This window comes from Phoxinus phoxinus (assembly GCF_949152265.1).
Source record: "Phoxinus phoxinus genome assembly, chromosome: 9".
In the NCBI taxonomy this organism is placed as follows: Eukaryota; Metazoa; Chordata; class Actinopteri; order Cypriniformes; family Leuciscidae; genus Phoxinus; species Phoxinus phoxinus.
The window spans coordinates 36717820-36773179 of record NC_136884.1 but is presented as its reverse complement, the minus strand read 5'-3'; the positions used below and the strand labels follow the sequence as shown (position 1 = coordinate 36773179).

General features: G+C 41.7%; 2 protein-coding genes across 2 annotated transcripts; both read right to left on the bottom strand.

Annotated features, from left to right (window-relative positions):
• Nucleotides 1–6561: 6561 nt before the first annotated feature.
• LOC307004149 (tripartite motif-containing protein 16-like) lies at nucleotides 6562–12637 on the bottom strand. The gene is made up of 5 exons (XM_079623130.1): nucleotides 11950–12637; nucleotides 10730–10825; nucleotides 10409–10642; nucleotides 9181–9210; nucleotides 6562–8024 (listed from the first exon to the last, which is right to left on the bottom strand). Exons 1-4 carry the CDS (start codon nucleotides 12310–12312, stop codon nucleotides 9181–9183), a joined length of 723 nt encoding a protein of 240 aa, XP_079479256.1. The 5' UTR covers nucleotides 12313–12637; the 3' UTR covers nucleotides 6562–8024.
• Nucleotides 12638–26382: 13745 nt separating this feature from the next.
• Nucleotides 26383–51440, bottom strand: LOC307004136 (tripartite motif-containing protein 16-like). Its single transcript, XM_079623104.1, has 6 exons — nucleotides 50811–51440; nucleotides 49664–49750; nucleotides 49343–49576; nucleotides 40639–40798; nucleotides 40462–40509; nucleotides 26383–27622 (listed from the first exon to the last, which is right to left on the bottom strand). Exons 1-6 carry the CDS (start codon nucleotides 51372–51374, stop codon nucleotides 27108–27110), a joined length of 1608 nt encoding a protein of 535 aa, XP_079479230.1. The 5' UTR covers nucleotides 51375–51440; the 3' UTR covers nucleotides 26383–27107.
• Between the last annotated feature and the right edge of the window lie 3920 nt (nucleotides 51441–55360).

The window sequence follows — 55360 nt, the reverse complement described above, 5'->3', positions numbered from 1 at the left end:
AATGATGACCGTAATGTCGTCTTCAATACTCCAGCGGACGTCAACAAGTACATCAATAAACTGGAGACAGTGACTGAGGATGACTAAATTAAGTATTGATGAAAACACTTATTAAACTTAGGCTACAATCTCTTTAGATGTGGCAACAAAAGAGGTATGTAGGGCCTAATTCTGCTGGAAACTATACATCGTACAACTTACAGACTTGGTTATTTTAAAACACTAACATACTGTATTACAGTTTTTTTGGATTGCTTAAGCACGATTTTCAAAACAGGGCCCGTGTTTTCAAAACACTACACACAATTAGCAGAACCACACACCCAATTAGCAAAACACTACAGATCCTTTGCATATTTAAACACACTTGTAAAAACTATACACTTCTGTTTAAAAACCACACTTTGTTACCATATGAAACACACACATTTCACATTACTATACTCTGTTTGCACGAGTTACACTCTGCTGTGATAAACCTAAAACACTTTTAGTACTTCTACTTCCCTATGATTAGAGTAGGCTACCATCAACAAAGTACAAATATAATGTAAATTCACCAAACACTACACAAGACCAATGTTGCAGACTGAAGAAACTCATTTATTTCTCAACACGCCCAAAATGTTGACATGGAGATTCATAATACTGAAACAAAATGTCACTTTACGTATTGTACTGTAAGTTTACTGTAAAAAAATTAAATAAACTAGACATTGTCTCTTCGCCTAGCTGGATCTGGCCAGAGAATTTCATCGCAAGCAATGTTGCAATGTTGTCATTAGCAAGACACCTTGGAAAGACACATCTTGAATGACGAATCCATCCTTGCATTGCTGCTACCTCCATCTGGTCACAGGCCTCCTCCATGGCTTGGATGAGGGGTACCTCAGCCTGGAGACGGAGATCATATACCTTCACCGCCATGCAGAGAAAAAATATTTTATAGGGTTGAGGAATGGAGAGGATGGTGGAAGATATAGGATGGTGAAATGTGGATGTTGCTGAAACCAGTTCTGAACAAGAGCAGAGCGGTGGAAAGACACATTGTCCCAGACAACAATGTATTGCATATGAACTCTGCATATGATCGATTTGATTTGCTGCTGTTAACATTGTGCAATTGGTCCAAGAATGTAAGTATGAGTGCTGTGTTGTAAGGGCCCATATGGGCATGGCGGTGGAGGACCCAATTCTGTGTAATGGCTGCACAGTGTTATATTACCCCCACGTTGCCCTGGGACATTGACTAAAGCCCTGTGGCCAATGATGTTTCTTCCCCTCCTTCGTGTTCTCGTCAGGTTGAACCCAGCCTCATCTACGTAAATGAACTCATGCTGGATCTCCTCTCCATCCATTCGTAAAACTCTCTGTGTACTACTTTTAATTTTAGTGTGTAAGCAATCCAAAAAAACTGTAATAAGCCCTGTTTAAAGATTTATTTTATTTTGTTCTTCTTGGTTTCGTTTTAAAGGGCAATTATAGGTGCTTCTTAAGTGAGTGCTGAAAAGTGCGTGTAGCCTATAGGGGAAAATTTTATTTTCAGTTGATAGATAAACTATTTTATCTGGATTATTTTTTGTATATAGACAAGCAATTGAGCTGAGTTTCGATTTATAGGAGGAGAATAGTTCCTCAGTATAGCGTGGACCTATTCTCGATAATGGAGGGAAGTTATTTAGGGGTTTGGGGGAGCCTGTATGTTCTAGTGAGGCAGGCCTGGGGGCGGGGGTGGGGGGGTTGCTCTCTTCCTTTTCTTTTTGGGTTTTATTCCAATGGTACCCTTTATAAGGTTTTTATTTAATTTTTTGCTATTCTTGCACTAAGGTTATTTACATCTTTTCATAGTAAACATGACATTAGAACAAATGACAGATGTTTTGGTTGAATGTGTATCTTGGAACTGTAGAGGCTTACGTAAACTTACTAAAATAAAACAAGTAATTGGTAGAATAAAACAGCTAAGAGCCAAAATTGTGTTCCTGCAGGAAACACACATGCTAGATCATGAGACAATCAAAATTAAGCGTAGATGGCCAGGTCAGGTACTGTTTTCAGCTTACTATTCTAATTCCAGAGGGGTTATAATTATGGTGCACAAGTCTGTTCCTTTGCGTATTGATAAAATAACTAAAGACCCCAAAGGTAGATTTTTGATTGTACAGGGAAATATTCTATCAACTCGGATTAATCTGGTTAATGTATATGGACCTAATGATGATAACGCAGATTTTTATAATGATCTATTTTTGAGAATTTCCACAATGCCCGGAAAACACATTATGGCAGGTGATTTCAATTGTGTGTTGCAGCCCAGTAAGGACCGGTCATCTGGGATTGATAACACCCATGTAAGGTCTAGGAAAATTTTACAACATTTTATAAAGGAACTCAACCTGGTGGACATATGGAGGACGCAAAACCCAATAAAAAGGGAATATTCATGTTGGTCGAGTACTTCTAAAGGATACTCAAGAATAGATTACTTTCTGATATCAGCTGAACTAATTTCATGTATCAGAGATTGTCAATACAGTAGTATTCTTATATCAGATCACGCTCTGGTATCCTTGACATACGTTGAACCAATGTTGAAGCATAATCGTACTAAATGGAGATTTCAAATATACTGGATGAAAGACAAAAGATTTCTTGAGTTCTTAGGGGAACAAATTGATTATTATTTTGAACATAACACCAACCAAACCTCAGCTATAATCAGATGGGAAGCCTTTAAGGCCTTTATACGAGGACAAATTATAAGCTATACGAGTAGGAAGACAAAAGAGAAACAGGAGAAAATTAAAACACTTGAAACAAAAATTCGCATACTTGAGGAAAAAAGTTTACAAGCAGGCCAAAATACTGATGTTTTAAAAGAACTACTATTGTTAAGAACCCAATATAACGAAAAAACACATGAAAAAGCAGCGGCCAATTTATTAAGATTAAAGCAACAATTTTACGATCAGGGAGAAAAACCAGGCAGACTTCTTGCTTGGCGTATAAAACAACAGGAATCAGAAAGAGCAATTACTAGTATTGAGGATGACAATGGAAATATGACTGTAGATCCGGTGGAAATTAATAAAACGTTTAGAAAGTTCTACGAAAAGCTATATTGCTCTGACTATAAGGCCACGAATGATGCCCACTCCACGTTTTTTGATAATCTCAACATTCCTAAAATATCAGAGGAACTAAAAATTAAATTAGATAGTGAGCTTACTGCAGCTGAAATTATGGAGGCTATAAATGCATTAAAAGGTGGTAAAACAGCAGGACCGGATGGCCTGCCCATTGACATATATAAATATTTCAGTGATAAAATGGTTAGGCCACTACATGATATGTATATAGAATGTTATAATAGTGGCTTCTTCCTACTTCTATGAGAGAGGCTTTGATCATTCTTTTACCAAAACCAGGAAAGCCGAACACAAAGTGTGGAAATATGCGACCTATAAGCCTAATAAACACCGACACCAAAATAATATGTAAAGTCTTGGCAAAAAGGTTAGAGAATGTCCTGCCGGGCATTGTGGATGATGATCAAAGCGGGTTCATTAAGAACAGACAGGGAGTTCATAACGTAAGACGTGTTTAAATATTTTGCATTGTCAAAAAGAGGAAAAGGATACTGCTCTTCTCTCGCTTGACGCGGAGAAGGCTTTCGATAGAATCGAATGGGCTTATCTCTTTGACGTTATTGTAAAATTCGGATTTGGAAGTTCATTTTTACATTGGATCAAATTATTACATTCCAACCCCGTCGCTGAAGTTTTAACCAATGAGGTGATTTCTGAGCCATTTAATATTACAAGAGGATGCCCTCAAGGCTCACCATTGTCCCCACTTTTATTCATTTTGGCTATAGAACCGCTAGCAATAGCTGTAAGATCTAACAATCACATACAAGGGTTTACAATGGGGGGCAAGGAGCATAAAATAGCTTTATTCGCTGACGATGTAGTGCTATTCCTAAAACAATTAAACGTCTCTCTACCAGCACTTTTAGGTCTGATCAATCAATTCGGAAATATATCTGGATATAAAGTGAACACATCAAAGTCATCGTTAATGTTGCTTAATAAAGATAGTTGTCCAAATACATCACATTTATTTTCCTTGAAAATAGCACCTAGTTTTACATATTTGGGTATCAAAATTGTTCCCCAATTAGAAAAAATTATATCTACAAATTATAATGATATTATGGAATCAACATATAAAGATCTAGAAAGATGGTTATCTCTACCAATTTCATTGATAGGAAGGATAAATATATTGAAGATGAATATTTTGCCTAAATTCATGTATTTATTCCAAAATATCCCCTTGGCGCCACCAGCTGGAGTGTTCTCAAAGATTAACTCATTATTCAGGAAATTTATTTGGAACAAGAAATGCCCGCGAGTTCGTCTCTCTCTTCTATATCTTCCATTTGACACTGGAGGGTTAAAATGTCCCAACCTGTACTGGTACTATTTAGCTGCACAATTAAGAACAATAATGTTTTATTTTTCCTCTGGAAATAAACCATCCTGGGTGGATATGGAGTCATGTGGTTTTGCTTTGCCATTAAACCTGTATATGTACTCCGATAAATTTAAACATTTGAAAACAGTCACCACGCACCCCATTGTTTGTAATATGATTAGAGTATGGTATGAAGTTAGAGAGTACATGAAAATAGCTGACTCTTTATCCCAGTTTAGCCCAATTTGGGGTAACACACTATTCAAACCAGGGGCGAGGGACTCAGGATTCCGACTGTGGGTTGAAAAAGGTTTAAGCAAAATTGGTGATCTTTTTGAGGAGGGAACGTTGTTGTCGTTTGAGCAGTTATATACTAAGCATAACATTCCAAGAAAACATTTCTTTAAATACTTACAGATAAGGAGTTTTGTTCTTTCTAAGCAGAAACAATCATTAAACTTGCCAGTACTTTCTTCTTTGGAGGAATTAATGACCAAGAAATGCAATAATAAAGGATTAATATCAGTTTTTTACAACTGGCTTGCATCAGGGTCTACTGAATCAACAATAGCAAAACTTGAATTATGGAAGGTGGGACTGAATGAGGATATATCTGAGGATGAATGGAGACAAGCTTGTAAAAATTCTCAGAAACAGTCAAGTAACGTTAGCTTAAAACGACTTCAATATAATTGGTTGATGCAGACCTACATAACTCCCGTCAAACTGAATAGGTTTAATAATAATATTCCTGACACTTGCTTTAAATGCAGAGAGGCTCAGGGATCATTTGTACATTGTGTTTGGGAGTGCAACATTATTAGAGACTTTTGGGTGGAAGTGATTAATATTACTAAGATAATTTTAGCCTTGAATATTCCTCTAGATGCAAAAATGATATTGTTACATTTATATCCAAAGAATCTTAAAATAAATCTGCAGCAGCGTAAATTTATAGATTTTGCTATATTACAAGCTAAAAGAATGATAGCTCTTAGCTGGAAAAGGTCTGATCCACCAGTTATTGGAGCTTGGATTAATGCCATGGCACAGTGTATGGCCCTGGAAAAAATAACATATTTTATTCAAAACAAAATGGGTGTACACGAAGAAATATGGAAGCCGTTTAATTACTACATTAACAACAATAATATTGGTCATTTATTACAGGAGGTGTAACTATGTATTAGTGTGTTTTGTGTTTTAGCTGGAAAATGTAACTTTTATGTGTAAAGTACAGTAATGTATATTTGTTTTTTGGGTACCGTGCAATAACTGTTTTGCAATTAGACTGATTCTTGTTTGAGACTGTTGTGTATTTCTATAAGGGAGAAGAGTGAGATGTGTTCTATGGTTGGGGTGGGGAAAATAAGGACGAATTGGAAAAGTGTTTCTCCATTATATGTCTTGTATAATCAAAAATAATAAACACAGTGTTCAAAAAAAAAATAAAAAAAATAATAATTCACATTTTCACAAATTCTATAAGAGGATCACAAACTTTCAAGCAGCACTGTGTGTATGTGTTTAATAGGCATAATAATAATCGTAATATATAAATACATAAATAAATAAAGACAAGATCAGTGAATGGATTTAAACGGCTCTGAGATGGAATGGATAAAAAGTTTTCTTGTAGGCCTATATTATTTTGTTGTTACATATTCTTTTATCATTTATTGATAAAAAAAAAACTTTATTTGAGTGTTGTCTATATTTCTTAATTCCACCATTATTTTGTCATTCTTAATTAAAAATAAATATTATTATAGGCCTATCCATTTCTGATAATTACAGGTTGCTATGGTCGCGCAGGTTGTTTACGCTTTTAACTTGTGGCCATGAGAAAAATATAAACCGAACATGTCCCCACCAGGTCACCATAATATTCTGATAATTTACTAATGGTTTGTTCATCATTTGTTCATGATTACCCATTGCTTATTGAGATAATGATACTAATGATAAATATTTAAATGATTTGAAAGTGATTAATATATAAAATAATAACATCTTTATAACATTAATCATCTACTGATCTACTATTGATCTTGTCATGAACTGCTCCGAGACACGAAGGTGGAGAATCCAAACGCAGCTTTATTAAGGGGTAATCCAAAGAACAGGCAGGGTCAAACACAGGAAGGCAGTCCGTACAAACAAACAAACAAAACAGGCAGGGACCAGAGGCAAGAGAGTATATCCAGGGACCAGAGGCAAGAGAGTAAACCAGGGAACAGGGCAAGATATCCAAAAATCAAAAGACAAGAAAACCGGGAGAATGCTCAGAAATGCAGTGTGACACTAAAACAAGACTTCGCAGTGAGTGAATGAATGAACAAGGTATAAATAGACAGACTAACAGGATGATGAGACACAGGTGAATGCAATCAGTGAATGAGGTACAGGTGATTGTGATCAGTGACAAGTGATGAGTCCGGGCAGTGAGTATGGGAGATGTAGTTGTGAGTGATAGTCTTATGTGGAGTGCCCTCTGGTGGCTCTCAAGGGCACTCCAGCTGGTGACCGTTACATAGCCCCCCTTTAAGGAGCGGATTCCAGACGCTCCAAAAACTGTCCAGGAGGGAGGTGGAGCGGAGGCGGACCCGGGGGCGGGATGGAGGGCCAGGCCCGTGGAGCGGAAGAGGACCTGGAGAAGCAGGCTGTGCAGGCGGCCGGGGCGGAGCAGGCTGTGCAGGCGGCCGGGGCGGAGCAGGCTGTGCAGGCGGCCGGGGCGGAGCAGGCTGTGCAGGCGGCCGGGGCGGAGCAGTAGGACCTTCGGGCGGCCACGGCGGTGAAGACCCCTCGGGCGGCCACGGCGGTGAAGACCCCTCGGGCGGCCACGGCGGTGAAGACCCCTCGGGCGGCCACGGCGGTGAAGACCCCTCGGGCGGCCACGGCGGTGAAGACCCCTCGGGCGGCCACGGCGGTGAAGACCCCTCGGGCGGCCACGGCGGTGAAGACCCCTCGGGCTCAGGAACAGCAACAGACACCGGCTCAGGAACAGCAACAGACACCGGCTCAGGAACAGCAACAGACACCGGCTCAGGAACGGCCTCCGGGGATGCGGTGGCCATCTTGTCCGAAGACACAGGCGTGGAGTCGGCCATCTTGTTCGAAGACACAGGCGTGGAGTCGGCCATCTTGTCCGAAGACACAGGCGTGGAGTCGGCCCTCTTGTCCGAAGACACAGGCGTGGAGTCGGCCCTCTTGTCCGAAGACACCGGCGTGAAGTCGGCCATCTTGTCCGCAGACACCGGCTCAGAAAGAGGAAGAGGAACAGATTCAGGTTCAGGCTCAAGCACAGATTCAGTTTTGGCGGGACGAGACTCTGGATCGGCTGACGTGACGTGAAGCTCAGTCTCAGGAACAGGAAATGTGGCGACGAACCTCAGGTCCGAGGGCTCAGGCAACGTGGCGGCAGCCATCTTGTCCGGAGACACTGGCTCGGTGGCGGCCATCTGGTCCAAGGGCTCAGGCGAAGTGGCGGCGGCCATTTTGTCCAGAGACACTGGCTCGGAGGCGGCGGCCATCTGATCCAAAGGCTCAGGTGACGTGGCGGCGGCCATCTTGTCTGGAGACAAAGGCTCGACGGCGGCCATCTTGTCCGGAGACAAAGACGTAAGGGCAGTCTTGGTGGGACGAGACTCTTGAACGACCTCTGGCTCGGCAGGACTGACGCGAAGCTCTGGCTCTGGCTCGGCAGGACTGACGTGAAGCTCTGGCTCGGCAGGACTGACGTGAAGCTCTGGCTCGGCAGGACTGACGTGAAGCTCTGGCTCTGGCTCGGCAGGACTGACGTGAAGATCTGGCTCTGGCTCGGCAGGACTGACGTGAAGCTCTGGCTCTGGCTCGGCAGGACTGACGTGAAGCTCTGGCTCTGGCTTGGCAGGACTGACGCGAAGCGTATGCTCAGCAGGACGAAACCCTAGAACAATAGCCCTCTTGGCAGCGCGTGCAGACATAAGCGGGGGATCGGCCACGCTGGAAACCGGTCCTGTACGTCCATAGACCGATCCAGTGGCTGGCTTGATGGTTTGAAAGACATGACGATTCTCAGGCGAGACGTGAACTGACTCTGGCTGGGCAGACTGGACGTGGAGTTGTGAAGACCCTGGACTGGACGCGGCCAGCGGTGAGGGCTCTGCGAGTACTGTGAGCTTGCAGGGTGTTTCATCAGCCAAGCCCACAATAAATGCCGTGCCGCTCAAGGAGAGGGCCAGGTCGACATACCCTTCTAGGGTCCAGCCGGTATAGTCCTCCGGCATAAATTGAGCAACGTCATCATCCAGCCCGCTCAAAAACAGGTCCATGAGCTGGGTGTCATTTAACGTTCCCAGATGACAGCAAGACAAAAAGTCCCTCGCATACCTCTCAATAGGCTGGCCATCTTGGAAAACCGAAGAAAGGAACTTCCTCAGGGCCTGGTTGCTAACAACTGCTGGATCCATTTTGTGGCGAAGTCTTCTGTCATGAACTGCTCCGAGACACGAAGGTGGAGAATCCAAACGCAGCTTTATTAAGGGGTAATCCAAAGAACAGGCAGGGTCAAACACAGGAAGGCAGTCCGTACAAACAAACAAACAAAACAGGCAGGGACCAGAGGCAAGAGAGTATATCCAGGGACCAGAGGCAAGAGAGTAAACCAGGGAACAGGGCAAGATATCCAAAAATCAAAAGACAAGAAAACCGGGAGAATGCTCAGAAATGCAGTGTGACACTAAAACAAGACTTCACAGTGAGTGAATGAATGAACAAGGTATAAATAGACAGACTAACAGGATGATGAGACACAGGTGAATGCAATCAGTGAATGAGGTACAGGTGATTGTGATCAGTGACAAGTGATGAGTCCGGGCAGTGAGTATGGGAGATGTAGTTGTGAGTGATAGTCTTATGTGGAGTGCCCTCTGGTGGCTCTCAAGGGCACTCCAGCTGGTGACCGTTACAGATCTACTATTGATCTGTTTCACGATTTACTGTTTTTAAGATAATTTACAACATATTTATATTTAATTAATCATTTATAGATATATAGCCATGTTTTGAAAATGATTACTTCATCATTAACTAATAACTTAAAATGAGTTATAATTGAATGTTATTATAAAGTTTTACCCATTATCTAAATCAAATGCATCAGTCATCATTTTAGCTGTATTGCATAAATTGAAATTATAGAATTATAGAAAAGACAGAGGCAGATCCGGTGGACTGGGGAACCGGAGTAAAAATGGGAGCTGAATCCTGGAAGCTGGATGAAGCCAGCAGAAAGGGAGCTAAGAGATTTCCAGAGCTCAAATGCATTTATAAGTGTAGTCTATTTTGAAAAAAGATGATCAGATGAGAATCTACCTTATTTTTATATAACACAACAAACAGAATTCCTGAAAAATAATTCCTGGCCCCCAAATATTTTGAAACGGCCCTGGGTGGGAGTATGGGTAGGAGACTAGGAGTCCATTCCAGAGTATGTAGGTCAATAAGTGCTAGCTCCGGGACCACCGTGTTAGGGATCCTCGTCCTCTTCACCCACTGTAAAGGGGGAACCACAGCTGGAAAGTACCAACTCCACACACTCAGAGAATATCTCTTGAGGGTAATCCCCAGGCTCTCCTCTGTCTACTCTTTGAGGCCGGCGTGATATAAGGCGCACAGGGAGTCATCTGGGCAGTGCACCATGCAATCAAAATTTAGATACTCATGGGTATCAGATCGTGTTTCCTAAGAGATTTCCAGAGCTGAAATGCATTCATAAGCTTAGTCTATTTTAAAGCAATATGATCAGATGAGAATCTACCTTATTATATAACACAACAAACAGAATTCCTGGAAACATTGCAGTCAACTGCTCATTCTGCTCTCATGAAATGTTTCTCTGTGAGTCTCTTGTTCAAGTTATGACCCTGTTCTTCTAGATCTCTGTTACCTGCAGGAAATGGATGTGATCCTGTGTGTGTGAAAGCTGCTCCAGCTCAGCGTCTCTCCTCTTCAGATCATTGATCTCCTGCTCCAGTCGCTCCAGTCGTCCTTCAGCTCGACTCACTGCAGTCTTTTCCTGATCTCTGATCCGCTGGGTCACCTCAGAGCGGCTTCTCTTAATGGAGCAGATGATCTTAGTGAAGATCCTCTCACTGTCCTCCACTGCCGTCTGTGCAGAGCGCTGTTAGGACACACATCACAATCACACAGTGAGCTTCAGTGAGTCCTGACTGAGACGTCTCAAACTTCTCTTCTTCTCCAGACTCACCTTATGAGACTCCACAGCCTCTCTCAGCTGCTGAAGATCTTTCTCTCTCTGCTGGATCCTCTGCTGGAACAACCTCTGCGTCTCCTTCAGCTGCTTCTGCTCCACAAACCAATAACAGAGATGTCAGTTTATTCTGCTGTCACATATCTGTCAGGGTTCTGTCACTTTGGTCTAGTTTATTCTTGGTTTTGTGCCAGAGATCTGACACTCCTGTATTGTCTTGTCTTTGTGTGAGCGTACGGTCTCTTGTCTGTGTGCCTTGTTTCATGTTCGAAGCGTGGTGTTCAGATTCCAGCCCTAATGTCTAGTTCTGGTTTCGGTTCTGTGCCAGGATTCGGGCATTCATGCTCCGTGTGTTTGTATTCTGTTGTGAGTTCACAGGATGAGCATTCGTTCGTTCTCGTTCATTCTGTCTTGTTGTGTTAGCATGCAGTTTCGAGTTTGCTCTGGGCGTATGATCTTCTGTCTGCGTGTGGTGTTGTGTTCTGTGTAGCACACGATTCGTGTTTCTATCGGCCGCAAGCTTTCATGTTATGTTTTGTCTTATGCTGAACAGCATGCACCCATTTTCTTACCTGATCATTGGTTAATTTGCCCCACCTGTTTTCCCTAATCACCTGCCTTATTTGCTCCCTATTTATTCTCTTTGTGTTTGCAGTCCTGTGCCAGATCGTCATCAAATGTTCCCCTTGTGTCCTGCCCTGTCAGATCCTATTTGCCTAACCAAGTCATGCTTTGTCCAGTTGCTGGTCTTGTTCTTCTCCCTTGTTAAATTTACATGACTCTTTCACACTGCAAGCATAAGTATCATAAAAGTGAAACTGACACAGATGTAAAGCTTCACACTGACAGTGTTTCTACTGCATAACAGTATTTCTATTAAAACTGCCATCAGTTATAAAATGTTTATCGGGAATCATTCATTCTAATTTACATGAAGACAGGCATCCCATTTCCATCAAAAGTTCATTTTGAAAACACAGAACAGAAGCCAATGCCTGATGTGAAATTATAAACGACTGAGTTTATATGGACTGAGACAGATTTACTGAAAAGAACGTGTTTTTGTCTGTCACAAATATGCTCAGCAGTGAAAGTCCACTTGCAGCTTCTGTTCACTTCTGCTGACGTCTGCGGTGTGAATGATGTGTCCTGATCATATGGTGCCAATATAAATAGTGTCAACATTATATCATCAGTGTTTAGTTTATAGTTCATACCTGTTTCTGTGTCCTGTGAGCTGCTGCTGATACAGTGTCATGGTTTTTATGTTCATCCATCGTACACAGCAGACATATAAACTTCTGATCAGTGCGGCAGAAAACCTCAAGGAGTTTATCATGTGTTTGGCAGATCATCTCCTGCAGTCGTCCAGTGGCATCAGTCAGATTGTGTCTCTTTCTTTTAAAGAAACTCTCATGTTGTTCAAGGTGACTCTGACAGCAAGAGTCCAGACACACCAGACAGGACTTGACGGCTTTGCGTTTTCTTCCAGTACAGACGTCACACTGCACATCTCCAGCTCCAGCGTAACAGTCAGCAGGAACTTTAGTCTTCAGTTTCTCCACCAGTTCAGCCAGCATGGTGTTTTTAGCTAAAGCAGGTCTTGGACTGAAGTTCTGTCTGCACTAAGGGCAGCTGTAGACTTTCATATGATCCCAGCAGCCAGTAATACAGATCTTACAGAAACTGTGTCCACAGGGAATGGTCACTGGATCCTTCAGGAGATCCAGACACACTGAACACTGGAACTCATCCTGAGAAATTCTGGTTTCTGCCATTTTACTGCATGAATACAGAGACACAAACACACAACAGCTCAACTTCACTTAAGTTTCAGTTTCTCTGAACTGAAGAGTTTCCTGTTTCCTGGTTCTGAGTTTGAGTGATGTGTGAAAGACATGTGTCTGCAAATCTGTTAACCCCCTGGGGTCTGAGGGGTTTTTGGGGCCCTTGAGAGGTTTTGACATGCCCTGACATTTGTGCTTATTTCAGCTACTTACAACATACCTTTGGTCAACTCATAATTATGCTGTATTGCAGCACAAACTCTGCTACAATAATATGTGAGCAAAATGGAAGTTACATGTTTGCATTTTATAGAAAAAAAATATTATGCGTGGTTAGTACATTTTGGGAAAAAATTTGTCACTGCAATGAGCTCATATAACTCATACTGAATAGTTTGGCACAAGTCTTTTGAGTTACCATTCTTGTAGGCTAGAATGTTTACTACAAAATGATGTGAAAATCATTCTGATCACTCTTTCACAAAACAACAATATAATGATTTAAACTTTGCAAGTCAGTTTTTGTGCCAGCACTGCTATATGCGTAGGGGTGTTGATGGCCATGAATATGAATGAGGGGAGACAATAGACACTCCCCCAATGGCTAATGCCCCCATCAAGGTGCTGTGAGGCAGAGAGGAGAATCTGAGAATGAGAGGACATTCAAAGGTTTTGTTTTTAAATCTGTTTTTATTGTAATTCCTCTATGTGGAGGAACTAAATGTTGTGCCTCACAAGACCACAGTGCTATAGTACATATATAAACATATAGTACCAGTCAAACGTTTGGACACATTACCATTTTTAATATTTTTAATATTTTTGGAAGATGGCTGCATTTATTTGATCAAAAATACAGAAACAACAGTAATATTGTGAAATATTATTACAATTTAAAATAATGATTTTCTATTTTAATATACTTTAAAATATAATTTATTTCTTTGATCAAAGCTGAATTTTCAGCATCCTTACTCCAGTCTTCAGTGTCACATGATCCTTCAGAAATCATTCTAATATCATGATTTGATAATCAGGTATTATCAATGTTGGAAAAACAGTTATTATTATTATTATTAAAAAGAAAAGCATTTATTCAAAATAGAAATCTTTCCTAACAATATAACTTAACACATCCTTTAAAAAAAAGAAAGAAAGGTAGTGTATACTGTTACAAACAGACTCATGGGCGAATGTGAGTCAACAGAGGTCACTTGCGGTCCAGTTTCCCGGGCAGGAATCGCGCAGTCTGTGCAACCATGTCAACATCAGTCTCGGTTTTCCATGACAGGGTGGATTTGGACCTGTTGCTTGTTTGCCTTGGCTCTCTTCGGGACCGGTGCTTGGACATGTTCATTGTCACATCTGTTGATAACACAATCAAAGAAACTGTATTATTATCGCTATCAATCACTATGGCCATGGATTAAGAAAAAGACAAACGATTTTGTAATTTCACACAAGAATAGGTAGGCCCTACTTGTATATTATGACGAGTATATTATGTATATTGTAAACACAATTACATTTCATCAGTAAAATATTACGTCTGTGCACTTACCATCATTCTCGATTGAGAACTGAACGACACCTGCGTCCTCTGCGGTGCTGGAGAAGGAGAGCGTGATGCAAACACATTCCTAAAAAAATAAAAACAACTGTTAGCATACATTATCCAAAGATGGGTGATTAATGGGTATGGACGCACAATGCATGTAGTCTATATATCTGTTGATGGGCCATAGGACGGAGAAATATCTATTTATGGGCCATAGATCGCGCTGTTGATGGCCATTATCTGCGCACGCATTTCAAACATTTACACCTGCATTCACAATCATCTGTGGCAATATTTTAGCGTGTGTCATAGGCTAACCAAAACCGAACATTTATATATAAAAATATAATGTCTAGTATTTAGACAGTATCACATTTTACCGGAGGCTGAAATATATTTGCACGAAATTATATTTACACCTAAGCAGATATTCGCAAAAGTCAGTATTTTTAGCATGCATGATAATCAGTGTCATAAGCTAATCAAAATGGATTGAAATATAATACAAATATGTTTAGAGAGTAATATCACATTGAAACACGACCATATACGAATGTTAGGGATATTGTAAGGCAATCTTTCCTGTAAGATGTCAAAAGCTAACCAAAACTAAGCAAAATCTGAAAATTCACATGAGTTCTATATAATCAGAAAATAATTATATAAACACTAAACAACTTACTCGAACTTGTATCCTCTGTGGGATCAATTCGCTCTTGAAAATGCAGCCGTTCTCCGTCTGAGATGCGATCTTTCTATGAGGAAAAGGTGAATTCTCGCTGTCCATAATCATCTGGAGGACGACTTTACCGGAGAAGCGTGCCATCCTCAAAACGCGATGAACTATCCGTGAATCTGACGAGAAACTGCGTGTTTTCATCTTGGCAATGATCGGAGGGCGTGTGCGATGCGTATAGATCACCTCAACTATTAGCATGTGAATAGCGCCGGGGGGCGTGGCGGCATCAGCTCATTAAAAATAATGAAGAGAGAACGAAAAACTGCGCCTCTCCTTGGTTTCAAACGGATTACATAAACTAAGAATATGTATTTTTTAATATAAATTACTTCATTTAAAAGAAGAGAATTCTAGCTTCATAAAGACAAATGTCTCGTTCCTGAGTGACAAGTATTCGCTGAGTTACAGTTCATTTTCGGACGCGTTTCAGAATGGACTTCACTGACAGAGAGAAGGCAGAACTCGCATCATGTTTATTTTTCTTTATTTGGCGAAAGACACAACACTTTGTTTTTATTGTGAGTATACACAAAAAAAATAGAAACTTAACTGGATCGAATGATGTAAAACACTTAAATGTAAGATCAAAACCAACAAAGTATTTTGAATCTCTTTTGCACTGATAAGAAAAAAAGCGAGCAGATCACGCCGGCGTGATTGCCGACCCCAGGGGGTTAAGCAGGTTCCACACTCCTAGTGTAGTGGGTTTCCGTCTGCGTTGTGTTTTCTTCTTAATAATAGAGATTCCACACGATGATGCAGTTCTGATGTGATGTACTCTCGGCTTCTTTCAGTTTCTGTATTAACCCTCTGGGGACCAAGGTGTTTTTGGGGCCCTTGGGATGTTTTGAAATGCCCTGACATTTGTGCTTTTTTCAGTTATTTATGAACATGTTAATGGCAAAGGTGTAAATTCACTCTATATAGCACAAACGGGGCTACCATAATATGTGAGCAACATGTATGTACATGTTTGGATTTTTAAGAGAATAATGTTTATGCGTGGTTATTGAAAAAAATAAAAATGAAAGTTGCTGAAATAAGACCACAAAACACGTACTAAGTATGTTTTCCCAAGACTTTTGACTAATAGATGTTGTCGCTTCGAGTTCTGGCTTCAAAATAATGTGAAAAACATCCTGCCTAATCGTTCACATAAAACAAAACATTGATTTAAACTTTGTAAGGCCGTTTTTTTGTCAGAAGAGGTTTATGCGTGGGAGTGGTAATGGCCTATCAATATTAATGAGATTCATTACATTTACATTTATGCATTTGGCAGACACTTTTATCCTAAGCGACTTACATTGCATTCAAGGTACACATTTTACATTTTGTCAGTTCTTGCTTTCCCTGGGAATCGAACCCATGACCTTGGCGTTGCTAGCACCAACACTCTACTATTTGAGCACGGGCTACTATTTCAGGAAAGCTAGACCCGGGGTGTGACAGACACTCCCCCATTGGCCCATCAACAGGTGAGGCAAGCCTGAACAAAGAGATTCAAAGGCTTTGTTTTTCAATCTGTTTTATTGTAATTCCTCTATGTGGATTGTTGTTGTTGTTGTTGATACTTTATTGATCCTTTGCAGGAAATTATATTGTCACGGCAGCTTTAAAGCTAGGGTCGGTAATGTTGGAGAGCTAGCCAGATTTGAAAGTGGCACCTCTTCTAAGCTCCGCCCCCTCCTGTCAGTGCTCCGTCCAAAGCTACGCCCCCCCACAAACATGAACGCGCATCCACAACAAATCAAAGGTTTTAATTCCCAATAAGGCAAATACAAGAAAACAAGGAGCGTGTGCACAGAGCACAGACTGAAACACTAACATAAACATTGACCGACAACTGAAAGGTGAAAGACAGGAACTTAAATACACAGATGATAACGAGTGACGACAGGTGAAGACAATGAAGGATGATTAACTGATAAACTAGACAGGTGATGAAAATAAACTAATGATGATGAACTAAACTACTGAAAACAGTGACAAGATGAAGAAAACAAACAGAAAGTCCGGAGTCAGCTGCATGTACCTACCAGTGATGCGCAGGTTGATCCAAAAAGAGCGGGTGCCTGCGGTTACGAGTCATCCAAAAATATTTTTAATGATATTCGGGTCACGGTCGGTCGGGTCGTTTACCTTTGTAATTTATATAGTACTAGACACAATGTTCTATGAAATACATAGGTCTACACTTTATTGTCTGAATAACTGCGCGAGGATGACGCACGAGCTCAGTCTGCAGCAGAGATGACAGTGGGAAATCCTTCTTTACCTTTTGATTGTTGAGCGCGTTATTAACTTTTGCCCGACAAAATGCCCGATTTCCCAACGCGTTGAACTGAGCAATGCCATTGTGCCATTTTAATAGGCTACTTTTAAACGCATATAGCTTAGTAATGTCAGTTTTATGTAGCCTATTTGCTGAGAGGGGGCTGGATTTTTTTTGGGAAAGTCAGGGGAGAGACGCACACGTCGATTAGACTGGATAAACACATGCAGCATCTTAATTGTTAAGAAAATGAAACGAAATAAATGAATAAATCAAGCCTTTATTACAAAACACTAGGCTATATCATACAGCATTCTGAAAAATGCGCACCCCTAGTTCCTCCGTCTATGGCCAATGACGCTACGATGAGCATTTACTAGATACTTTAAAAAACGCGGGTCGGGTACAATATTTTCTTTCTTTTTTTTTGCGGTCCGAGTTGCGGGCAGGTTAGTTGAAAACGTCGGTCGGGTACGGGTTGTTTATACATTGACCCACGCATCACTGCTGTGCACGCAGTGGTGCTCAGGCACGAGACATGAAGGCATCTGATTGGTTCTTTACATTCACACCGAATGGCAGTGATTGGTCAGAGTTTTTACTGTCCTACAGCTGCTACAGAGGTCAGATTTTTTCATTCCTTTTTCTGAACACATAATGTATTGACTACTATCAGAATGGAAGGACCATTTTACCCAGTATAAAAAAAATGTTTCTGAACAGGATTACCTACCCTAGCTTTAACACTTAAAAAACAAATAAAAAATTAATAATAATACATATAGAATATTCAGTAACAGATGCATATTCAGTACATATTCAATAACAAAAATTAATATAGAATATTCAGTAACATGTGAATATTCATAACACATTAAACATTCTGATGGCCGCTGGTACAAAGGACTTCCTGGTACGTTCAGACTTGCACTTTGGTGCAATCAATCTATGGCTGAAGGTGCTCTTGTTGATCACCCCAAGAGCATGGATTGGATGTAAGGAATTGTCCATGATTGATTTCAGTTTAGAGAGTATTCTTTTCTCAGCCACGTGCTGGATCAAATCAAATTCAGTCCCCACAACTGAGCCTGCTTTCTTTATCAATTTGTTGACTCGATTTAGATCTCCCATGCGAGCACCCTCTCCCCAGCACACCACAGCAAAGAACAGAGCACTTGCCACCACTGTCTGATAGACGTTACACAGTCGAGGACGGCAGATGTTAAATGACCTCAGCCTTCTTAGAAAATAAAGTCGGCTTTGACCCTTCTTATACACTGTCTCCATGTGGCTCTTCCAGTCCACCTTATCATCAAGCTGTACACTGAGATATCTGTGACTGGAGACCATCTCCACTTCACTGCCCTGGTTGGCGATTGGGATTAACGGTGTCTTCTTCCTCCTCCTAAAATCCACAACCATCTCCTTTGTTTTTGAGATGTTAACTCCTTATCAAGCGCCCCCCTTTTTTTGAATATACATGAAAATGCACATTCCGAACTTAAATGGTTGTAATTCAAGAATGCTTTGGAGTATAGATGTAAGATTGGTCTTGTTTTTAAGAAGACATTTGGCAGACTTTTGTAGAAGAGAAATAAATTAAGAAAGTTAAACAGAAAAAAAAGTTATAGAAGTTTGAGTTTATGAAAATGTACAACGTTAAAAATTTAATTATTCATATTTTATATAAAATATATATTTTCAAAACCTGGAGGACTCTAAAAATGCAAAAAAATCAAAGGCAAAAATCTGAACAAGTTGTGTTTAAAATTTTAGGTTGATATCTAAAAAAATAAGCTTTCAGTGAGATTTTGTTTGGGCGCAGTACCAAACTTTTTCACTAGTTGACATTACTGCCCATATAAGGGCGCCTCCATTTCCATATGTTGTTTGAGGGATCTGAACCATTATTTTTACAATTTTCATACAATTTATGAAGTAGAAATCCTATTCAGAAGTAGTGTTGGAAGTTTGGCAGATTTTTTAATGAATTCAACCTCTAAGAAACACAAAAATAACACGTATGTGCATTATAGCTCGCTGCCACGAATGGTGAATCACAAATGGTAAATCTATAATTTTTTTATTTATATTTAAAACATTTTCAGACCTTTTTTTCTAAAACAATTGAATGGATGCTATCTTTTGAACTCTTGGCATGAAAACAAACTGAGGTTTCTACCATTCTTTCATGATTTTTCATGTTCATCACTATTTCAAAATAAAGGTCTGAACACGCCTTAGGAGTATGAAAATATTCTTGTTGCAAATTGATAAATTACGGCTCCTCTGTAATGTATTTTAAAAATCAGTCACAACAAATGAAAACTAGAGATTTTAAGCTTTCAAATGACATATAGTTTGTCAAGATTGGTTTAGGTTTAGTATAGGATATTACTGTTTAAAATATATAATGGCCGCGGGCCCGCGGGTTGGAGATGGTTGTGGTCGCTCCAACCCACAAACTCCTTAATAGTTCTCCTGTACTCCTCCTCCTCACCTCCTTTAATTAGGCCAACAACGACCGTATCGTCTGAAAATTTCTGGAGGAAGCAAGTGCCACTATTGTACTGGAAGTCTGCTGTATAGATAGTGAACAGTTACGGGGCCAGCACGGTTCCTTGCGGCACCCCCGTATTACTCAGAATAGTATTGGAGACACTATTCTGCAGACGCACGTACTGTGGTCTACTGGATAAATAGTTCATACACCAATGGACCAATGATGAATTCAGCTGCATCCTCCTCATCTTCTCACACAACAGTCGGGGCTGAATCGTGTTGAAGGCGCTTGAGAAGTCAAAAAATTTGAACCTCACAGATGCATCAGGAGTGTCCAGATGTGCATAAGTTCTTTGTAGCATGTAAATAAGGGCATCATCCACACCCATGTTGGACTGGTATGCAAACTGCAACGGATCCACGTAATTTGACATACAGGCCTTGATGTAAGAAAGGACCTGTCTCTCGAACGTCTTCATGATATGTGAGGTGCTACAGGTCTGTAATCGTTATGGTTAGATGGATTTCTCTTCTTTGGAATTGGAATCAAACAAGATGTTTTCCACAGTTTCGGGACCTTTTGTAGGTGCAGACTTAGATTAAACAGGTATGTAAGAATACCACTCAACTGGGTAGAACATGTCTTCAACAGTCTGGGCCCAATATCATCAGGCCCCACTGCTTTACCCGGCTTCAGACGGTCCAGTTCACCCTTGAGATTGATGTAACACCATCGGTGGAGTCACAGTTAGAGAAAAGTTGGAGGAGAGAAAGGTATTTTGGGAGGTGATGTCGCAGATGGGAGAATGGGGGGATGATGTCATGGATGGGATGCGTGAGGGAAGGGAAACAACACCAGGCAGCAGCAGACCAGGTGTGGCGGGCTAATGTGGCATTGGGTTATCAAATCTATTAAAGAATCTGTTCAGATCGTCAGCCAGGTTCTGGTCACCATCAAGTAGCGAACCCCCCTTCTGCTTCATACCTGTGATCTTCCTCATGCCAGCCCAGACCTGCTTCACTCCATCCTGCAGCAATTGTTGTTCTAATTTGCCCCTGTATGCTTCTTTCCCCTCCTTAATCTTCACCCTCAGTACTCTTTGGATTTCTTTGACCTTTTCCCTGTCACCCTCTCTGAAAGCCTTTTTCTTTTCATTTAACAGTACCTTCAGACTGCTAGTTACCCATGGTTTATTATTGGGGAAACAGCGAATTTCTATGGAGGGCATGATGTCATCATTACAGAATTTAATATAATGGGTGATGCATTCTGTTAATCCATCAATGTCATCCCCATAGTCCTCACAGAAAACATCAGAGCATTTTGCTTCAAAACAGCACATCAGGGCTTCTTCTCTCTCATGAGACCAGTATTTTAGTGTTCTGTTAATGACAGGCTGCCTCTTAACAACTGGCGTGTAGGAGGGAGAAAGATGTACCATATCATGGACAGATCGGCCAAGAGGGGGCAGTGCAACACATTTGTATGCGTTTTTCACATTAGCATACAAGAGGTCAAAGATCTTATCTCCCCGTGTTGTACAATCAACAAACTGCTTAAATGTGGGCAGGGTCTTAGAAAGGGATACATGGTTATAATCACGAGAAAGAAAAATGAACGCGTCTGTGTACTTCGCCTGCAGTCGCGCGACAACAGAATGCACTATGTCACAGGCCACTTCCGCATTGGCAGATGGAGGGATATAAACAACGGTGATCACCACAGTGAACTCCCTCGGCAGGTAATAAGGTCTTAGACTAACTGCCAGTAGTTCAATGTCCTTGTTACATATCTGTTCTTTAATAGTAGCATGATTGGGATTACACCACTTGTTATTAATGAGCAAAATAAGCCCCCCTTCTTTTATGCTTACCGCTCGATTCGGCGTTCCTATCCGCTCGTATCGTCCTGAAGCCGGTAAAGCTGGTCAAGAGATCAGGGATATTGTCCGTCAGCCACGACTCGGTCAGACATATAAGACTGCTCTCCCGGTACATTTTCTGGCTCCTGACAAGAGTCTCTAGTTCTTCGAGCTTGTTAGTCAAACAGCAAACATTTCCCATGGTGATAGATGGTAGGGCTGGTTTAAAGGTTTCTTTCCATACTCTTTTTCTAACCTTCTTATTTCTCTTCACCCCAGCTTTAATTCCGCGGTGTCTCCTCCGTAATATTTCCTTCGGGATATCATGTTTAATCCCGAATTTTGAACCTTGTACCAGGTCTAGTAGTTCTCGCCGGGTGTATACAAAAGCAGGTGTCTCTCGGCTAATGTTACAGTCCTCTGCCCTCTGCCCTCCTGGAGGAACTAAATGTTCAACTGAAGACACACTACATGTTCACTACATTACATGCCTGGCATTTCCAAGGTGTGTCCTGCCTTTTACCAAGCTATCCTTTGCAAAGCACACAGATCTTGCGACCAACTGTGCAAAAAGGAATATTTCGCAAAACTGCAATGGAAACCGTTTTTGCGCATTTACAGTCACCTGATTTAGAAGACGCGGTGTGTTTGGGGTCCGTGTACGCAAATAATAATAATAATTATCATCATTATTATAACATTTATTAGGCTACATATTTAGAGACGCTTTTATCCAAAAAAGGAACAAAGCAATTCGTCAAATGTCATTCATAATACGGGTTAGACCATAATAATACAGGGCTAAGATTATCACAAATAAACACACGATTTTGACACATATCCAAGGGTTTGTGTGGAGTGTGGACCGCGCACTGCATGGCACGGAGGCACGTGCGCAAACACTTGCATTTTCCTATCAACAGTGGAAACAACTTAAAATACTCTTATCATTTCTGGTCATATAGAAAATAATAATACATTATTCGCAACTCCTTTTATTTGTGTAAACTCACAATAACAAGAAAACGTTGTGCTTTTGTAAAATAAAATAAAACAATCAGGCGCGCTTTCATGATCTCCGTGAACTGGAGCGCGAGAACTGAAACAAAATATAGCCTATGTAGGCTAAAGCTTGAAATGTCCACTTTAAAACGAACAAATTCGAATCGAAAGCTAATACATTCTGATTATGTAATGCGTATGAAAGGAGCATTTCTCTCTAAAAGCGCATCTGCTTAACAGCGGAGATGGAGATATTTTTAGCCGACTTGGAAAACAATAGTTTATTAATAATATTAATGGCTCTTCTCATTCAGCACTGCGGGAAACATATCAATTCCAGGTTCTAATTTGGCCTTAGAAAACCTGTAAAATCGACATGTTTTCCATATTAATTTGTGAAAATATCTGTAAAATATCTGTAATAATAGTGGGTAAATATGTACTTACTCTTTCTGATTTCTGAATGTGTTGCTAAGCGCACTCCGAGTTGCAGGCGTAGTGATGAAGCTACATTCCTTTTAAAAAAAGTTGAAGAATATTATTGTATCGTGCCATCTTCCCAACGCGCAGGTGACTGAATGATAAAACTTAAAGCATTTGCTTGGGGGCGTTTACCTGTTTTGCATAGAAGGCTTAACACATTATGAATAGCGCGCTCCGTCAGTAGGCGTGAACAAATTAAAGTCAATGAGCTCGTAATGAGCTCGACTGGAATCGCTCTCTTTTCATACAGATTACAGAAGCTGAGAATATTTGTTTTTTATATAAATTACTTCATTTGAAAGATGCGATCTCAAGCTTTATGCCCGTGGGTATGTTTGCCTGTTTGACTGAATTTTCGCGGAGTTACAGATCATTTTCGAACGCGTTTCAAATTGTAGTTCATTGGCAGAGAGAGTGCAGAACTCGCATCATGTTAATTTTTCTTTATTTGGCAAAAAGCAAAACACTTTATTTTTATTCTGAGTATACAGAAAAAAAAATAGAAACTGAACAGGATTGATTGATGTATAACACGAAAATGATAGATCAAAATTAACAGAGCATTTTGAGTTTATTTTGCATTGCTAAAAAAAAACACGAGCAAAATGCGGGGGCGCGTTTTTGGTCCCCAGGGGTTTAAAATATAACAGACCACATCAGACAATTTTAACAAGGAGAATCTCTGGTTCGTGCCTCTCATTGCCATGACATCCCGCGAAAGAGAGAGGGCGGCCGGAAATTACATCAGCTTTAGCGTCACATGTACATATATATATATATATATATATATATATATATATATATATATATATATATATATATATATATATATATATATATATATGTATGTGTAACCCCCTAGAGTTTTACACTGTTTTACAGTTTTGTAAGTTATATGCAGTACCATAGTTTCCGCTATATGAGCTGGTTGACAGACGTAGATATTGAGAGAAGAAGACTGGCTGCGTCCGAAACCGCGTACTTCCCTACAATATAGTATGGAAAAAGAGTAGGCGAGCAAAAAAGTATGTACGAATCATAAAAGAGTAGGCGAGAATTACCTGGGTGACGTACTAATTATCGCGAGATTCGGACTTAAGTGCGTTCCAATATGCCTACTTTCCTACTATATAGTAGGCAAAAACAGTACGTGAAGGAAGCAGTACGTTCGAAACATCAGTATTCATAAAAGAGTAGGCGAGAAGTTCCCGGATGGCTTACTGCTTCCAGACAGATTTTTGAGTGCTCAACCGATGGATACTCTTCTATCCCAGGAGGCCACGCGAGGGGATACGTCATTATCAAACATCACGGAGATCAGCGACGCGGGGGGTTTAAAATGTGAGTAAACACGGTTTCTTGTGTTAAAATTGCATGTGTTAAACTACTGTGAGTAAACGTTTTAACTGTTGAAGGTGTAAAGGAGTTAGAGACAGTAGAATATAGTTGTGATTTTGCTGTAAAAACACGGTTTATTATGTATAGTTCTAGCTGACGGGAGCTCCAGTAAGGACATGTAAGTTACGTCTCTAAAGTGGATTTACATAAACCATAAACATCTTAAAGACGCTTATTTTAAACGTTTATTTACATCTGACAGGAAAATCTTCTATAAGTATTGCAGAAGAGCACATCACAACATGAAATAGACATCTGAGTGGTATGTGCATGTGCTATTATTGTAGAAGAAATCTATAAGTCTTGTCTGGATGTTACAGGGACAGAAGAACAGATGTGTGTTTTTCCGGTGGAGAGAGGCTCATGAAGCTGAATGCTGCCATCAAAGGCTTTGAGTGAGTATACTACAGAAATGAATAACAACTATTTAAATATTAAGTTGTAGTTTATTTTAATTATTGTAATTTCAAACAGAGCTTTTACAGCACTTTTCTGATTCTTGATTTCTGTGCATTTGCTGCACTTTTCCTCACTTTCCGGTATAACCATTTCTGGCCAAGACATCCCTCTTTCCACAACAGTTACCAATCTCGGTGTGAGATTTGATCCACAACTCACCTTTGAAGTCCATATAAAAAATCTCTGTAAGATCTCCTTTCATCATATCAGAAATATCGCAAAACTCCGTTCTACACTTACCTTAGCTGATGGTGAGAAACTGGTCCACGTCTTCGTCTCCTCTAGACTGGATTACTGCAACGCTCTTTTCATCGGGATCCCCAACAAGTCTGCGAAAGCTGCAGTACGTCCAGAACAGCGCTGCTAGGATCCTGATGAGAGTGCGAAAGTATGAACACATCACTCCCATCCTACACACACTTCACTGGCTTCCCGTGTCTGCTAGGATCGAATATAAGGTTTCACTTCTCACTTACCAATGCATCTATGGAAACGCACTCCCCTACCTGAAAGAACTACTTACCCCTGTTCCTACAGCACAATCCCTCCGATCACAAAACTCAAACCGCCTCTTAATACCCAAAACTAAACTCTGCACATTGGGTGATCATGCTTTTTGCTCTGCCGCTCCCCGGATTTGGAATGCCCTCCCGGACCATCTGAGGTCACCACAGACCATTGAGACTTTTAAAAAGGGACTAAAGACATTACTTTTTAGCAGATCTTATGAATTTTAAAATTGTCTAGAGGACTATTGTTCTTAGGACCAGACCTGTAGCACTTTGAGATTTTTTTAAAAAATGTAAAGTGCTTTTACAAATAAAATGTATTATTATTATTATTAACTTTATATACGGTGCACTTTCAGATTTAAAACTTTGCAGGATGTTTTCATTTACTTAGAGCTATGTTACACACTACATGAAAGGTAATTTTCAAAAATCCATAATAGGGGCCATAATCGAGGAGGAAAGCCCTGTTCTTCTCCCCGATGCCCGACAGGTTCAGCCACAAATGTCTCTCCGTGAATACTAATTACGAAAACGAAAGTCGTGATGAGAACAGTTTATTCCACGATCTCAACACCTCAGTGTGGAGATCAGTGAAAAAGGAAAGACACCGTGGTGCGCTAAGGTTGTGACCAAACCAGCATGAAGCGCTGATCGAGCTTACTTTTCTTCTGCACTTCCTGCTTTTTTGATGGCCACTCAATGTTTAATTTGGCCACCGCTCTGGTCACAACCTCCAGCAGCTCCTCAAAGGCAGGGGACTGAGGTGGCGAGTCCTCTGATTCTCCTGCCTCGATGCCCAAAACATCTAACTCCTCAGAGCCAGATAATTCCAACATAGGTTCCTCATTCTGGGCGGATATACTTTAAAATGTAGAATGTAATGATGTCTTTTCCATGTGGTAAATATATATAAACTATTAATTGATTGAATTTACAGAAAAGGTACTATATCGTGATTTGGATATATGAGATGACTTATATCGTCTTTCTGCATCAAGCCTCTTATCTCGGATTATCTAGTCAAGCCAGCGTGTGACAGTTACTGATTTATCATGCAGCTCAAAGCATTCTTTCTTTCTTTCTTTATTAGTTCATCCACACATAAAATCAAGACAGTTGGCACAACCAAGTGGCACATATTGTAATGTGTGAATCAGGTCTCCCAAAGAAGCTATTCAAAGCTTATAATAGGGAGCCTGAGGACATATTGAAGTGATACATTATGAACAAGTACTTAAACTAAACACCAATCACACAACAATGATATCATACGAAAATACACAATACAACATAAGACACACAAGGACAGGACAATGCTTTTAGGATCAACTGTAGTCTAGGTAAGCTACTGGAAAAGTTATAGATATAAGCGTAAAAGTTCCTTTTTTAGTGTCCTTTCTGCATTATGGGCAGAATCTCTCGACAGTCTATTCTGATTCATCAACACAGTTTCACTGATGATCCATTTTAATAAACCCTAAACCCAGGATAGAGCGTGTGAGTGAATGTGGTCTGGACTGTGTGAATGAGGCTCATTATGTCGGAGACAGAGATCCTGCTCTGTGATCCACATAAACTCCATTCTAAATACTAAACAAATCTTGTTGTAGTAAAACAGTGATGATTTATTAAGAAGAGTGACAGGAAAAGACAAGCAGGAAACAAGTAGCCACAGAGAGCTAATGACAGAGAAGCACAATGATTCACCCCATTTGCTGCACAATGAAGTACATGCACAAAATGTATGACACTTGAATCCTTAGACTGGTAGTTAGATTCTAGAATCTGTTCTGATTAATCAACACAGTTTCACTGATGATCCAGAATAAACATAAAACCCAGGATAGAGTGTGTCCGTGAATGTGGTCTGGACTGTGTGGATGAGACTCATTGTGTCAGAGACGCTGTAGAAGGACAGAGTTCCTGCACTGTGATCCACATACACTCCTATTCTACGACTGATGGGCTTTAATGGGAGTTTAGTCTCTATGTTATTGTGTCTGAATGAGTAACTGTCAGGAGAGCAGATCAAACTCCAGGACTGATCATTATATCCAAACAAACAATCTGTACCCCATCTCTTCCTGCTGATGCTCTTATATGACACTGATATAAACACACGTCCACTCCACTCAATCTCCCAGTAACAGCATTCACGCACACTCTCACTACACAACACCTCAGGATACACAAATCTGTCTGGATGATCAGGATATGGCTGGACTGTGCTAGTGTTAGTAATCACTCTGTTATCCTCAGACAGATGGAGGTGTACATTCACTGTGTTCAGATCCAGATTGAGCTGATGAGAATCTGATGGAGAGAAAACACAAAAGAATCAGGAATTATGAATCTGATTTTTTAATGTAATGTACACTGTATAAATCAATTAGCAATCACCATCGCACACCTGAAGGGCAGAGGATGTATTCGAAAACTTTCTGAAAATACAGTATGAGAATTAACTGCACAGTTACTAGAAATGTTTACCTTGGATATTATACAATTTGCATGTATAAAAAAAATTGTGAAAAAAAAAGACAAGTTTCTAAATCTAACGTTGAACCAATTCTGTAGAATGGCCCATATAGCCTATTTGAACAGGATTTGTTTCCAGGTATGACTATGTACTAAAAATGTGCTTTTGACTTTGATTTATATTTGGATTATATATATATATATATTTATTTATTTTGTCCTCACATTCTTTTTTTTGTGTGACACACCTGAATGAAAGGCTCATTATGCGGGGTCATTATGCAGGGTCATTAAGCGGGGTCATTGTCTTCTCAGGTGTGAACCACTTACTATTCATGATGGTGTTGGATCGTCGATGCCCCTGCACATATTGCCTTCCCAAACAAAAAGTGTTTTACAAAATTTAAATCAATGTATTGTTTTATGTGAATGACTAGGCAGGATGATTTTCAGATCATTTTGAAGGAAAAACTCTAGGCGACAACATCCATTACTCAAAAGTATTGTGAACACATATTTACTGTGTTTTGTGGCGTTATTTCAGACACTTAAATTTTTTGTTTTTTGAATAACCATGCATAAACATTATTCTCTCAAAAATACAAACATGTACATTAGGGATGCACCGATGTGAATATTGTGGCCGATACCGATAACCGATATTAATATTGCTGTTATGGCCGATACCGATATTTACCGATGTCGATATCTCTGTATAGAAAACACATTTTTATGATAATCAAATAAAGAGCTATTTTCCAAAACACTTTTTTTTTTTTTTTTATACTTTTGTAATTTATTTTCAGAAATTACTGATATTGGGCACCTTTACCTGTGTGTACCAATATCAGTCATTAATAATTTGTATGTCCACTCTAGCCGCGACGCGACTGCGAGTTGCATACAAATCAATCAAAACCCAGAGCCAATCAGAACGGCGTGTGGGCAGGCTGTCGCGTCAAGTGCACAGCACCAGAGAGTAATCTTGACGGCAATCGCAAGAAAATGGATAAGTAGCTACATAATCAAATTCACAAATATTACACCATTTAAACAGTATTCAAATACATAGGCTACTGAGTTACTTAAACAATCTTTGTCAAATAATACATTTGTTTCTTCAGTTTGAACGTTCTTGTTTCCATTTGTTTAATTTCAAGATCTGAGGTGAATTATCCATTGTTGCTTTTACAGCTACAAAGCTGGAGCACTAAATGATATTCAAAGTCACATTACACGCTTTTAACATTAAATAAAGCACATAAACAGTGCCTGAGATTATCATTGCCACACGTTGTGTTTATTGTTCCAGCGCGACGTCGCAGAAAAATAGAAACAGTTTCTAAAATAGAATCGTCGCGTGTCGCCGTCGCGGCTGGTTAGGACATAAAGCTCTGATTAACATTGAAAATATACCTTTTATCGCGTGTCGCGGCATCGCGTGTAGTTAGGACACGGTGTAATGACTAGTTCGCGCGCCCACAATGAAGTGCGCGCCCCTACACACAAACCCGGGTTCAAACCTCGCCCCGTCCAGCACGGGAGATATAACAAATGTTGATCGTATGCCCACCATAAAGTACGCTCCACTACACATAAAAACGGTTCCCACAGTATCAGTTATTCCCCTCGCTCTGACGAGACGTGATAAAGGGTGCACCCTCTGTAAAGTGCGCGCCCCTACACACCAGCGCTGTTCACAGCTGAAATGCGCTCGTGCAAAAACAAACATCCCCGCCCCCACACGCACGTCAAATACACAGGAATGATAATCGGCCTGTTCACATCGGCCATATTTTGACATCGGAACGATACCGATGTGTAAAACAATGACCATATCGGCCGATATTATATCGGCGGCCGATATATCGTGCATCCCTAATGTACATGCATGTTGCTCACATATTATGGCAGCCCTGTTTGTGATAGAGTGTAATTCCACCTTTGCCATTAATATGTTTATAAGCAACTGAAAAAAGCACAAATGTCAGGGCATGTCAGAACATCTCAAGGACCCCAAAAACACCTTAGACCCCAGAGGGTTAAGGCCTCTGCTCTTCATATCACAGTTTGAGGTTTGCAGGACACTTTAACCACTGTGAAAGATTATGGTGACCTCAGCTCCCTATAGAAGGGGAATAGGGGGATGTTTATAAAAAAAACGTTTTCTTAAAAAGGGGCAATTTGACTGGGGCTCTGGAGCTCCCACTTTTTATCACAAGGTGATCGTGATACCCTTACTATATGCCACCTCTAACTAGGAGTCGTTTATAAGGTTCTTGTACGGTGGGTAACATTGGAATGTAACGCATCACCTGTAGTGAGTAGCTGAATTAGAGAATTATTTTACTAAAGCCATCGCTCATCTGAGCTCCAGATAATTGATATGGCAAGCGTTCTGCCCACTTAGGGCTGCCTTGATAACATTTTGTTTGAGTGAGTTGGTCTTCCTCTCGTTAGAGAGTTATTTTGGAAAATAAACCACCGCTCTACTAAGCTCCTGGCAAGATAACGATATCAAGCGTATGGCCCTCAGAGAGGCCTCCTTGGTAAACCACCCTGGGTTGAGTGAAGTGATTTCCTCTCTCTAAGAGAGTACAGGGCACTATGCTGAAGCCTCCGCTCCCCGAGCTCCAGATAGATCATGACTTCAAGCATGGTCCTCTGTGGGCCGCCTTGATAATCACCCTGTGGTGAGTGAGTTGGCCTCCTCTCACTTAAAGAGCCGTCATGTTGAAGCCACCGCTCCACTGAGCTCCAGGAAGGTCATGAATCCGTGTGTGATCGGCCCTCAATTTATTGGCTCGCCCTGATATCCAGCCTAGGCTTAGTACTTTAGGAATGCGTCTCTTAGACTGAGGCGGGGATTGCTGGAGCATCCCCGCCTCCTAGCCTGCAGTAGCTCAAAGTAGGCCTCTCCAGACCAAGACTGGCAGCTAGTGATCCTGGAATGCCTCCTCTCACTGTGGGAGTCACCCAGCCAGGGTCCGCCCTCTGCATTAGGGTAATAAGGCGAGTTTCAGGCCCTGTGGCTTTCTCTAACTGCCTAGGTTGAGCTGACTCCTCTTGATACTAGAGTAGAAGCGATATGGTGAGCTACAGTTCCCTAGCGGTGTTTGGCACAGACAAATAGCCAGTTGTTGCAGGCTATTTCTTCTGAAGGCCTCCCTGTGATTCTCTCGCTTAGAAAGCGACAAGCACTATGCTGAAGCCGCCGCTCTCTAGAGCTTTGGTAGTAGCATTATCTAGTCTGTGGCCTTAAGAACAGACTCTCCTGTGAAAGTTCCTTGATTTTGACCAAGTCATAGGGTTGAATGGTTAGGCCTCTTCCATTAAATCTCTTCTTGCTGATGTCCTAGCTCCCTAGAGTTATATCATGTTGCAGGCTCCTCTGGAGGCTCTCTGTTATTGCTTAGAGCTTGGTAGTACTCCCATCATTTGATAGGGTCTTTCTGTAGAGTACTACGCTCACAGAGTCTGGTCAGAAGGTCGAAGGACTCTCATGAGACCTCCCTGGTAGATCAATGTTATTACTCTCCCGTTCGAGACGGTCATCCCTAGAAGTGCTGAAAAGGTACTTCTCTCATTAGGGTACTTAGGGTACTCAATGTAAGAGTACCCAGCCTCCACAGTGCTTTAAAAAAGATATCACTCTGTAGGTCCAGGGTCGAGCAGAGTTACTCCCCTCGCTTGTAAGGCTTTGGAAGGCACTATGCGGAGTCCTGCTCCCCAGGATATATGCAGAAATATACATTTGATTACACATTGCAGTCGAACTGTTGCTCGATGCTTCAGTGAATGTTCTCTGCACGCGCTGTGAGTTTGAGTCAGTCGCGCTGTGTGTTTGAAATAGAGGATGGACACCCGACCCAAGCCCACATCAGCGCGATACGACATTCAACATTTTAAATTTAAAACAGTTTATTATGTAGGTAGCCAATGTGCCTGGTGCTTTCACTTGATGCAAACGTTTTTTTGTGATTAAAATACATGTAAAATACCATAACATCTGTCTTCCTGTGTGCGGAAATTTGTTTATGTAGCCGTGACAACGAAACATGTGCATGCGCGCCTGTGTTAAGAGCGCTTGTTGCTCCGTGCGCACTGATGCGCTCATCTGTTGACATTTCCGAATGCCTTCCTACAGTTGCTTAATAAAAGCGGGCTTTCCACACAAACAAACGTACATGGGCGGCAGTGGCTCAGTGGGTCATGTAGGTTGTCTACAAACCGAAAGGTTGGTGGTTCTATATCCCCGGTTCCACTTGACCAAGTGTCGAGGTGTCCATGAGCAAGACACCTAATCCCAGCTGCTCCCGACGAGCTGGATGGCGCCTTGTATGGCTGACACCACCGTCGGTGTATGAATGGGTGAATGTGAGGCAAAATATAAAGCGCTTTGGTGGCCATTGGGTCTGTGAAAGCGCTATATAAATGCAGTCCATTTACCATTTACATGTGTCATTAGTATGAGAAAAAAATGGGATTTTAACTGCCGGGCTCGGACCGAAAAATTCAGCCCGATCAGCAAAACGCACCAAACATAGGCTTCATGGTTTTACTCCAATCTCATTTCATAATCAATATGTCAATAATATAATTTCTCAAGTGTAGTGTTCCTGAAGTGTTCCTTTTTAACGATGCCTGCTATACTATTGTTATTATTATTTTATGAAGCCCTACACCTACAAGGCACAACAAACCTGGTGTTCATTATATATATATATATATATATATATATATATATATATATATATATACAGATGGTACTCAACCAGAATGCCTATTACCGCCACGCCAGGCACCGCGGCAAAACTACCGCGGTAAAAATAATCCAGTCGCATTTCAAAGTCATTCGCGAAATGACCGCCAGGTGGCGCAGAGGGATATTGTGCAAAACAGCAGCTATTGCCGTATTTTAAAATGTAGGACAGAAAAATAGAATCATAATTTAAAAACAGAGACGAGAACAATATAGCCTTTATTTCATATTGTAGCCTACGCCTAGACGTCGGTGGGCGACATAAGCCTATTGAATGGATAGTCTAGCCAACAATTACATCCGCAAGTGGTTAGGCTTGCCCCGATGCTTTTCAGATGCAGGTCTGTTCGGTCGGAGCATGCTGGAGCTCCCTATCAAATCCATCAGCCTAGGATATAAGCAGGAAAAGGCTCGCCTTGTGCTGGAACTAAAGAACTCTGCAGACCCGCTCATAAGGAGTGCGAATGTCCCCATCCGCACAGGCCGCAAATGGAAGGTGCAAGCAGAGGTGGATCGCGCCATCGTCAGTCTGCAACACCGAAAAGTGATGGGGGCTGTCCAGACCAGTCGTGCTGGGCTGGGCTGGGAAGCAGTGCAGCAATTCTGGTCCAAAGCCACCAAGAGACAGCAGAAGACCATGGTGGTGGACGAAATCACCAGACTGGAGAAGGAGCGCTACCATCTGAAGGTAATATCCCAGGGCACGCAAGGAGCCTGGACGAGATGGGATGCTACCATCAACAGGCGTGTCACCTGGGCGGATATCTGGAGGACGCCTCAATCCAGGCTCAGTTTCCTGTTGAGGGCGACCTACGACACACTTCCATGCCCTAGGAACCTCACGCTGTGGTATGGTGATGAAGTAGGCTGTCATCTGTGTGGGAGCGCCAAGGCAAGTCTCCGACACACCTTGTCGGGATGCAGAGTGGCACTGACCCAGGGATGCTTCAGGTGGCGCCATGATACAATCCTGACGAAGCTGGCCGAGATCCTGGAGGGCTGTAGGGTGGCAGCAAACCAGTCACCAGCAACAGAAGAGCATGCCCTGACAGGATTTGTAAAGCCTGGTGGTACACACCGATTTCCTGCGCAGAAGAAGAGCAGCATGCTCGCACCAGGTAAAGAGTGGCAGATGCTGGCAGACCTCAGGAAACAGCTGGTCTTTCCAAGAGAGATCATGACTACCACTCTCCTACCAGACATAGTCATGTGGTCCACAGTGGCGAAGCGGGCCCTCCTCATCGAGCTTACCATCCCTTGGGCGGAGAATATGGCAGCAGCCCACGAAAGGAAGCATCAGAAGTACGCCGAGTTAGCAGCGGAGTGCAAAGATGCTGGCTGGAAAGCAACCGTTCACCCTGTGGAGATCGGCTGTCGAGGCTTCGTGGGGAAAGCAGCAGTCCAGCTGCTACATGGAGTGGGCGATTGGCTTTGGTTGAGGAGGAAAGAAATGGGGTGGGGATCATCACCCCAGTGAAGGCAGCTGCAGGGGGTGGCGGGGAGACGTCCCCAGCATGCCACCGGCCCCCCCGCCTGGAGATGTAATGGTCATGGGGGCGAAACATCTATGAACGGCGGTGTCCAGCTGATGACCCTGCAGCTGTCCCAAAGGCACCGGAGTAGTTGCGACAGGCTGGAAAGCCATAGCAGGTAATGCCACCTCACCTGTACAACAAACTGCCCGTTGGGAGCAGCGTGATAAAATAATAATAATAAAAAAAATAACAAACAAAATTAAATTAGGTGCAAAGAAGCTGATTATTTGTTTACTACTCTATTGAGGAATGAGACGAATGATGAGCGCTTCTCTGGAGAAGCCTAGAGAAACCGGGCATTTCTCAGTGAGTAAATTCATGGCTGAGTGGTAGAACTTACGTATCGGTCATTTGGATGACACGGGTTCGAATCCCGAACAAACATAGACTATTGTACATTTTATAGTAGCCTATTAATGCATATCATAGCCTATTATTAACGCAGACAATCAAACAAACAAAACATTTTTTTATACAGGATAGCCTTTTTTTTTTGGTTCCTATAAAGAGTTTGTAAAAACATGGTTTTAAGCAAGGTGCGATTTGGACAGGGATTTCCTTCTGGTCTAAACATCCCTGCTTCTGCTGAATTATTTTAATCCCCTCTCCCTCCACTGTAATCAATGCTGTAAATTACTTCACCAATAGACCATTTAAAATATATAATGTAAAGATATGCAACAGGCACGTTTAAACGACAAACAATAAAATCAGAACCAGTTTCAGTTACGTTCATGGTTCCAGTGGCCTTAATGCATGCACGGTTTTTAAAATGTCACAAAGCGTTTTGAGATTATTTTGAATGAAATATTGAAGTTTATAATTAAGTATTTTGGCACACCACGCCGAGTGGCGCTATCCATTGTTCTAAAGTCGGGTTTTATTCTGGCATGTTGAATTAGTGTTCGACAGACTGAATTAGTGTTCGGCGCGTTCATTTGGATTTATTTTTCTCATAACAGACAGCTAAAACAACTTAGGCCCTAATAGGCTACTCCGTAGTTTTTTAGGCATACAGATTAAAGTAAAGAAGCCTACATCGTTCAAAACTGTAAACTTTTATTCATATTCAAACTTTTATTCAAAAGTTTATCTGTCGTCTCTGTCTCCGGGAACTGCGCGTCACAAAAATGAACCGAAAGCCACTTTCGTCCGCTCAGTCAAGATAAGAAATCGGCTGTGTCTAAAGCCTTTAAATGTCTACATATTTAATAAATGTTATCTGATTAGGTAATCCGTATGAAACCGAGAGGTGCAGAGGATCTACTTAAACATGTTTAGCTATCATGTGAGCGCTTCCCAATGAGGAACGGACAAGGGTGAAAATCTCGCTATAATTAAATGTAGTCTAGGCTAAATCGCCCTGAATTAAATTATAAAAACAGTTCAGATAATTTATGTCGAAATGTTGCGATATTGTTTCATTTAAGTTCATAATTATTATATATAAAATAATAATAATAGCTAATTCACAAATCGCGCACCCTGGTTGTAAGGATCCAAAGATCCCCGTGGAATTTAACATTGAGTTGAACATTGTATTCATGACAACAAATGAACATGCGTTTGAAGAAATTAACATGCATTTGTGTTTGCTTGGAAAAAGCTGGCCCAAACCGAGGTAGTGTTTTATTTCTTCAATTATTGAAATAATTAAATGTTTATTAATAAACTTTTATGACAGAAAATTTAGCCTATTAGCCTACATAGCCTAAATGATTAAATTCTTTCATTATCAACACTTTACTAGCCTAATGCTATGTCTAGAATTAAAGGGTTAGTTCACCCAAAAATGAAAATAATGGAACACAGTTTAAGATATTTTAGATTTAGTCCGAGAGCTTTCTGTCCCTCCATTGAAGCTGTATATACAGTATACTGTCCATGTCCATAAAGGTAATATAAACATCATCAAAGTAGTCCATGTGACATCAGTGGGTTAGTTAGAAGTTTTTGAAGCATCGAAAATACTTTTTGGTCCAAAAATAACACAAAATAAGACTTTATTCAGCATTGTATTCTCTCCCGGGTCTGTTGTCAATCTGCGTTCAGGACTCCGCAGTGACGCTGCTGACGTAAGACGCTGATGACGTGTTATCTGGTGCGCCCGAGCTTCGTTTACAGTCTGAGGGAGACGCACGCTATATTCAAGCTATTCTACATTGTTTGCGTGGATATCATTTTTTTAATGGTGCGTAAATGTGCATGTCGCGGATGAGACACTTTTACAGCGTGCGTTTCCCTCAGTCTATAAATGAAGCTCGGGCGCACCAGATAACACGTCATCAGCGTCTTACGCCATCAGCGTAACTGTGAAGGATTGACAACAGACCCGGGAGAGAATACAATGCTGAATAAAGTCTTATTTTGTGTTATTTTTGGACCAAAAAGTATTTTCGATGCTTCAAAAACTTCTAACTAACCCACTGATGTCACATGGACTACTTTGATGATGTTTTTATTACCTTTATGGACACGGACAGTATACTGTATATACAGCTTCAATGGAGGGACAGAAATCTCTCGGACTAAATCTAAAATATCTTAAACTGTGTTCCGAAGATGAACGGAGGTCTTACGGGCTTAGAACGACATGAGGGTGAGTCATTAATGACATTATTTTAATTTTTGGGTGAACTAACCCTTTAAGTGTGAATTGCGACTTCTCTTTGTTTTAAGTCGGTCTCAAACTCAGATCGCCTGTGGGGGGTTGGGGGTTCAGGAGGTGTTAATGTTCTGTCTTTCATATGCAGAGTGAGCCTGATGACCAGGCAAAGGCAAAATACTTTTAAAGATAAATCTCTCGATGTGTCTAAATGTAGGCCCTTAAATTATAAATATTGTAGTTTTATGTATTGTATTTAAAGAGGTTTCACACACACTTTCAGTTGAAGTGTTCAATCCATTTGTTTCAACTGGTTTTGTATAATTTTAACATGTTTGAGTGTGTTTGTCAACAATCTGGCATTATCTAAACATGAACTATCGATGAAACGCGTTCTTGCCAACTAAACGAATGCAAGTGAGCAGCAGATACAGAGCTTTTTATTCGCGATCCACCTCGTTTTATTGTACGGTGAATTCAATCATTTGTTACAAATTTTTTTTCGTGATTTGTATGGATGACACACCGCGACATACTACAGTATTATCAGCTGTATGATGGGGTTTTACCCTGAAATCTTGTTTAATTTCGAGAGAGACCCGGCGCGCACTGCAGGGAGACTAAATAAACTAAAATAAAAGAGATCCAGCGCGAGAGAGAAGCAAAGAAAAACGCATGATCTTAATTTATGTTGCTTTGAACTATTTTCGTTTTGTTGACTAGCGTACTGTTTTAATTGTTTATTTAGCTGCAATTTCTTTGGCAATACAGATTTAAAATGTCGCAAGAATAAGATTCTGTTTCTTACTTAATAAACTCTAATAAACTCTAACTTGATGCAACCCTGTTTTAAATAAATAAACTGCCCCCGACACTTTATTTAAACCTTGAAATGTCCAGGATCTGTTTTTAAAAATTTCTTCCTTTGCTATGGCGGGTATCAATGTCAATCATCTCAATTTCGTGGATGATTCACAAAACAATAATTTAGCAGATTAAAGATAGCTTTGTCATTTTCATTTTCTGACACGATCGGCTGATAATCTTCCTTCATCAGTTTTGTCGTCTGTGCAGCGGCTCTACTGGTATATAGCAAATGTATGTTGTAATGTGCCATTGATAATTAAACAAAACACTTGACTTCAATAAACAGTTACCTATCTAAGCATCAAGAATGGTAAAACATTGAACGCTGTCAGCCAAAGCTAATGAGATTCGATCTCGCAGCGCTTGAAGCTCCGTGAAGCTCGTGCTGTTGTGTTGTCCACTGCGCTATCATCGGTCCGCTGAAAAGACGTTGCTCTTGCAAAGCCTCATTGATGTAGCCTAATATTTTTCTATTGCAATGTTTTGTGTTGAAATGTTTTCATTATTTATTAAATGTATTAGGCCTACATTTAATTTCAGTCTTGTGATTATATGAATTCGTTTAACTACATGTTTCACTTGAATTGATCTGTTACCACATTTCAATCACTCTTAATGAGCCGCGGCGCGGCGGCAGATTACCAATAGAGAGAATAAACTGACACTTTTCAAAGTCTGCGATTGTAGCGCCTCTTAGCGGTCAAAGGCAGCAAATACACACCCGCAATTTTACCGCCACGGACTCCTCTGCGCCCGAGTGCGAGCCCTTGGCAAAGATGGCCGCCGTCTCACTGCCAGAGCCCTCAGCAAAGATGGCCACCACCTGAGTCCTAAGCCACGATGGCCGCCGATGCCACACCACCTGAGCCTTCTGCCAGGATGACCACCGCCAAGTCAGAGCCTGTTCCAAGACCTGTTCCTGTCCCTAGACCTGTTCCTGCCCCAATAACTGTTCCTGTTCCCAGACCTGAGTTTGTCCCCAAGCCTGTATCTATTCCTGAATCTGAATCTGCTCCTGAGCCTGTTCCCGAGCCTGAATCCGTTCCAGAACCTGAGCCCGATATGGTGCCTGAGCCTGAACTCCAACCCAGCCTCCCTCTCCCATCTCCTCCCATCATGCCTTCCTCAACCACGCTGTCGCCACTTCCTGCTAGCCCCACAGCTCACACACATGCCACCTTTAGTGAGGTGAGCTTGTGGGTCTACCAGTGTTCAGCATCAACATGGTCGGTGGATCCCCGGTCTCCGCCTCCGCGACCAGGACTCCACCTCGGCCCGTCGGTCCATCAGCTCAACCTGGGCTCCAACCTCCCTCATATCCTCCGTCAGTCGGCCCCCTGGAGTCATCAGCCCTTTCTCCACTATTTCTCCTCCCTCCGTTATCCACAAGGCAGCCTGCACGGTCGTCTCCGCCATGGCCGCCTGCACAGCCTGCTCCGCCCTCGTCCTTCACCTGCTCTTCGTCCTCCTCCTGAACCCCCTTCCTCCGCAGTTGGTCTGTCTACGGCGCGAGGTTGCACCTTCCGGGAGGGGTAGGTACTGTCACGTGTCTGTGTTTGTTTGGACTTTCAGTTTGTACTTTGATTGGTTCCTGTTCTCCTTTGTTCTTTTCCCGCCACTCCTTCATATCCATGGTTACTGTCATTATCAGTTCAGTTGTGTCACCTGTTTAGTCATCATCATCATCATCTGTGTTTGTATTTAAGTTCCATCTGTCCAGTCAGTGTGTGTCCGTTCTCAGGCTTATTTAGTGTGTGTTGCTACTTGTTCTGCCGTCCTGGGTTTAATTACAAATAAACCTTTGTTTTGGAAATACATCCTCGTCTCCGTCTGCTTTCCTGCAACCCACCGTGACAACACACCGGGGCAGAGCCGAGATAGAGATTTCTGTGTACACATACATTTTCTTTCTTTTTTTACAGCAATTACAAAAAAGCTGTACTGTACAAAAAAGATTTGTTTGAAGACACAGAAATTTCAAGAGTTGATCAGCTAAATAAAACATGTGGCGTGCCAAACATGTAGGCTAGGGGTAGTCGTGAGAGCAGATTAGTAAATTAATATTTAACACAAACTAATTTCACGACACACAAATGTATGTGTACACAGAAGAAAGCTCTGTCAAGGCACTGTCCCGGTACGGTTTGTGTCGAGCTATTTATAAGTGTCGCTGTTTGATGCGAAAGACATTAAATGTAGTTGGAATAAACTCTGTAATAATTTGTACAACTGTATCAGATTACTATTATTCTGTTGCCCGGAGCTGAATAAGAACTGATAACAGCACAGCTTAATCTTTGGTTGACCCATCAGCGGAAAGGGGCATTTTATTCCCGCCTAGAGATTGATTATTCAAGATGTTTATCCATTTTGTTTATATTGTGTTTCCATTTGGTGGATTAGAACAAAGAGTGATGAAAATAAAAATATTAACCATTAATTATTGGCTTATTTCTGCTCATTTATCCTTCAAATGTTTAATAAGTTGTAAATAATGCAAATATGCCCTTAATATACAGTATGTTAAGTTCATTATTAATTGCTGGTTTGTTAAAGCTTAACTACCGCATAAATAATTACTAATATGCCTTTAATTTATGTTAAGTTAACCATTAACTATGGGTGTGTTAATGCTTTACTACCGCATAATTATGGACCTTTAAAATAAAGTTTTACTCAGAGTTATTTTTTTCAGTGTTATTTTTTTCAGTCTAGCTGAACTCATCATGTTTAATATATCAGCAATATATCAGCAGTGTCTCAGTACAGATTACCAGATTTCCTGTGCAAATCATCATTTACATGATCAACTCTTAAACTTTTCTGTCATGTTTTCTCTCATCTTCTACGGGAAGAACATGAACACACTCAGTGAGTTTTTCTGCTTGTTTTCTTAGTGACTTACATTGTAGGAAGTCGTTCCTGGTCTTGTGAACAATGTTGGTGAAAGTGACTGTGGAAATCAACAGACATGGATAGTGTGATTATCATGTCAAGAGAAAATTACATTTCTATTGTGATCTTCTGCATGACATGAGATGGAGGATAATTTCTGAGAATAGATGAATCTCCAGGACTTTACCTCTGTTCGAGATCTTCTTGAGCTCTTCTTTGCAGAAATCCTCCAGTTTGTCTCTCAGCTGACGGACATATTTTATAATTCCATCAAAAGAGGAGAGAGAACTGAAGGGATTGTCATTTACGTCTGTAGATTCAGGAGGAGCTGAGAGAGACTGGAAATTCTACAGAAAACAGAAATTAAAGTTCATCACCTCCACACTTCAGCCAATATCCTGCACTACTGTCAGATTTGTGCAGCTCTTCTTCTTTAGTAACTCGCATCAATCCAGCCCTTCGCATATTCATACAAATAAACAATATTAAATCTGATCTAATGAAAGTTACTTATGGTGTTCCACAAGGTTCGGTGTTAGGTCCCAAATTGTTTGTATTGTATATAGATGATATTTGTAAAGTGTCTAAAATATAAAAAATGGTGTTGTTTGCGGATGACACAAATTTATACTGTTAGGTAAAAAATTTGGACCAGCTTCTGAATACAGTTGAAATTGAATTGATTGTCTTAAAAAGGTGGTTTGATAATAATCAACTTTCATTGAGTAAAATTTGAGTAAAACAAAGTTCCTAATATTTAGCAATCGACAAAGTCATAGCATAGTAAAAGCTAAAATTAAGCTCAGTGAATTCAAATGTAGCACTGTGATAGGTTGCCACTGTGCAAAAAGTCCATTCGTGAAATTTCCTCACTACTAAAAATTCCGTGGTCAACTGTTAGTGGTATTATGACAAAGGGGAAGCAATTGGGAACAACAGCAACTCAGACATAAAGTGGGAGGCCACGTAAAATCACAGAGCGGGGTCAGCACATGCTGAGGCTCACAGTGCGCAGAGTCCGCTTTCTGCAGAGTCAACAGCTACAGACCTCCAAACTTCGTGTGGCCTTCAGATTAGCTCAAGAACAGTGCATAGAGAGCTTCATGGAATGGGTTTCCATGGCCAAGCAGCTGCATCCAAGCCTTACATCACAAAGTGCAATGCAAAGCGCTGTATACAAGGGTGTAAAGCACGCCTTCACTGGACTCTAGAACAGTGGAAACGTGTTCTCTGGAGGGATGAATCACATTTCTCTGTCTGGCAATCCGATGGACGAGTCTGGGTTTGACGGTTTCCAGGAGAACGTACTTGCCTGACTGCATTGTGCCAAGTGTAAAGTTTGGTGGAGGGGGGATTATGGTCTGGGGTTGTTTTTCAGGGGTTGGGGATGTTCTTGTTCCAACATGACTTTGCACCAGTGCACAAAGCAAGGTCCATAAAGACATGGATGAGGTGTTTGGTGTGGAGGAACTTGACTGGCCTGCACAATCCTGACCTCAACACGATAGAACACCTTTAGGATGAATTAGATCAGAGACTGCCGATCCAGGCCTTGTCGTTAAACATCAGTGACCTGACCTTACAAATGCGCTTCTAGAAGAATGATCAAAAATTCCCATAAACACACTCCTAAACTTTGTGGAAAGCCTTCCCAGAAGAGTTGAAGCTGTTATAGCTGGAGTGGACCAACTCAATATTAAACCCTACGGATTAAGAATGGGATGTCATTAAAGTTCATGTGCATGTAAAGGCAGACATCCCAAAACCTTTGCCAATAGATACAGTGTATCTTATTCAGGACAGTACTAAATAAAAAATAACATGCATTTTGTATGATCCATTATTTTGTCAAAATTATTCACATGTACACAAATTCTATAAGAGGATCACAAACTTTTAAACAGCACTACGTATGTGTGTTAAATAGTCATAATCATATATAAATAAATAAATAAATAAAGACAATATCAGTGAATGGATTTAAAAGGCTCTGAGATGGGATGGATAAAACGTTTTCTTGTAGGCCTATATTATTTTGTTCTTACATATTATTTTATCATTTATTGGTAAAACAAACTTGATTTGAGTGCTGCCTATAGGCAACATCACGCGTAATATAATCATTTCTTAATTACGCCCTTATTTTGTCATTCTTAATTAAAAATAAATATTATTATAGGCCTATCCATTTCTGATAATTCCAGGTTGCTATGGTCGTGAAGGTTGTTTACGCATTTAACTCGTGGCCATGATAAATAGATGTCTTTCCCTCAACATTGGATCTCGAGGCCACGACTTTACAATTTACAGGTTCCCACAAGTTAATATGATGTGACTACAACAAAACTAAATGAACCGAACATGTCCCCACTTGGTCACCGTAATATACTGATCATTTACTAATGGTTTGTTCATCATTTATTCATGATTACCCATTGTTTATTGAGAACAATTATTAACTAACATTTTTTAACATAAATATTTCAATTTGTAATTGATTAATAATACAACTAATAACATATTTATAACATTAATCATCTACTAATGATCTCAGGGCTCAACACGAAGGACTTTTCTACTGGCCCATGGTTCAAATTTTTGCTTTCCCAGCTAAAATTTTTACTGGCCCCACAACAACAAAAAATTATAAAGAAAAGAAAATGGCCCTATAAAATAAGCCTAGTATTGTTCTCGTTATTTTTGATACATGTAACCATAATAAATAAGGTTATGACACCAAAAGGTACCAGATGAACTAATTTAAACAGCAAAATGGGAACAAATAATCAAATTACGAACAATAGCACAAATAAATACAACAGAAATAACATATAAATGAAATAAACAGTGCTTTTCAGGTTCCCTTTCGTAGGGAACTCGCACTGCATCGTTGAAAACGACTCTTTGGGGACGCTCCCTAAGCGTACGCCTCTGAAGTATGAATGAAACTAATCCAATCCTGATTGGTGTTGCGTCGTGACGTAACATGTGACGGCATAACCGGATGCATAAAAGTGTCGCCGGCGCACACACACATTAGCTTTCGCTCTTCAGCAAGCACTCTCTGTTTTTGTCTGTCTTATTTGGTGTTGTCTGTCTGATCCAGTCACTTTATTATGGCGAGTGAGCAATTCATTAGATGTGTGCACCCCTGCCCAAAATATATTACGAGTGGGGACACGCATCAGTTGTGTGTGAATTGTTTGGGAGTGTAACACGCACGGGCAGCTCTCGAGGGGGCTGTCTGTGATCTCTGTGAAACACTCCCTATCAGTACTGCGCTCGCGTTCCCCGTGGTTCAGGTCCCGCGTCCGTTGAGGCGGCGCGGTGACTCAGATCGCGGGGTTCGCAAAGGGATCTTGCAGACGAGAATGAGACTGCTGCGGCACTTTCTCATTCTTCATCTGAAGGTTCTAGGGCTCTCGTTCATGGTGCAGAAGCCCGCACTGCGGCTTCTTCTGCCCGTGACGAGACCTCGATGTTTGAACTATCTGCTTCCGAGGGAGTGGATGTGTTCAGCATCGAGGCGGCCGGATGAGCGTGAGTTAAATTCACCAGCTCGCGTTCCCCGCGGTTCGGGTCCCGCGTCCGTTGAGGCGGCGCGGCGACTCAGATCGCGGGGTTCGCAATAGGATCTTGCAGATGAGAATGAGACTGCTGCGGCACATTCTCATTCCCTATTTGAAGGTTCTGTGGCTCCCTTTCATGGTGCAGAAGCCCGCGCTGCGGCTTCTTCTGCCCGTGATGAGAACCTGATGCTTGAACTATCTGCTTCTGAGGGAGTGGGTGTGTTCAGCATCAAGGCGGGTGAGCGTGAGTTGAATTCACACAGCTCGCGCGCGGCGAATCAGATCGCGGGGTTCGCGATAGGATCTTGCAGATGAAATTGAGACTGCTGCGGCATTTTCTCATTCCCTATTTGAAGGTTCTGGGGCTCCCGTTCATGGTGCAGAAGCCCGCGCTGCGGCTTCTTCTGCCCGTGATGAGAACCTGATGTTTGAACTATCTGCTTCTGAGGGAGTGGGTGTGTTCAGCATCGAGGCGGATGAACGTGAATTAGACTCGCCAGCTCACGTTCTCCGTTGTTCAGGTCCGCGACTCAGATCGTGGGGTTCGTAAATAAAATAAATAATAAAATATGAATTTTGCTGATGAGAGTGAGACTGCTGCGGCACTTTCTCATTCTTTATTTGAATGGTTCTAAGCCCGCGATGCGGCTTCTTCTGCCCGTGACAAGCACCCGATGTTTAAAATAAAAAAATCTGCAACATCGAGGCTTAATAGCGTGTTGTGATCCGTCAACTGGCCACATGTTAGACAGGAAGCGCTTAATAAATATCTAAGAAAAAAGGATATGAGCACTTCCTGCAGCAACAATCACAACATCAGTGCCAGAGCTTACCATTTTTATTTATTTATTTTTCCTGACTTATATAATGAGTTATCTAAGTCATGGGATATAACCCCACTCCTTCCTCTAGAGCCCCTCTCTCGGGAGTTTGGCTCATCGTGAATCAAATCAGGTCCGAGGACTGGTTTATCACGATAGGTCTAAAAGACGCATACTTCCGTGCTCCATCCTTCCAATACACAGGAGGTTCCTGAGGTTCGCTTTCGGGGGCGAAGCGTACCAAATTCAGGTTCTTCCGTTTGGCCTAGCACTCTACCCTCGCAAAAGCTCCAAGTGTATGGATGCAGCTCTGGTCCTACTGAGGCTTCAGGCCATCCTTACACTTAATTTAATCGACGACTGGCCCATTCTGGCTCAGTCTCGAGCAATGACAGTTCGGCATCAAGATGTCGTCCTTGGCCGTATTCCGAGCTTGGGGGTGAGACTCAACACGAAAAAAAGCGTGTTGGTACCAGCTCAGAAAACTACGTTTCTGGGCGTGGTATGGAACTCGGATACAATGTGGGCACATATGTCTCCCGCGTGTATCGAGTCCATCCGGGCCATGGCGTCCGGGATAAAGCTAGGCCAGGCCATCACTGTAAAGCAATCTCTAAGACTGCTGGCCCTCATGGCAGCTGTGTCCAACATAATACCTTTTGGACCTTCTACACATGAGGCCCCTTCAGTGGTGGCTGATAGCCAAGGGGATTTCCCCAAGGGGGAATCCGTTCCAAACAATCAGGGTTACGCGCCGATGTCTTCGTTTCCCTAATTAATATGGAAGAAACCTTGGTTCCTGTCCCAAGGGCCAGTGTTAGCAGCGTCATGTCGCCGGAAAACCGTTTCGACAGGCGCCTCCTTCACTGGCGTGGGCGCGGTCGTGGATGGCCGCTTTGCCAGGGGTCTGTGGCAGAACCATCAACATTTTTGGCATATATTTTGCCTAGAGATGTTGGCTGTGTTCAGGGCTCTAAGGAGCTTCCTCCCAGACATCAATTTATCTGAACCGACAAGGGAGACTCAGATCGCGCCCTCTATCCAGACTGGCGCATCAGATTAATCTATGGTCCCAGGGGAAATTATTATCTATTAGAGCAATATATGTCCTGAAGGTTCAGAATCAGGGAGCAGACATCCTGTCGAGGCAGGGGCTGAGGCCCGGGGAATGGAGACTTCACCCAGAGGTGGTGAAGTTGATATGGCAGAGGTTGGACCAATGGAAGTGCATCTGTTTGCGTCTCGAGAGACGTCCCACTGTCCACTTTGGTTCTCCCTCACTCATCCAGCCCCACTGGGGTTGGATGCCATGGTACAGGCCTGGCCGAGGCTTCGCCTGTATGCTTTTCCCCCGATCGCTCTGCTCCCGGGAGTCCTGGAGAGGGTCCGTCAGGAGGGCATCAGTCGTCTTCTGATAGCCCCGTTGTGGCCGGCCCGAGTATGGTTTTCAGACATAATTTCACTTCAGATAGTTCCGCCGTGGCAGATTCCTCTGAGGAGGGATCCGTTGTCTCAGACGGAGGGCACAATATTCCACCCTCGCCCGGAGCTGTGGAAATTGTGGGTCTGGCCCCTGAGGGGGTCCAGTACCTAGATGCCGGTCTATCAGCTGGGGTCGTCAAAACCATACTTAGCTCTAGGGCTCCGTCTACTAGGAGATTATATGGCCTCAAGTGGTATGTTTTTCCACTTGGAGTAGAGAACATGAGTTAGATCCAGTTAACTGCCCAGTGGCTTCAGTTCTGGAGTTTCTTCAAGATCGTTTCTCTCTGGGTCTCTTCCCGTCCACACTTAAGGTGTACGTGGCTGCCATTGAGGCGGGCCATGCACCACCGAGTGATGGGCCTTTGGGGAGGCACCAGCTGGTCATACTATTTCTCCAAGGTACATGGAGGATGAGACCGACAGTCAGGTCCAGGGTTCCTTCCTGGGACCTGGCGGTGGTTCTCGAAGGGCTATCCCTGGCTCCATTCGAACCCCTCCAGTCGGCTTCGCCTAAGACCTCACGTTCAAGATAGCCTTTCTCTTAGCTATTTCTTAAAATATTAAGAGAGTGGGAGATCTCCAAGCCCTGGCACTAACGCCAGCTTGCTTGGGGTTTTGCCCCCGGCAGAGTTAAGGCCATCCTGCACCCGAGACCCAGCTATGTGCCTTAAGTGCATTCTAACATGGCTAGGTCCATGGTCCTGCGAGCATTTCATCCTCCACCTCATGTGTCGGCAGAATAAGAGAGGTTCCTTTGCTCTGCCAGTCAGAGTATTTACCTGAGAGGTCCTCTTCTTCGAGGAGGTCGGACCTACTGTTAGTGTGTTTTGGGTCACCTAATAAGGGGCTCCCGGCATCCAAACAAACCATAAGTAGGCCTACAAGGTGCGCAATTTGCCTTCACCTTTGGCCGTAAGGGCTAATTTTAACAGAGGCATGGCGTCCTCTAGGGCCCTCCGTTCGGGAGTGCCCCTCCAGGAGATCTGTGAGGCAGCCGGTTGGGCTACCCCGCACACTTTCATCAGGTTTTATTGTCTTCACCTCCTTAGTGCGTCTGGCGCACGAGTGCTCTCGTCCTAGCTTAAGTGCCTGAGATCAGCTTCACTCTAGGACAGGCTTTTTCGGTGCGTGGCCTAGTGGGTATTCGTTCCCCAAAGAGTCGTTTTCAATGACGCAGTGCGAGCTCCCTACGAAAGGGAACGTCTCGGGTTACGACTGTAACCCTTGTTCCCTGAGGAGGGAACGAGACACTGCGTCGTCTTGCCACGCCCCTTAACGCCTGGGAGCGGCTTGCTTCATCGCGAGGCTAATGTGTGTGTGCGCCGGCGACACTTTTATGCATCCGGTTATGCCGTCACATGTTACGTCACGACACAACACCAATCAGGATTGGATTAGTTTCATTCATACTTCAGAGGCGTACGCTTAGGGAGCGTCCCCAAAGAGTTGTTTTCAACGACGCAGTGTCTCGTTCCCTCCTCAGGGAACAAGGGTTACAGTCGTAACCCGAGACGTTTTTCATGTAGGTTTAAACAGGAGATTTTCAGGTAGAGAAATTGTAATGAAATGTATAACTATATAACTAGATCAACCTTTATTAAAGTAAATAATTGAAGAGCATTTAAAGATGCATAATTACTGTTTTTATATGTTGAAAATATAAAACGTTAAATACTGTTATTTGAAATTATTTAAAAAATGAAAAGATATTTTAAATGTGAATTTAAACCCGCCAGGAGGTGGCAGTAAGTCACTGTTAAAGAGTGAGTCATTGAGATTCAACCGATTCATTCAAACGGCTAATTCATTCGGTAAGGAAGCATTTTACTGTCCTAATGAGTGAGTCATTGAATCATTGATTCAGCTGATTTGTTGAAAAAGCTGATTCATTCAGTAAAGATACACCGTCGTGTGTTGCTCAGAGACGCAAAACAGTTGTTCACACTGGCCCCGGGCCATCGGGCAGTCCTTACTGTCGAGCCCTGGATCTGTTTGAGTATTTCGATGATTTACTATTTTTTAAGATAATTTACAACACATTTATCTTTTCTTAATCATTTATAGACGTATAGTCATGTTTTTAAAATGATTAGTTCATCATTAACTAATAACTTTATAATAACATTCAATTTTAGGTAATTATTAAGTGTTACCCATTAACTAAATCAAATGCATCAGTCATCATCTTAGCTATATTTCATAAATTGAAATTATAGAATTATAGAAAAGACAGAGGCAGATCCGGTGGGAGCAAGGACGAAGGAGGAATCGTAACAGGAACAGTAAAAATGGGAGCCCTGTGGAGCCAAAGGCGCAGCCAGAGGTCCGGAAGTCTGTGGTGAATCCTGTATGGAAAATGGATAAAGCCAGCGGAAAGGAAGGAGCTGGACGGAACTTGCAAAGACGACGGGGGTTTGGATGGCCTCTATGGTTGGAAAGCAGGAGGCTGGGTGGGACCAGCAGAGGAAGGAGAGTCATGGAATTATGCGGAACCAGAGAGTCCATTAGGCCTGGTGGGACCGATGTAGAAGAAGAGACCTCAAGGGTGGGAGCATGGGTAGGAGACTAGGAGTCCATTCCAGAGTATGTAGGTCAATAAGTGCTAGCTCCGGGACCACCGTGTTAGGGATCCTCCTCCTCTTCACCCACTGTAAAGGGGGAACCACAGCTGGAGAGTACCAACTCCACACACTCACTGAATATCTCTTGAGGGTAATCCCCAGGCTCTCCTCTGTCTACTCTTTGAGGCCGGCGTGATATAAGGCGCACTGGGAGTCATCTGGGCAGTGCACCATGCAATCTAAATTTAGATACTCATGGGTATCAAGACCGTGTTTCCTAAGAGATTTCCAGAGCTGAAATGCATTCATAAGCTTAGTCTATTTTAAAGTAAGATGATCAGATGAGAATCTACCTTATTATATAACACAACTGCTCATTCTGCTCTCATGAAATGTTTCTCTGTGAGTCTCCTGCTCAAGTCCACTATGACCCTGTTCATCTAGATCTCTGTTACCTGCAGGAAATGGATGTGATCCTGTGTGTGTGAAAGCTGCTCCAGCTCAGCGTCTCTCCTCTTCAGATCATTGATCTCCTGCTCCAGTTGCTCCAGTCGTCCTTCAGCTCGACTCACTGCAGTCTTTTCCTGATCTCTGATCCGCTGGGTCACCTCAGAGCGTCTTCTCTTAATGGAGCAGATGATCTCAGTGAAGATCTTCTCACTGTCCTCCACTGCTGTCTGTGCAGAGCGCTGTTAGGACACACATCACAATCACACAGTGAGCTTCAGTGAGTCCTGACTGAGACGTCTCAAACTTCCCTTCTTCTCCAGACTCACCTTATGAGACTCCACAGCCTCTCTCAGCTGCTGAAGATCTTTCTCTCTCTGCTGGATCCTCTGCTGGAACGACCTCTGCGTCTCCTTCTGCACCACAAATCAATAACAGAGATGTCAGTTTATTCTGCTGTCACATATCTGTCAGGGTTCTGTCACTTTGGTCTAGTTTATTCTTGGTTTTGTGCCAGAGATCTGACACTCCTGTATTGTCTTGTCTTTGTGTGAGCGTACGGTCTCTTGTCTGTGTGCCTTGTTTTATGTTCGAAGCGTGGTGTTCAGATTCCAGCCCTAATGTCTAGTTCTGGTTTCGGTTCTGTGCCAGGATTCGGGCATTCATGCTCCGTGTGTTTGTATTCTGTTGTGAGTGCACAGGATGAGCATGCGCTTGTTCTCGTGCACTCCGTCTTGTTGTGTAACGTCTTATACTGAGCAGCATGCGCCCATTTAGTTACCTGATCATTGGTTAATTTGCCCTACCTGTTTTTCCTAATCACCTGCCTTATTTATTCCCTAAATGTTCCCCTTGTGTCCTGCCCTGCCAGATCATATTTGCCTAGCCAAGTCATGCTTTGTCCAGTTGCTGGTCTTGTTTACATGAAGCATGAGGCCTCTTTCACACTGCAAGCATAAGTATCACAAAAGTGAAACTGACACAGATGTAAAGATTTTAAAATATTGATTGGAAATCAGTCATTCTAATTTACATGAAGGCGGGCATCCCATTTCCATCAAAAATTTATTTTAAAAACACAGAACAGAAGCCAATGCCTAAAGTTCATATGGACTGAGACAGACTGAAAAGAACGTGTTTTTGTCTGTCGCTGCATTTAACTTATTCTAAATAATGTTCTTCTTGACAGAGATATATTTTGTCAAACAATCTGTAAATATTTTCTATAATTTAATGTTGCTTCCTCAAAGCCTGTTTTACAAAAGTTTGTGTTGATCAATATGTTTACGGTGCATTTTCACCGTATTTTCTGTTAAGTTCAGTGCGGAGCACAAATACACTCAGCAGTGAAAGTCCACTTGCAGCTTCTGGTCACTTCTGCTGACGTATGCGGTGTGAATGATGTGTCCTGATCATATGGTGCCAATATAAATAGTGTCAACATTATATCATCAGTGTTTAGTTTATAGTTCATACCTGTTTCTCTGTCCTCTGTGCTGCTGCTGATACAGTGTCATGGTTTTTATGTTCATCCATCGTACACAGCAGACATATAAACTTCTGATCGGTGCGGCAGAAAACCTCAAGGAGTTTATCATGTGTTTGGCAGATCATCTCCTGCAGTCGTCCAGTGGCATCGGTCAGATTGTGTCTCTTTTTTTTAAAGAAACTCTCATGTTGTTCAAGGTGACTCTGACAGTAAGAGTCCAGACACACCAGACAGGACTTGACGGCTTTGAGTTTTCTTCCAACACCACAGACGTCACACTGCACATCTCCAGCTCCAGCGTAACAGTCAGCAGGAACTTTAGTCTTCAGCTTCTCCACCAGTTCAGCCAGCATGGTGTTTTTAGCTAAAGCAGGTCTTGGACTGAAGTTCTGTCTGCACTGAGGGCAGCAGTAGACTTTCATATGATCCCAGCAGCCAGTAATACAGATCTTACAGAAACTGTGTCCACAGGGAATGGTCACTGGATCCTTCAGGAGATCCCGACACACTGAACACAGGAACTCATCCTGAGAAATTCTGGTCTCTGCCATTTCACTGCATGAGACACACAAACACACAACAGCTCAACTTCACTTCAGTTTCAGTTTCTCTGAACTAAAGAGTTTCCTGTTTCCTGGTTCTGTGTTTGAGTGATGTGTGAAAAACATGTGTCTGCAAATCTGTTAAGCAGGTTCCACACTCCTAGTGGTAGTGGGTTTCCGTCTGCTTTGTGTTTTCTTCTTAATGTGGCAGTCTGCTATAAAAAGCTTAATACAACGCCAATTATGGCACTAAATAGACTACGCCACCCCGGAAATTGGCCACTCTATTTATCACAAACAGGGCTACCATAATATGTGAGCAACATGCATGTAAATGTTTGTATTTGTGAGAGAATAATGTTTATGCATGGTTATTCAAAAAACAAAAAATTAAAGTGTCTGAAATTACGCCACAAAACACATAGTACATATGTTTTGACAATACTTTTGAGTAATGGATGTTGTCGCTTAGAATTTTTCCTTCAAAATGATCTGAAAATCATCCTGACTAATCATTCACATAAAACAATACATTGATTTACATATTGTAAAACACTTTTTGTTTGGGAAGGCAATATGAGCAGGGGCGTGGACGATTCCAACACCATCATGAATAGTAAGTGGTTCACACCTGAGAAGACAATGACCCCGCTTAATGACCCCGCATAATGAGCCTTTCATTCAGGTGTGTCACAAGAAAGAATGTGAGGACAAAAAAATAAATATATATATATATAATCCAAATGCACATTTTTAGTACATAGTCATACCTGGAAACAAATCTTGTTCAAATAGGCTATATGGGCCATTCTACAGAATTGGTGCAAAGTTAGATTTGGAAACTTTTTTTTTTTTTCACAATTTTTTTTTATACATGCAAATTGTATAATATCCAAGGTAAACATTTCTAGTAATTGTGCAGTTAATTCTCATGCTGTATTTTCAGAAAGTTTTGGAATACATCCTCTGCCCAAATGTGTCACTAATAAAAAACAATAATAAATAATTTAATGAGAAGGCTTATATTGACCTATAAAGATTATTTTACATCTACATTGTAAATATATTTTTTGCTATTTTATTAAAAAGTGTTCACATGTAAATCAACAACAATTACAATTTTAACAATATTTCAAGTGTAATCTTTCTTTTTTTCAAAGTATCATACATATTTCAAAGTTAAGGATTCATTAGTTTGATATAGCCTAACGTTACATTGGAAAAAACACTATAACATCTTAGTTGATGAGTTTAGTTTTGACAAAACATACTATATATTTAACATATGAGCAGAAACTGGCTAACAAAAGCTTATTTGAGGTCTATTTTACAGTAAAAACGTTATAGTCTATCCAAAACTAGTCACAACAGCAGAATAAACAGAATAAAAAACGTACTACTAATCTGGATCCATTGCTCCTCGAAGTGAAACCAGCACTTCTGAGGTAAGTTTCCCAGGATTATTCCTCACAGCCTCGCAAGATACAGTACATTCATCTGATTAAACTTGGTGTGTTTTATCGAGCTGATGTGGCCGGTTTGCATGTTTGCATGTATTGCCTCAGATAATTTGCGTTTGAATAGCGCGCGCTCTCTGTGGACATGGTCACATTAAAAGATAACGAGTTATAATGAGCTGAAATGAGAACTCACTCTTTTTATATAGATTACATAAACAGAGAATATTTGTTTTAGTTTTGAATTAGATAATTTAAAACTACACACTTAAATGATTATAAAGATATATTGCTCATGTCTGAGTGAATAGTATTCGCTGAGTTTTGTATATGTTTACAGACGTGCATTAGAAAAAAGGTTCACGGAGACGGAGAGGCAGAAAGCACACCCTGTTTATTTTCTTTATTTTACTAAAGCACAATGTTTTATTTCGATTGTAAGTGGACACATACAAAAGTAGACATTTAACAGCTTATGTTTTCATATTTCTTAAGTCTGTATGACCAAAAATGTCGGAGTATTTTAAATCTATTTTGCTGCTATGTAAAAAAAAAAACTAGCAAAACGCGGGTGGGAACACTCGCGAGTCACGAACGGGCTTGGTGTTAAGTTGAAGTAATAAGGACTAAATCACAGACAGACGCGAGCAGTAGCTTAGCAGTTTCTTTTTTTTACTTCCATCATATCTTCTTTCTTTGAACATGTAAACACATCAGTGCCACCTAGTGGACATGGATATTATAGCGATGCAATAGAGGACACAACATCTTCCCCTTTTCAGAAAGGATACAGCAGTATGTATATCAAAACTGAAATAAACTAAATCAAAATAAACAAGTATTTTGGAACAACAAAATAACTGGTTTTAACTTTGTGTCTTTCTCATTCAAATATTAACTCTGCTTTCTCAGTTCTTCATTTCCTTACACATCTAACACATAGTCCTTGGTCCAGACGGGTTTTTGTCTAACTCTCACAGACCTATTCAACGGACTTGTTGTTGTTCCATGTTGTACCTCAGTAGGAGTAACACTTTCATTTGATTTCGGCATTTCAGCGAGTCGTGAGGCATTCCACACCTTACCATCATCAAGCAGGTAAGAGTCTTCACCTTTCTTCTGTACAACAGCTTTTGGATATGTAAACTTCCGATCACCCTTCTTTACCATTCAAGGTTTCTTAACTCGAACTCGATCACCAGGTCGGAATCTTGAAGGCTTTGCATTTCTCCTGGCATCAGTGTACCGTTTAACCTTGTCTTGTTTCATTCTTACGTGTTCTCGTATCAAGTTTCTGTCAGTTTCTTTTCTCGGAAAGTCCATGATTTGTAACTTGGTTCTCATACATCGACCATGGAGTAATTCAGATGGTGTAACACCTGTAGTAGCATGAGGAGTACTTCGATAGTCCATCAAGAATGTTTGAGTGAACGTCTTCCAAGGTTTTCCTTGAATCGAAGCAGTTTGTAAGCAGTCTTTAAGAACTCTGTTGAACCTCTCAACTTCTCCATTCGCACGTGGATAATAAACAGCAGATCTGAAATGTCTTATGTTTCTCTCTCTCAGAAACTCAGAAAACTCAGCCGAGATAAACTGAGGTCCATTGTCGGAGACCAACTCCTTTGGATTTCCTTCTCTAGTAAAAACAGTCATCAAGAACTGTTTAACAGTGGATGTGTCAACCCTGGACACAAAAGCGACTTCCGGCCATTTGCTGAAGTAATCCACAAGCGTTATTGCATATCTGCAGTCTGACGGTGCAGTTTCGAATGGTCCGACAATGTCAATGGAGACCTTTTCCCAAGCCGCAGAAGGCAATTCAACAGGGTTGAGAGGAGCATTATGTATCACAGCAGACTTGTCGTTTTGTTTACACGTCTGACAGTTGCGTATCAGTGCTTCTGTCTGGTTGTCCATCTTTGGCCACCAGTACAAATTCCTAAGTCTTTGCTTTGTACGAACCATACCTTGATGTGATTCATGTGCCAGTTCAATGAGTTTCTTCTGTAGTGACTCAGGTACCAAGAGACGGTATGTTCCTCTGACAATGCATCCATCCACTTCAGCGAGTTCATGTCGGACAGGGAAGTATCCCCGTAAGTCCGGATCAACATTTTTCATGTGTTTTGGCCAACGTGTCTGTTGGTATGTACGCAATTTAGCGAACACTGAGCAGTTGTTACATGCAGACTGGAATTCTTCCTTGGTGATTGCGCTGGAAGCAAATGAAATCATAGCAACGGCCTCAATGGTTTCCGCAAAGTCATGTTCATTGTTAGCAAGAGGCAATCTTGATAAACAATCAGCAACACTGTTCAATGGACCAGGTCTGTATTCAACATTGTAGTCAAACTCCATTAAGCGTGCAGACCATCTAGCAACACGCAACCCAGCTCTACTATTTCCTTTACTCGTGAGAAGAGTAGTAAGAGCTTGATGGTCAGTGCGTAGTAGGAATTTTCTTCCCCACAACCATGTACGCCATTTCTCCGCAGCCCAGACACATGACAGTGCTTCCTTCTCGACTATGGAATATTT

Coding starts and splice junctions, on each gene's coding strand:
- LOC307004136 (XM_079623104.1), bottom strand. CDS start 51,374: ATGGCAGAGACCAGAATTTCTCAGGATGAGTTCCTGTGTTCAGTGTGT. Junction 49,751..50,810: donor CACAGAGGACAGAGAAACAG/GTATGAACTATA, acceptor TTTGTGGTGCAG/AAGGAGACGCAGAGGTCGTT. Junction 40,799..49,342: donor ATCACATCCATTTCCTGCAG/GTAACAGAGATC, acceptor TGTTTTCTGTAG/AATTTCCAGTCTCTCTCAGC.
- LOC307004149 (XM_079623130.1), bottom strand. CDS start 12,312: ATGCTGGCTGAACTGGTGGAGAAACTGAAGACTAAAGTTCCTGCTGAC. Junction 10,643..10,729: donor AGGCTGTGGAGTCTCATAAG/GTGAGTCTGGAG, acceptor GTGTCCTAACAG/CGCTCTGCACAGACGGCAGT. Junction 9,211..10,408: donor ATCACATCCATTTCCTGCAG/GTAACAGAGATC, acceptor CTCACTGTGAAG/TCTTGTTTTAGTGTCACACT.